Raw genomic sequence first — 72,089 nt, 5'->3', positions numbered from 1 at the left:
CAGATCTAGTGGAGATGTGGAAACCAGCCATGGCTAATTGGTTCACCTCTAGATTTCGATTGCTTCTAGTTCAGCTTCAGCCATGTAGACATAACTGAGGTAAAACACAGCATGCATAAGGCAAGGTTCTGCTGGTCTGATTGCTCAGTGTTCATCTGAAATCAAAACAAAAAACAGACTGTGTCGGCACTATGAAAATGGAATAGGGCTATTTATTTTGTTTTTCACTTTTCATCCAGATTTCTGGTGTCATGTAGACAACCACAAAATAGATACTGTGGAAGGCTTTGATATGAGGAAACAAACATTATTTTCCCACAAGAAACTAAAGGATTTATGAGAACACCTTATGTCTGTATACTTGCAGAATACTTTCTCATAATAGTATCTTGTCACACAGACCAATTTGCACATCTTTAATTTTAGGTTCTGTCTCAATGAAAGAGAGGGAGAAAGAATGAAAATTTTAGTCATTTAGGTATTTCCAAATATCATAGAGATGCATCAACCATTACAGCTGGAAAATATGCAGAGAAAGGACATTCAACTTGAGTTGAAAGAAAATTGATTTAAATGAATTTACTAAGAGATTGCAGCATTATGGGGCCAGGATCAGTAGTAAGTGATTTAGATAGACATGAAGATGGAAAACAATAACTACAACAACAATAAAAGTTGATAGGAGGCTTTTAAAACAAGAAAGAACTGAAATTTTCTAAAGAAAGATTATGGGAAAAAATGTCTTTTCAACTGTACCTAGTATGGAAGTTCTACATTCTTTGATAGAGTTAAGGTAGAATTTCACTTCATTCACAAGGCAAGATTTGTTTGATGCTATGTTACACATAGGAATTAATTCATTCTGGGTAAATAATAAACGAAGAATAAGTTCTGTATTTGAATTGGGTTTCTGAGCTTGAATCAATCACGGCACATGGAGTGGGGAAGAGGAGAGTAAACAAAAGAAGAAGAGCAAAATGGGAGAAAAGAAGAAGGAAAGAGTAGGTAGATGGTTGTTTGTTTTTTTACAATATCAAACTTCCACTTGAATTCATGTCTACTATAAATTATTATTTCAGAATGAAAGTAGCAGAAGTTTACAAAGAATTCTGAGAGAAAGATTAATTCAACCCAGAGTTTTATTTTTTCTAATATTCCAAACAGATCGGTTTTCCCATCTATCTCCTATTTGTGCATTATCTATCTTTCTATATAACTATTATTTATCTATCCTGGTGTTTATAGGAATTCTGCATCATTTTTCTGGATTATTTTATGTTTATTTATTGAAAAAGAAGTTTTTTCTGGCTAGCCAACGTTCTAGTGATGAACTTTTCCTGACTTAGATAGCTGGCTGATCTTCAAATGAGATATGGTCTATCAATTACCAAGTGTTGGGAACTTTTTCCTTGTTGGGGGTGCAAGAGGCTGGGGAAAGAAGGAGTCTTCCAGAGCTTGAATCCCCTTTGAGTAGCCAGGTTTCCCTCCAAACTACCATTAGGCATCTGAATTGCCCAGGATCACAAAAGTTGGAATAAAATAGGAGAAATTTGTTCTTTGTAGAGAGAAGTACCCAGCATGTGATGGAATAATAGGACCTTCAAAGTATTTTATTTATTAAAAAATGAACAAAAAAAAACTTAAGTGTAACTTTTTGGATCTGTTATTTTATAAACACCTATAATTTCACATTTTATCTTTGATCATTTGAAAAACTTGTGAAATTCTTTATAATGAGTAACAGTTCAAGATTTGTACCTGACTAAAGAGAAATAAATTATAAAAAATACAAAGAGAGAAGCAAATCCATATTCAAATTTCTGTTCAGGACTGTGTCAGGTGAGGGGGTGTTCTCATCATATTAAAACAGAAGGGTTGATTCATATGATCAATTCAGTCAAAATGATTGTTTAATTCTATGAAAAATAAAAATTCACATTTCACTGATTCAATTGAGTTATCTTTACTATTATTGTTATATTCAGTGGTCTTATATTTTAAAAATCCATGCTGGGAGAGTGGTGCAGTACATAGAGCACCAGCCCTGAAGTCAGGAGGACCCGAGTTCAAATTTGACCTCAGACACAATACTTCCTAGCTGTGTGACCCCGAGCAAGTCACTTAACCCCAATTGCCTCAGTGCAAAAAAAAAAAAAAAAAAAAAATCCATGCAGCAAAACTATTTATAATTCCCATATATTTTAATTACCCTTCAATCAGTAAACTAGTATATATGTATATATAAAACACAACTAGGAGGTCTATTCAATCAAGGAGTACTTACTACATTATAAGCATATATTAGGCCCTAAAGAAAGACAAAGTGAGTTAACTCCTGCCATCAAGGAACTTATATCCCTTGAAAGGAATCTAGGGTACCAAAAAGCAGAAATGAGGAGAGGGGCATTATAGGCAAGAAGAATTGTTTATAGGAAAGTCAGATATAGTATTAAGATAAAGAATAAATAGCTTATTTTGGCTATGATGTCAAGTATATTGTGGGTCATAATGTGTAATCATCTTGGACTGATAGGTTGGAGATAGACTATGAAAGATTTTATTTAATTTGGATGCAACTGGAGTTAAGTGATTTGCTTAATATCATAGAGCTAATAAATATCTGAGACTAGATTTGAATTCAATTCTTCCTGAATCCAGAGCTGATGCTCTATCCATTGCACTGTCTAGTTGCCCCTATAAAGAATTTTAAATGTTAAATAGTGGCTCATGTAGTTAGTCACCTTAAAAGAAGTGACATGAATAGAACTGAATTTTCAGAGTATCAATTTATCAACTACACAGATAATAATTTAGAGAAGAGAAATTGGATGTAGTGAAAGCAATAAGAGGCTATTGCAGCAGTTCAAGTAAGAGATAAAAAGAACCTGGTTTTTGTTGTAGAAGAGAGATGCAAATGATAGTGAATAAGTGGTATTAGTAATACTTGACACAATTTGGATACAGGTGAAATAAGATAGAAGAATCAAGGATGATTCTTTGATTGAAAATTTGTGTGACTAGAAGAATGAATTATGTTTGACAAGTATGGGGAAGTTAGGAGGAGACATATGTTGAGGGACAATGATAAGTTCAGTTCTAGATATGTAGATTGACATGTCTCCAATTGGCAATGATAACAAGTAGTCTGACATGCAGGAGTAAAGATTGAAAGAAAGATGAAGACTAGATAAGTACGCTTGAGGTCATCTGCATAGAAATGATAGATAAATCCATAAAAGTTGATGAAATAAGCACTGGAAGGAAGCTAAGGACAAAGCTCTAGAGGATGGGACAAGGATGCTGCTTCTGCAAAGGAGGTGGGGAAAGACCAATTCAGCAAATAGGGAGAGAAACAAGATAAAAATCATGAAAACCTAGAGCAGAGAAATCCAGAAGGAAAGGGGTTCTCAACTGTTTAAAAGCCTTCAGAGAAAACAAGAAGGATGGGATAAGATCAATGCAATATGATTTAACAATACAAAAAGTACTGGTGACTTTGAAATAAATAGTTTCATTTCAGTGACTGTAAGGGAGTGAGAAGTGAGTGGAAGGTGTGAGAGTAGAGGCATTGAGTTGGTCCTATTTTATTCTAGGAATTTGGATTTGAAAAGGAAGAGAAATTTAGGATGATTGCTTTAGGGCATGTAAGGCTAAATGAAGATTTTTTTTGTCAGTTTAAGAATAGGTGAGATCTAGCTACGTCTGAAGACATCAAGGAAGAAAATAGAGCATATGAGAAGTAGAAAACCAAGGAGATAGAAGAGATTATTTCCATGGCAGTCTTCTGGAAATAAAAAGAATAGTAGAATCAAGGACACAGAGTAAAAGATTGACATTGTCAAGAAGTACCATGTTATTTTCTGCAACCAAAGAAGAAAAAGGCAAAGAGGATGATCATGAGATAATTTGAAATGTCAAATTTGTGAAGTGGTTTCAGGATTAAAGATTTAGAACTGTAAGGGATTTTAGAAGCTAAATAATCCAGCGTGCTTATTTTACAGATAAAAGATTGAGACCCAGAGAAGTTAGTAACTTTGCAGTTCACCCAAGTACTAAGGACCAGAGATGGGATTAGAATCTAAGTAAACTGACTCCAAATCCAGTAATTTTTTTACTGTTTCAGGATACCCATCATAGAGAAAATAAGATATACTCCTTTAATCTGTGAAGACATTAGAATAGCCTTCCCAGATTTAATGTATTCTTCAGTTCTACACATCTACTCAAAAGAATAACTTACAAGTCCCCATTTATTCATGGGCTTCTTATTCTAATCATCCAATAGACACAATTAATTTGCACTAAGATACTTTCCCCTACACAGTAAAGAAGGCACTTTCCCACATGTATCATTAGGAAAAATGAACATATGTAAGGATTGTTTAGAAGGGTCCTACAGGAGATTAATGTATATGGAATAGCAACACATACTTCCTAAGAAGAGCTTTTTAAAATATAAAACAACATATTGGCATGCCCTTTTACAGAAAGAATTTCAATAATATTGTGATTATTATTTCATGAGAAAAAAAATAGAAAGGAAGAGAGGAGGTTAGGCATGGTATAGGAAGAGTGATAAGGCAGATAGCAAAATGCTCAAACTGGTGAAATCTGTGTCCTAGTAAGATGTTTGGGAAGAATGCAGTTGGATCTGGGGTGGCTGGGAAAATGGCACCTGCACTCTTCCCCTTTCCTAGTGTTTTGATAGTTTACTATAATTAATTCCATTGGTATTGTTCAACAGAAAATATTGAATTAATATTTGGTTTACCTATCTTTCAACTTATTGTGAGGGCAGTTGCACTTCAGGAAAAATCTCAAAACAGTATTTTAACTCTCTCAGAATAGGCAGGAAGCACAAATTGCTGGAGAATCTGGGAGTGGCTGCTCCTGGTGAAGAACTGAAGCAAGGTAAATGGCAAGATACCCACACTAAGTCCTGGTGTCCTGGTGGGATAACTAAAATAGATAAAGCTTTAAAAAGAAAAATAACTCAAAAAGGAAGCATTGATGAAATTGAAGGAAAAAAATAATGGATTCTAGTTCAGATATAATTAAGTAAAAATCAAATCAAATTCTATCACAATAAATTTCAGGAGTGATGTGTTGCATAGAGAGAAGTAGAAAGAAGTTCATTGTGAAGTAGTAGAATTTAATTATATTAAATATTTCTTTAAAAAGATTTTTTTAAACATTCCTTAAAATTCCTTTGAAATACCTATTTTACTAACTTTACACTATAAGATTTTATAATTCATAAAACACTTTTATGATGACACTCTGAAGTAAATAATTGTGCAATTATACATGTACAATTATAATGATTTTTTACAATTTATTCAAATAATCCTCAGCTGATATGGCCTTCAGTCCTTTTTGTCATCTTAGTTGGTCTCCTCTAACCCTAAAATATTTTTTTCCCAGAACTGAACACAGGATTACAGATGTAGTCTAACCTTAGAAGAGTCATACCACTTCACAGTCTTTATTCTTATTGAGGCAGTTAGGTGGTACTCATATATCATTGTTGGAGAATAGAACCTGGAGTAAAAATTCCTGAATTTGGGAAGAACTTAATTTAAATCCTACTTTAGACACACTAATTGTGTGATTCTGAGCAATGTATTCAATCTCTCTTCGATTTAGTTTTCTTAAGTCATTTTTCTAGCAGAGCTTTAAAAAAAATAAGAAGTGACTGGCCTGATAGGGGAAAAGGAATAGGGTAAGTCATAATACAGGAGATAGAGAAAGGCAGGGCTGCCAAAAGTTAACAATGGAAAAGAACAATGAAAACATTCTTTACCTGTTTCACATGTTTACCTGGGGTAACTCATCTCAAGAAAGAAGTTCAGAAGAAAGAGAAATAGAGTCCACTTATCTGGAAGATATTAACCAAGAAAAATATTTTTGCCATTTCCAGCACTTACCATGTCTTGTTTTGTGTTATAGATGTGACTGCATTGTTATTTTAGGACCTTTAAGCTTTTTGAGAACAAGACTCTGTTTCAATATAAACTTTGTGTCTCTCTTAGCCACATCACAGTTCACTGTACACAATAGAGACTTAAGAGACATATGGTGAATTGAATCAAAATAAAATTAATCCCATAACTAATGAGATTCACATCTATAACATTAGCCATAGTCATCTGCTACCATCCTAACAAGAATTGGAATTACTAGGGCCTTATTTTTTAGCTGGAAAATATGTTTGTTAACTAGAAAAATTCCAGAGTCTACTAGGAACATTAACTAATTTTAAAGAAGCAATGCAGCATAGTGGATAAAGCATTAGATCTGCAATGAGAAATATTAGTTTTTAAGTCTAGCTTTGTCACTTACTAATTAAGTGAGTAAGTGACCTATGATTTGTAATATGAACAATGGGGTTACCAAACAGCATGTATAGATATTTATACCTTGTAAGATATTGGGAAATAGAACTGGAAGAGAACCTAAAGTTCAGTTTTTCTAACCTTCTTGTTTTATAAGAGACATTGAGGACCAGGGAAGTTGTGTCTTGCTGAGGGCAAGTTAATGAAGCAGAATTGTGATACAAACTCAGTTTCTGTGACTCTAAGTTCAGATTTCTTTCTACTCTACTACTTCGCCTTTTACCAGTCATAAATCCTATGAACAAAATTGTATTCAGTGGTAATGATTCCCAATAACCAAAAAAATGACATGACGTTTGAGTTATGGGTTCATTTTCAGGATTGGATATTATCTTTATTAACATGAACATCAGCTATGAATATATCTGTAATACAAGGAATGGCTCTATTGCTTCTCTGACTAGACTAGTCTGTATATAGCACAGACTGAATCATACAAGAACAACAATGTTCAGCTGGTCTGAATCCTGGTAGAGTTTTCATAAAAGTGCAAGGAAGCACAGGAATCTACAGTGATTGGATTCGCATGAGATCTCAGACTTAGTGAATTCAACTGGCTTGTTCAAGTCCACAAACTTGTTAAGTTTGTCGGTGACATTAAGCTGGTAGAGGTCCAGGCATGGGAAGACAGAAATAAGGAGCTAAATTGTCTTGATAAGATAGAAAGGTGATCTGAAAACTATTAAAATGAAAGGTGATATGGATAAATGGCAGATTTTCACTTAGGTTTAAAAAAAATCAATTGCATAAGTATAGAACTGAGGATGTAGAGTCTGTTAAGGTCAGGGTTTTAGTGGACTATAATAATAATAACTGTAATAATAATGATAAAATAACATTTACATAGCTCAGTAAGATTCACAAAGTGCTTCAAATTAATAATCTAATTTAATTACCACAAAAACCCTAGGAGGTAGATATTATTAGTCTTCCATCTGCATGTCTTTGCACAGGTTGTCTTCTGGAATGGAACTAATCTTCCTCAACTCCACTTTTTTTTTTTAACATATTACCTTCAAAACTCAGTTTCTTGCCAAATATCTTTCTCACTCCCCTCTAGCAGCTAATCCTTCCCTTGTAATGTATTGTGTGTGTGCATGATTACTTGCCTATCTCAATTCTGAATTATCTTACCTTACTTTCAGGTCTTACTTTAACTCCAAGTGTCCTATTTTTATCATATTTTTTCTTCATGTTAATGAAATATAGATTTTTTTTTTAAAAAAGTAGAGTGTGCTCTTTCATAGTGATCTCCACTGTAAAGCTGGGGAGGTATGAGGGTAGATATCACTTGACCAGAAGAGTGGAAACAATAAGGTAGGAGTATGAGACAAATTTCCTTCTTGATAGCCAATTGTGGGATTTGTTTCAAAAAGTCATTTTTAGTCATATCTAACTTTACATAACCCTTTTGGTATTTTCTTAGCAAAAATACTGAAATGGTTTTCCTTTTCCTTCTCCAACTCATTTGACAAATGAGGAAACTAAGACGAACAAGGATAAGTGACTTGCCCAGGATCATACAGTTTATAAGTATCTGAGTCTAAATTTGACCTCCTAAAGATGAGTTTACAAGCCTGATTCCAAGTCCAGTACACTGTACCACCTAATTGTCCCAAGTATTGGCATTTCAAGGCAATTATATAAATTCTAATGGTGTCTTGGGAAAAGTCACTCACATTCAAGATAATTATCATCAATTACACCAAATCATCTAATTGCTTGAGCAGGTGCCTTTTGGAAGGATGTACTCTGACCTACAGAACAGTGATAAGTTGCCTAAGTGCCCCATTTTTTTTAATTCCCTTAATTTGTGGTAGTGCAGACTTAGTCACATAAGATAGGCAGGCATTGGTGAATTGTAATCTTCAATAAAAACCTCATTACTTAAAAATTATGTTAATTATAAATTTAACAAATAAGGCAATTTGAACATGAAATTTATAGTATGCACCTTGCTTTTATTTTAAAATATACAATAAATTTAGCATGTAACTTTAAAAGCTGTCCTGCTAGTTAAATACACAAGTGCTGATTTAGCCCTTTTGTTCTGGACACTAATCCAGGCCTATCTCCTGGTCTGGTCCTACACTGCTTACATTCTTTGCCTTTTATGTACCTTAGCTTGTCTCTGCTCAGAAGTTCTTCCTAATTTTTTCAGACTTTTTATGTAGTCTTGACTAGATAAAGAGCTTATAGATGTCTACACCTCCCACCTTTAAAAAAATATAACATTATGTCTTCGGTTGACTTTTTAGAGTTTTACCATTAAGTTTGTGATGGATGTAGGCTTTAGCTAGTCCCAATAAGTTCATGTTCTCCCAGAATTCTTCTGTTCAAATTTATTGCATAATTTCCTTTCTCATCCCCCACAAATCATCCCCTCATCTAAATTTCTCTATTTCTGTGGAGCAGACCTTCACAGATTTTCTACCTTGATTTCATCCTTTACTCCTCACTCACTCTCCTTCAACCTGTTTTTCCAATTAGTAGACAAATCTTATTATTTCTACATCAACAATATATCTTAATCTAGACATATTTTGGTCCACTCACACTGCCATTACTAAAGCTCATTTAATAGTCTCTTCATTGGTTTCTCTCCCTACTTCAATATATTGTCCATAGCTGCTGAAATGACTTCCCGAAAATTATGTTTCCTCTACTCATTATATATAGATGACTCCCTATGGGTTCTAGGATTAAATATTATCTCATTTTTATTATATTATCATTATATATATACATATATATGTATTTGTGAGTATGATAATGTACATTTATATTAGTGTAACAGTACATTTATCTAATTTATAAATAAGCAAATTATACTCATATACTCAAAAAAGTTTGGAAACCTCTGGTATAACACATTTAGGATACAAATAGTGATCCCAGAAGGACCAGTCAACCATCAAGGGAAGGAACTCAAATCTTTTGTTGACAAAGTAAAAAATGCCCCAGCAACATAATTTCAAGCCTTTTGCGAAGCTTAGAAATGGGGACACAGCAGGGTAATAATGTCGTCATTTAGATAGTTCTCTCTGGGGGAAAAAAAAGCCTTACTCATTTTCACTTACTGCCTCCTACAAACCAGATTTGGCTACTGTCCCCCACACTCTGACATCTAACTCTTTAAAGCCAATATGCAAAATGTTTAGGCGGTATTATTCATCAGCTCCCTTAAAAAATTCATTTGAACTCCAATATTTATAGCATAACACAAATAAAAATACCATGAAGCAAGAATAAACACTATGTCTCAAAAGTATTTCAGGCCAGTGGTGTGCAGGAAACTTTAGAAGTGGGCAGCAAAAATACTGTACACACTGATTTTTATTTATGATCCACACCTTGAGTCCTGGGCAGCGCAGGAAAGTCCAATTCATCTGGGAGCCAGACAAGGGGGACAAATGAAAGAAATGGCTCAAAGTTAGTTGTGGCAAACCCTGGAATGTAAATGAGTGTAATTTAAGTTATTTTCCCTCTGGCTCACACAATATTCTAAACTGTCAAAAGGTGAGCCTGGCTGTCCCACCAAAAATAAGTTCACTCCATCCTTCATTTGACCACTTGAGTTAATTCTATTTCACAGCTCCTACTTGGAAATATAGGACTGAATGCTATTCTGGTATTCCCATTTCCTACCCAACCAAAAAGCTGATATCCTCAGAGATCTCCAAAACTCAGCCCCCCTACCTCTTAACCCCCACCCCCTAATAGGGAAGTATATCACTATCCAGAAGCTTGAAGAGTGATAGGTCCTGATAATCCAATATTGAAATGAGCTAAATTAGCAACTCAGAGAAAAATTGTAGGAGTGCCCTATTTAGACATAACTACAATCTGTAACTGTTGATGCAAAATGCTTGTAAGCATAATCATCTAGGTTCTTTGGTTCAGATTTGATTTTCATCAGAAAGAGACAGAACCAGGATTATCTTCTTTTAGAAAGAAGAAAGTTACCTGTGAGTTAGGAGACTAACCAGTCTGTGAGAAGCAGCCCAGTAAAATGAATAAAGACCTGGTCCAGGAGTCAGAAAGACCAATGATAAAGTCCTGTCTTTGATATATATACAGGTTATGAGATTCTTGATAGATCACTTTACCTCTTAGTGTCAAAGATAGCTCTCTAACATATAGTGGTGTGGTTAGAGAGACTTGCCCCACTGAAAGAGTTCTCTCCACTAAGAAAATCACATGTCCAGACCTCCACAAATCCAACTATGGAGTGAATAGATATGCTTAGAAAATACTTCATCAGTTACCCGTACACACACTTCACTTCACACCCTCCCTGTGGCTTTTCCCTTCTAAACAAACATGTTTTCCAGTTCTTTGGAGGCAAAAGAAAAAGCTCACTATATTAAAAAAAATATATATATATATATATATATATATACATATATATATATATGTATATATATATACATATATACATATATGTATATATATATATATATTTTTAACAATTTATTTTAAAATATCATAGTCCCTAAGGAAGATGGAGGGGAAATATGTTTATTGGGGTCATAATAAATATTAGAACAGCAGTAAAAGGTGAAGATGAACTGAATTCTAGAAAATTATCATAGTTTTAACTAGATCAAAAGCCATCAATATGGATTCAGAGATTAATTGTATCTGTCAACTAAGAACCAGACCACTTAATTTTAGAGAAACTCATTACCAGATGTTTGGTAATGATGAAACAAATTGTTTTAGTCACTGTAATTTATGTAACTATCTAAAATCATCATCATCATCATCATATCATTGTGATTTTGTTTTGCTTTATTTTGTTTGTCTCATGTTTCTGGTCTGGTTCAGTAATTTCTTGGTGTAGGTTGATCTTCCTGAGGAAATAGACTTTCAGTCAATGAAAATCATCAATTATGTGACTTGTAATCTTAGAGAGTTGCCTGGGAGATTGAAAGGTTAAGTGACTTGTCCAACATCCCACAGATAATATGTGTCAAGAGGCCAGGTGTTCCTAACTTCAAGTCTGGCCCTTTATCCAGGATATAAACCCAGTCATGAATTGTTAGTAAAAAAATAGAATAAAATGAAGAGGTAATAAGTACTTTTATATAAACCTAGTCATGAATTGTTAGTTAAAAACAACATAAAATGGAAAGGTAATAAGTAGTTTTATATGATTGAAAATAAGAGGAATATTGCCTTATTCATGGTCTTCCTAGTGAACCTTCCTGCTCTTTTTACTCTGCTGCTCTGACTGATTTCAAGTCCACTAAACAAGATATCCCTCCCAGGATAAGCTCATCACTTTTACACTTACCATTATACTGCTAACTTATTTATTGTCACCATCTCTCTCATCTTAATCCTGAGATAGACTGAATATTTAAACTTTGAATATTTAAATTGGAAGAGAATTTATAGATAGATAATTTAAGGTTTCCCCCATTTTAAAAGTTAGGACATTCCTAGGATCACGTAGCAAAATTTTCAGTATTTTTTTTTTCAATCTGCATCAGTGATGTTAGTATTATAGAAAATCTCCAGTTTTACCATTGTAGATCACCAACTACTCTGTGATTTCATATCCTTAGAAAATTGTCTGGATCTTCAATGAAAAGTTACCTATCTTGCTAAGATATCACATGCTAGTATATGCCAGGAACAGGGCTTGAATTCACTTCCTGATTCTATGTATAACTCTATTCCCAATGCACCCATGTCTGCCTAGTCCCTTCTGAGTTCAAATCTTGCTATAAATATTTACTGTGTAATCCAAGCAAGGCATTTAACCCTGTTTGCCTCAATTTCTTCGTCTGTGAAATGAGCTGGAGAAGGAAATGGGAAACCACTGCAGTATATTTGCTAAGAAAACCCCAAATGAGGCCACAAGAATTGAACATGACTAAAAAAACAACTAACAACAAAAAATTCTCAAAATAAATATAAAATTACTCAAAGACAAGAATGTTTTTGTTTGTTTGTTTGTATATAACACCTAGAACAGTGCTGTGAGTTTAGTAGATATTAAATAATGAATTATTAATTAATTAATGACACATTCATCAAGCATTTACTCTGTGCTAAAGCACAGGGTATACAAATAGAAATCTCTTGCTCCAGAGGAGATCACATTCTAATAAGGGAGAACACATATGGAAAGTAAACTAATATTTGTTACTTAATTAAATTTAACCAGAAAAGTATAAAAGATTGCTATCATGGATTTTTTTAAAAAACACTTGACATTTTATTGCATCATGTGGTCACAATGTAATATGTTTCAACCTTATACATCTCAATGTATCATGATCATTCTCTTTAGCAAAAGGTAGTTTTTGGGTGGAGAAGAAGTTACAGACAAAATGAAGAGATACAATAGACAGTAGGAATGGTAAAATATAAAATAGAATTGGAAGAACATATAACAATTAACAATGAAAATGACAAATTCCCCATTGGAACTCACAATTAGTCAGGAGAAAGGGAATGAGCCATGAAGTATGCCCTTAATTGGCAAGCTAAATACATAGAGGAATTTAGATTCCAAAATAATTAGTTAACTATAAGAAGGAAAAAGACATCATGAAGTATGGTGGGAGGAGAAGAGGAAATACCTATTTATTTATAGGGGAAATTTAACCTCAGGGGTTTTACATAACTCGGATTTCTGACTAGACACAGAAAGGTCAGCTATCCGTGACCTCCACAGAGAGTGGGAATATAAGGTTGAACTGATCCACATCAGTCACTGTTTGCTTCATGAAATAATCTTATCAGTACTTCAGTCTTTCTCTGTCAGTCTCATCTAGTTACTCAGGTCCTCATCATGACCAAATCAACTCCTTACGCAAGAAATTCCAATGACTCCCAATTACTTCCAAGATCAAATATAAAATCCTCTATTTGGCATTCAAAGATGTTCATAATCTGTCCCCAACCTTTTCAGTTTTTCTGATATTTTTTACAGCTACAGTTATTCTTGGATCCTCTTTTTGTCCCTTAGTCAAGACACTCTATCTCCTAACTTCAAACAAACATACTCATTTTATTGCACTTCAAAGATATTTCATCTCTTACTAACTGAGGGTTTGTGGCAACCTTGCATCCCCCAAATCTGTTGGTGCTATGTTTTCCAACAACATTGCTCACATCATGTCTGTGTCATATTTTGTTAATTCTCAGAATATTTCAAAGGTTTTCATTAGTATATCTGTTATCCTAATTTGTGATCAGTGGTCTTTAATGTTACTATTGTAATTATTTCAGGGTATTACAATTTGTACCCATATAAGACAATAGACTTAATCGATAACTTTGTGCTCTGTAGACTCCACCAATCTGCTGTTCCAGCCCCCCCACCCCAGTCTTCTTATTGCCTGTGATGAAACAATATTGAAATTAGACCACTTAGTAATCTTACAATAGCCTCTAAGTATTCAAGAGAAAGGAATAGTCAATTGATGCAACAAACTGTATTGTCTTATTTTAAGAAACTTCATTGTCACTTCAACCTTGATCAGTTAGTTGCTATCAACACAGAAGCAAGATCCTCCACCAGCAAAGACTTTAACTTGCTGAAGGTTAGATAATTTTTTTTTTAGCAATAATGTGTTTTAATTCATGTGTTTATGTTGTTTGTTTAGACATAATGCTGTTGCACACTTAATAGACTATAATATGGAAAATACATAACTTTTATATGAACTAGAAAACCAAAAAAAAAATTCTGTGACTCTATTTCAATGTTCACTTTATTATGGTAGTCTAGTATTAAATGCTCAGTATTTCCTATGGATGCCTGTACCTTTTCATTGACTGAACTCAGGCCTGGAATTCTCTTTCTCCTCATTTCAGTCTTCTGATTTCTCTAACTTCTTTTGCGTTCCAGATGAAAATTTCACACTTCAGAGGAAGCATTTCTAGATTTCCTCTGAATTCTAGAATGGAAGGTACTTAAGATGCAGACTGATTTTGGTTAGTTAGTTTTCTTTGTTTTTGTTTTTTAACTTCTCTTTATATCCTCAGCACATATAATGCTTAGGTCATAATAGGTGCTTAATAAATGCAGGTGGTTAGATTGATACCTAATTACTATTCTTCTAGGATGCTATTGACTAGAGAAATGAGAGGGAAAAAAACCCCATGTGACTAGAGGGAGAAAGAAGAAATGTCAAAGCCTTTCAATTAATGCTATTTGGACTGGGGTTGGGGTAGGGGCAGGACTCTTGGTGAGCAGCATTACTCAGTTATTTCCCAATCTGGGCTACAAGGATCCTTTCAAGTTCTGATTTCATGACCGAGATCATCTCCCATCCTGCCTGTTATAAAAGGCCTGCTTTAACTCCTTTGATCTCCACTGGGAGGCCACTGTTCACTGCTGTTGGGAAGCGGTTTCAAATCAGCAGGTCAGCCAGATCTTTTGAAGCTAGAGCCATTTATTCAGTAGTTAGGACACCAACCACAAGCAACCAGAGAAGCCTGAATGGGATGTCTGGAGCTGGTCATTAAGACAGGGCTTTACTGTTTGTGGTCTTCAGCTGCCTCAGGAACACCACGGGGAAAATGAAATGATAAATGTGCATTCAGAGCAGTTATATAATTTACTTACAGAAGATCTATATACAGAGTAGCTGTTTGAGCATTGAATGTTTGATTGCAAATACATCCCTAGCACCATTGTAAATAGCTGTTTTAGGGCTGGAGTGGGGGAAGGGAAATCCAATGGTGATGACAGCTATGAGTAATCTACCTGGAGTTTAGCAACTAATATAACCACAGGTATTTTATTGTTCACAAAATAGGATACCTCTTGGCTTAACACATTCCCAAAGAGCTCAGTTAACTCTAATTGCACACTTGTAGAGAAAAGGGCCGATGCTTCTCAGTTTACTGTTCAGGATTTCACTAGAAATGTTCAACTTCTGATTGTAGGCAAATCTTGAGTGAAGTCAATTTTAAATAATGGCTAGAAAGAGGGTAATGCTTTTCAAAGCCAGGCTTGGATTTCCGACTCTTAATCATCATTTACCCAGTCAATTCGCTCAGGAAAAAATATATATTAAAATGTGAAAGTAGGGTCCCATTTTAAACAGAACAAGAAACTTCTTCCACCATAAAACTGCAAAGAAATATTTGGAACCCATTCTGAGAAGCTAAATGGAATAATAAGTAGAGAGACTTCATGAGTTCCACCTCTGACTGACTGGGACCTGGGTGGCTAAACCCCAACTTCTCTGCTTTCCTTGAGATGACAGCTAAAATCCTACTTTGTGAAAGAAAGCATTCCCAGGCCTTTTTCTTAATATTTTTCCTCTGAGATTGTTTGCAGTTTCTTCTGTCTATATCTTGTTAGCATAGTTGTTTGCATATTGTCTGTCTTATTAGACTGTGAGCTCTTGAGAGCAAAGATTTCCCCCCCCCCTTTTACTTTGTGGTAGGTGGGTGAATAAATAGGTCTGGAGTTAACTACAATTCAAAATTCAGCCTTAGAAGCTTGACTTAATACTTTGGAAAACTCATTTAACTTCTGTTTACCTCAATTTCCTCAACTGTAAAATGGAGACCATAATAAAGCCTAGTTCTCAGTTGTTATGAGAGTCAATTGAGATATATGTCCTTAGGTCAATGTCTGGCACATAGTAGGAGTTTAATAAATAGTTCTTAATTTGCTTTGACTTAAACTCTCAGTGCCCCCAGGTTCCTCTCTTAACAAACTAAATTCAAGAACACTTGTAGACTGGTACTGACAGAGCCAGTTTCCTCACCCAGACCTAGCTATATTAATTAAATCACAGGTCCCTATCAAAAAACAAAAGAACAAACAACAAGCAAAATGAGTCTGTTGTTTTCAGTTGCCATCCACTGAGGAAGACTGGTAGTTTTAAAGTGAGTGAAACAAACTTTGACAGCATTTGGCTCTTCCATTTAGAGGCAGATGTGAGGAGAACCCATTGTGTTCTTGTGGCAATGTGTGCCAGGATCCAAACTGTTTTATATTTAAACAGATTACATCCTGTGGAAAGATACACTTTCATGCTAGAATTAGTGTTTAATCCACAGAAATGATAAAATCTGGTAAATGAGCAAGGGGGGTGGAAATCCCATCTCCATCCCTGTCCCCTGAAGCCTGTTGAATTGGTGTTTACATTGCAATCAGGCGGCAAGGCTGACAGTGGAGAACTCTCTGCAGGTACTGTTAGTCTTGGAAGCTATTGCATGAGTAGGTCATTAGAGAGACCAACTTTTATTTATTTATTTTTTTTTATTCCGTGGATCTTTTAACAAAAATTGCGTTTGGCAGGAAGGAGAAGAGTACGTCTTCTTAACATTAAAACCTTTTCTCAGAGGCCTTTCCAAGATGTTTTGGATTGCTCTTTGCCATTCCCTTTCTGGCAGCCTGACTCTTCCATCAGTGTTTACAGGAGGTCAATAAACTCAGCACATTCTAGGGCTGCAAAGAAGTGCATATGTGAGAAAACCTGCTGTTGTTGCGGTAAATGCAGTGTCCACAAGTTCATTAGGCATGCATTTGTTCCTGGAAGGGCTGGCTATTCCTGTAACTGGCTGCCGCCAATGTTTTTAACCATATTCTCCACTTTTATGCAGACATTACAGGAGGAGAAAACCAGGCTTCTGTTCTCAATGCCTGCATCAATTTGGAATTGGTTATTTGATCCTCTCATTTTACCTTTCGTCTAAGTGTCTAGTGTAAAGGGCAGTCTGGGACACTGCCGTTATGTCTGGAGCCTTCTGATGAGGCTTTGGGATGAAGGACTCTGTGGGTTGGGGAATATTCTCAATGTGTTTATTTTATTTTAATGAAAATAAGAGAAGGAATACTGAAAGAATAATAGGCATCAAAAAAATAAGGAAAAATATCAATCATTTATATAACCTTGATGTGGGGAAGTCATATTCCCTACTACAGTACAAAATGGCTAATTCACTCTTTTATTTAAAAAAAAAACCCAACAACACTGAATTGGCATATTATTCTTTTTGACTATTTATTACTAAAATGTAGACATTTGTAAGATTTTGCTTTTTGGTATTCAAATTGTCCTTTTATTTTTTTTTCCTGTATGAAGGTATTCTGGCTTAACCATTTAATGTAAACATGCCTACTACTACATAACATTAATCAAGGTAAATTTCAGGAAATACCAGGGTAAGAGTATATTAAAATCACTGTTATTATGTAACTATACAGCCCCAGCTTAAACCTAATCTAATTAGGCTGCCTTGGGTGCCAGAGTTAAGGAAATGAAATGCCTAAATGATTATCGAAGCTTTCCTATTTTCCTATAAGGCAAAAAACTTCTAACCTTATTGATCTCATGTCACCTTAAGGCAGTGACAACCTTGAATTTCCTGTGATAACAGTATCTGACAAAACATAGATTCAGTTTACTTATAACTGGCATGTTAGAACTCTTGAGAAGAGCAAGACACTTCCATCACGAATGGAACACATCTGTCCAGGAAATACACTTCACAGTGCCAAAATGCTTTTAGTGTATCTGCCCCCAGAGTGCCCTATCAAGCTACAGTACCCTGTCAGCAAGTGCCTTGTAATTCCTTTCCTTTTATGTTGATGAAAGTCTTGATCTATTATGCCAATATTGCATACTTTCCACAGTCTCCCATAAACTATTACTCAGTGATGTGCATAGGAAATCACGCTCTGTTCTTTGAATGACCAACCTCAGTTAAAAGCATTAGGCTCGGCAGAAAAGTAGTAGCAGGATGGTCAGACTATATAATTTACTCTAGCTCAATTTCCAATTTGGAAAAAAAAACTTGGGGATAAAGAAGGAGGGGTGGGAAGTGAAGTACCCACAATGTAATTGGACACTACTGGAAATAAATCCATTACTTTCTTTCGGAGCCAAATGTTGTGAGTAAAGATATTTGACTCATTCCTTTCACCTAAAGGGTGACCTGATTCTGCCCCTTTTCACTACCTGCCTGGGGTTTCCTGAATTATAGTGGTTCCTGTCTCTGAGGCTTTGAGCTGAATCTGGATTAATCCTCAGAAGAATTTAAGGAAGCCAAATGGTTTTGTGTTTGGTTTTATTTTTGTTGGGAATAATAACCTTATAGGTCCTACATTATGTCCTAGTTCTTCAAAATAGAAAATAGCACCCGTCTGTAGAACCCCAAACAGACCAAAATCCTAATGAAAGGCTCAAAAATAGAAGGAGTAAGGAAGACAAAGTTTGGAGCAATTCTCATCTAGGCCAGTCATGACCAAAGCCCACATTGTTCAGTCAGAACTGGACTAGTCTCAAGAATGAAGCAAGTTATTTCCTTTTGACAATTTCCAAAATGAACAGTGAGTAAGTATACCCTGAAAGCTGTTAGAGAAAGTCTCAGATGTTGCTACACTGGAAATTTTCTAAAGTGTTTTTCACTAAAGAGTAAATCTTTAGTCTTGCCCAAGTAATGAGGGGAGGAAGGGGTCATAAGATAGATTTAGAGCCAGAAAGACCCCTAGATGTCAACTGCCCTTATAGATGAAAAGAAACAAAAACAAAAACCCAACACCAATGGAGTTGTAGAAACATATCCAAGAGGAATTTGTCTGACAAATTCAAGATTGAACCCAGTATAATTTCTTATATATCATGCTGCCTCTGTAGAAGTACCTGTGGAAAAAAAAAATGCTGATATTTCTAATTACCTATGAAGTATTTATTTATATTTATGGATAAAATGTATAGGCTTTGGCATTCCTTACTAAAGAAGGGAGGAGCACAAAGTAGACCAATGACTCATGACTTTAAAGTAAGGAAGTGGTTATATCCCTTAGCCAAAGATAATAAAAATAAACTTTTATTTTTGGTTTTTAAGATTGAGAAAGCACTTTCACACAAACCCTCATAAAATAGGTAGCACAAGTATCATTTTTCTTCATTTTAAATAAGAGGAAACTGAAGCTTAGCTTAGTTTAGTAGTAGTAATAGTAGTAAGCAGCAGCAGCTGTAGTAGCAGTACTATCATCATCATCATCATCATCATCATCACTATTATCTCATTTTGGTTATTTCATTAAAATTAAATAAAGTAAACTGAATAAAAATAGTCCTGGAACAATTTTCTCTCCTGTTACTAATGTGTATATGTGTGTATGTAAATATGTAGATATATCCATATGTGTGTATGTGTATGTGTGTTGCTGTCCTTTGTTCTCAGACAGTGTCTCAGAGAAACAGAGAGACAGAGGACAATAATGTTACTTTCTTAGAGTCACTTTGTTAGAGTCAATTTCATGATGGCATGGTTGCCCAAGATCTGGACAATGGGCAGTGCTCTCAAACTTCCCAGTGGAGTGAAACAAGGCTGCATGCTTGCTTCCATGCTTTTTAGCATGCTATTTTTCATCCATGTGTTTCTATATACATACATGTACATATGTATATGTTTGTATATATATTTGTAGGTATGTATGTATTATGTAGTTGTTCTTTGTTTTTGAAGAGAACCAAAATGATATCACTATGTTAGAATCAAGTTACAGTGGGTCTGTGACTAATATAAGCTTGGAATGCTATACTATGGTTCAGGCACAAATAATCCATGTGAACATTTATGGTAGATTATCTAAATTTGTGCATCTTGTGTTTCATTTGGGTTACTTCAATTCTGTTTTGCTTATAGAGTATAGTACCTTCTCTAATGAAGGCACACCATTCAGGGCAGCTCTGTGACTGTCTCTCCCATGTCATACAATCAATTCCAAAGTTTTTTAGAGAGACCTTGAGAGAGTCCTTCTATCACTTTTTCTAACCACCTTGTGAGTCTTTGCCTTGTGTGAGTTCTCCATAAAATAGTTTCTTTTGGCAAGCATACATTTGACATTTGAACTACATGACCAGCCCATTAAAATTGTACTCTCTGCAGTAAATCTGAATGCTTGGCAGTTTAGTTCAAGAAAAGAACCTTTGTATCTGGTAACTTATCTTGCCAGGTGATATTCAGAATCTTCCTGAAACAATTCAAATGGAAATAATTCAGTTTCCTGTCATGCACTGGTACACAGTCCATGTTTCATGGCCATACAACAATGAGTCAATACAATGACCATAGCCCTTCAGTTTCATAGTCAGTCTAATAAGTCTTTTCTTGCACACTTTCCTTTGTAGACTCCCACATATTGAATTAGCTTTGACTATGTGTGTGTTGATCTCCTTATCAGTGTGTACAATCTGGAAAGTATATTCACAGGACAAGTACATTTATATGTAGCATTCAAAAGTTTTCTATTTGTTGTAACTGGTGATTCCACATATGAATAGTGAAGTGCTGTCTGGTGGAGTACCTATTTTCTTGGTGTTGATGGTTAAGTCAAAATTAGCACAGAAAATCAATCTTTGTAGCATCCAGTTTCCAAGGCTACATTCCAATGTACAAAGTTACAAAGAATTGTATAATGTTACAAAGAAAGCATCATGTATCAATATTTATTCTACTTTGGTTTTAACTTTGTAGTTTTTCCAAGTTGAAAAATTTACCACCAGTGCAGTAGCTGACCTTGATGCCATATTTATCCTTATTGAAGATATCTGACAACAGGACAGAAAACATCATGCGAAAACTTATCAGAGCAAGCACACAACTGCATTTCACTCCATTGTTGGCCAGGAAAGCACATGAACATTATACATAAAAATGATGTATAATAATCATGAACTTCTCTGAGCATTTTGACATAATTTTCAATAAACCTTCATGCTTGACAGTGTGAAAAGCCTTGTTCAAATCTGCAAATGCTGAGTACAGACCTTTGCTCTTATCATTTCTTCTGGAGTTTTTGGGCAGCAAATACCTTGTGGACCATTCACCAATCTTTTATGAAGCCACTCTGGCTCTCAAGTAGATGACCATCTTTAAGATGAAAGATGAGCCTATTAAAGTAGATTCTGGCAAGGATCTTGCCAGGAATGACTAAGAGAAAGACTCTCCTATAATTGTCCTTTATGGAGATGGACAATGGAGGTATCCCTGACTTCTTGCAAGAATAACTTCCTCTTACCATATAACCCAGAACATTTTAGTCAGCTTTGTATGAGCAATGGATTCTCTACTTTGCAAATAGCACCTGGAAGAGACTTAGTACCAAGTGCTTTGCCACAGAAGAAGAGCCTAATGGCATTCAAAACCTCTTTATCAGTTGGAAATCTGTCTATTGTAGAATTGACTTCAACCTGAAGTAAACAGTAAATGGCTTCAGCATTAATGGTTTGCCCCATCTTTTCAGGACCATGTTACTCCATTAACACTAAATGGATTAGATGTGCCATATGTCTTTTGGAGGAAAGTGGGAGGGAGGGACCGATAGACAGACAGACAAATAGACACAGAGAAACAGACGGGCACAGAAACAGAAGAAGAGAAAAGAGAAGAAGGAGAAAAGGGAAAAAGAGAGAGAGAATATGTGTGTATGTGTGTTTGTGTGTGTGTCTGAGAGAGAGACAGAGACAGAGACAGAGAGAGACAAATAGAGAAACAGAGACAGAGGCAGAGACATTCCTGCAAACATGAGTAGCTAAAATGAAAGTTTTTTTTTTTAATTAATAATTATTATTCCCATTTATTTTGGACTCAGAGTGTAAACTTCTTGAGAACAAGAATTATTTCATATCTACCTTTATATTTCTAGCATCTAAAAATTCATGTAGCTTAAAAGGTATTTAATAGGTATTTAAGGTATTTAATATCTGTTGATTTGATTCATTGTCATAAGCTTTTGAATTGAGTTTTATTTGCTTTGCTTTCTCTAGTTAACTGAGTTCTTGAGAAAGTTTCCCTGTAAGACTTAGTGTTCAAGAGGATGAAAGGACAAAGCACTAGGAAGTAGTTTTAATCTCAAACAATATTAAAGAGTTGGGTTTGTGTTGTTTTGTTTTGTTTTGTTTTTCTAATTGCCTCAGGAGAGATAGCCATGGATCAGTTTCCAAATCAAGGTAATGTTATATCCACAATTTGTGCTATGCTCAGAGAAAAGTAGTTTCAGTACAGGATAAGATTTTATTTTGTTTTGTTTTGTTTTAATACTGTCTTCTTTGGTCCAGACCTGTGCCTTCATCTGTGAAGAAATTCTGCTCTGATGACTTCTACCACTGATGTATTTCTGTAACCAGTTCTGTAACTTAGAGCAAAGCTACTTAAACCATGAATCATGACCCTATATGGGATTGCATAAGTGGAAGTGGGAGTCTGAACACAGTGACCAAAATTAATTGAAAATCAAATGCATAATGAATCTGAGGTGTTTCTGGCAGCTCTTGCCTAGGTTGTATCATATAATTTCACTGCTTTCTTGATACTGAACACACAAAGTTCTCACTTTACACTGTGCACGCACAATTGATTTCAGAAACATCTCAGCTCAGATTTAAGATGGGGTCGTGTAAAAATTCCTCAGATGAAAAGGGGTCATAAGTGAAAAAATGTTTAAGAAATCCTGAGTACCATGTAGGATACTGAAATGTTAAATGATTCACCCATGGTCAAACTATCACTATTGTGTCAGATATAAGTTTTATATCTAAGCCTTCTTGATTCCAACCCCTTAGTCCTTTATACCATGTTGTCACTCCCCTTTATTTCTTTTCTCTCCTTAGACCTGTAATTTTATCAGGGGTATGAAGAAAATTCCCTTTTATTAATGTGGCTCAGTCCTGACACAATTTATCATTTTAGAGAGTTGTGTGGGGGAACTTGGAGATTAAGTTCCTTACCCATGATTACATAAGGCAGCAAACATCAGCTTTAAGACTTGAAACTGAGTTTTCCCAATTTGGAAGACATTTCTCTACTCACTATGCCACTTTGTCTCTCATTCAATACCATCAAATTTATTAAACTATCACACACCACCATTACAAAGGAAAGCAACTGAAAGACTTGAGCATTCTGATAAATGCAATGACTAAACATGGCTCCAGAAAATGAAAGATAAAGCATACTTTTACCTTTTGGAGGGAGAAGTGATAAACCAGTGGTACAAAATGATAAAGGCATTTTCAGATTCAGACAATGGGTAAATTTGTTTTGCTTGACTATATTTTTTATTAAAGCTTATTTTATTTTTCTAAACATATGCATGGATAATTCTTCAACATTAAGCTTTGCAAACCTCTGTTTTAATTTCCCTCCCTCGCTCCACTCCTTCCTAAGATGGCAAGTAATCCAATATATGTTAACCATGGTAGAAATATATGTTAAATCCAGTGCATATATATATATATATTTATACTGTTATCTTACTGCACAAGAAAAATTAAATCAAACTGGAAAAAAAAAGGAGAAAGAAAATAAAATGCAAGCAAACAATAACAAAAAGAATGAAAATGCTATATTGTAAACCACACTCAGTTCCTAAGTAATCTCTCTGTATATAAATGGCTCTCTTCATCACAAGATCATTGGAACTTCTTTGAATCATCCCATTGTTGATGAGAACCACATCCATCAAAATTGATAATCATATAATCTTCTTATTGCCCTGTACAATGATCTCCTGGTTCTGCTCATTTCACTTAGCATCAGTTCATCTAAGTCTCTCCAGACCTCTCTGAAATCATCTTGCTGGTTGTTTCTTATAGAACAATCATATTCCATAACATTCATATACATATCTTATTCAGCCAAATGAGGGGCATGAATGCAATTTCCAGTTCCTTGCCACTACAAAAAGGGCTGCTAAAATATTTTTGCATACATGAGCCCTTTGCTTTTTTATGACATTTTGGAATACTGATCCAGTAGTGACACTGCTAGATGAAAGGATATGCACAGTTTGACAATTCTTTGGCCATAGTTCCACATTGCTCTCCAGAATGGCTGGATCCATTCATTCTACAAACAATTCTACCAACACTATATTAGTGTCTCAGTTTTCCCACATGTCCTCTAACATTCATCATTATATTTTCCTGTCATCTTAGCCAGTCTGAGAGGTGTATAGTGGTATCTCAGAGTTATCTTAATTTGTATTTTTCTGAAGAAGAATAATTGATTAAACTTATTTTTTACAAGAGGTTTTTTTTTTTTAATTTAGGAGGTAACAAAAAATTGTTTGCAGAATGAGATTATGATAACTTCCCTCCCCCACAAAAAAGAAAAGGATATCATGAAATTTACACACACACACACACATACACATACACTCACATATATGTAGAAAAAAGTTCAGAGACACAAACAAGTAAGGCAGTATCAAACCAAACTGTGTTAAGTTTAATATATATGTTACAACAATAAGTTATAATAACAGAAATTTATAATATCAAATAATACTTTTTTTGATCTTTATATGAGGAAATGTTCATGTTTAATAAGTCCATAAAAATAAAAGACAAGTTCATAAAGATAAAAAAGGAAAATTTAAAATCTTTTTAAAATTATCAATATAATTTAGCTTTAGGGTTGACTTTGCCCCAAGTATAATTTCTCTAGAATGAAAGAGTACCACTCTAGGGAAACTGAAGCATCAGATGTTCAAAAGATTTTGATAAAGTTCTATCAGTGATAGATGGTGGTAGAGAGTTCATATGCATTAATTCTTGGCCTGTGGTTAAGCCCACTAAGCCACATTAATATGTTTTAAAACTTTTTTAGATTTATAGTCAAAAGTCTTTAGATGTGACTAGAGCCATATGTTGGTCTGGTAATGTCACTTGCTCTCTGAACATGTTTCCAAACAACTTTAAAATGAAACAGTTGTAGGAGATAATTTCCAAGATCCTTGCTAGAGTGAATATTGTATCATTCAAAAAAAAAAAAAAAAAGAAGAAGAAGTTAATTTTTTTTAGTTGACATGTAGCTGAAAAGATGCTGGTCAAGGCTGGTACAATGAGTTCCTTAAGAAACAACATAAATATATTCCTTCTTATAGCAACACATACAGTACTTGTGACTGTCTTAATGTAGGTATTTCCTTCACTGATGCAAATTGCAGTCTATCTAGCAGATGGTCTTCATGAGATTCTACGGTCAATCTTTCCCCTGAAGACAACCAGGTGATGGGGTTCTCTAAAATCAGGCTGTTTATCTGCAGGTGACAGCTGTCCAATCTAACAGCAGAATTATACATGAAACCTTTGTTGTTTGATAGAACTTACTCGAGTTCAAGGGTCACTAGAACAATTCTTGGGTAACTGGGGTTCCCCTCTATACCACAATATGGCATAAGAATACAATTTTGGTACTGGGTGGAATCACCTGCCATGAATCCTTTGCTTAGTCACTTATTGGCAAATAGTGCAAAAAATGGAATGTATGAAAATCTAGTGCTTTATTGAAACCAGTCATTGAAGCCCAGGCACATTTGGGACCTTCAGATTTTGGGTTGTTTGGAAAGATCACTTATGTCTATATACTATAACTTAGTTTATTGGCATGATATGGCAATGGAACAAGCACACTTTTATAACTTTGAAAATTACAATAGGTGAGTATAGATTACACATGTAATGTATATATCTGTGTTCTGGATGGGACTTATATTGGCTGCTTCAGTTGGCTGAATAGCATAGGGCTGATAATACTAATGAGCTATTGGTTCATTAGCATATCATGACCACCTAGGCTTGATTCATAATATATCTGAGTCATATCATGAATTAGATTAGCACCTGCTAAAAATTTCAGTCAGCTGCCAGGGTAGGGTGAGTTTCTGAGGCAATCACTAGTTTCAAAGCAAGTCATGAGAATCACTTAACAATACCAACTCCACTTTACTACCTTTAGTCCAGTTCAATATCTCAGGCAGAATTATATCATGGATCTATACCTGTAAAATTTTGACAATAATACATTATCATTGGCTCTATTTTTCAAAACAATACTGATTTATCAAAATTGCCTTGTTCCCCAGCGAAAATAGCATGGTGTTATGGTTTAATTTTTTAAAATAAACACGGACAAAAGTGTGTTGATGTGACATTTTATCAGTGAATAGTATAGGATTTGCAGTAAACTTTTTAGCCCCCAAAGTTCTGGCATCTTGAAAGAACATTAACAACTTCCTAGATAGAAGATATATTTCAGATTTTCATCCCATAGTCATTTTTGCTATTTAATATTTCTTAGAAAGTACTGCATTTTGTAGGCAACAATCATTTGCTAAATGCCTACTATGTGCAGCTGCATTGTTCCAGATACTTACAGATAGAGAAAAGGATAAATAGATAAACAAGACATGATCCAAACTCATGTTGTTCAAATAGCTATAGCAATATTCTTCCTTTTGTACAGACAGGAAGCTAAGTTAACAGTACTTTCCTAATTAGTGTGTGTGTGTGTGTGTGTGTGTGTGTGTGTGTATTCTTAAGTTATAAACATCCCAGCTAAGGAAATGTTGAAGTTTGTGTTCTATTTTAGACAACAGCCTACAAAAAGCCTCCAATAAAATTTATTATGAGACAAAGTAGTGGGTGGAAAAATCCTTAATATTATTCTTTTGGTAGCTACAGCAGACAGAGAAACACTCCGTTTATAACATGTCACTGCAGTGGTGCCTTTTAATTATTCATTTTTGCCTTCTGAATCATGTCTTGAAGCTCTGTAATCCTTTGGTTAAGAAACTGCCACAAACATGTGGTCTTTTAGGCTGTCTTCCCCAGATCAAAGAAAGTGGAGGGAGTAGTGAACCAAGTTATAGCCTGAACAACTGAAAAAGGACTGATGAGGTTCTGAAGAAGATTCGGTACAGGTACCAGGATAATCTAGCCAATATAACATTATAACATATATGATTCTTTTCCTCTTAGGTAGTATATCACCTGTAGTTGGCTGACAGGGAAAATGAGTTGGTTATAGCCTGAGAAGTTGCAGAAAAGAATTTTCTGTGCCTTAGAATGTTATTGAACTTAACTGCCAAATCTGAATCTGTTGGACAATGTTTGCTTTTTAAGCTAAAGGTGATACTCTTGTTACTTTAAATGTGTTTTTTCATATTACAGAGTGTGACTTCCTGTGGGACAGTCTGACTGATAAGACTAATGTATTATGAAGTTTCCTCCAAAAAGGTGACAAGTATAGTTCTCCCAGTGCTTAAAAAGACTAACCACTGTTTACAGTAGTTATCACATTTTGTGGCTCAGTCAACTGTTGTGATTTATCTCCTGGGCAAATCAGTGTTTTAATTCATTTTTTTTTTAAATCAGATATAATGAAAGACCTACTATGTGCAAAGCCACATTGGGAATAGAAAGATTTTTTTTTTAATTTCATTGTTCTAATTCTGTCATACACTAAGTCATTGAAAGCTTCCTATTCTAGTTTATTAACTTTTAAAATATATTATTAATTTTTTGATTTTTTTAATATTTCATATTTTGATTTTTTTGATTTTTTCACATTGTCCTCATTTCTACCTATTTCCTATCCAAAGAACCATCCTATGTAACAAGGAAGGAAGGAAAATAGAAGGCAAGAAGAAAGAAAAATGAGAGGGAGAGAATAAGGGAAGAAAGAAAAAATTAAAGAGAGAAAAAAAAAAGAAAAGCAATTAAATAAACCTAATCAACACATTGACTGAGTCAGACCAAAACACAAAACCTCAAAACCCACAAGCATCCAACAAAATGCATTTTCTCATCTGTTTTTTTGTTGGCAAGTTTGCTATTATAATTCCAGTGTTTAAGGATTTGTTGTTGTTTTCCATTTTCCATTGTAATCTTTGATTAGTCATTTCTCCTTTATTTGCATCAATTCATATGTTTTAATAATGCATATGTCTATTCATTTTCATTATTTGACTTTTACTTTGAGGATTTTATGTCCTCAAAGAATCTAGCTAGCAAATTTATTACAATTAGGGCTTTTACTTTAGAACAATTTTATCCGTACTATTTTATCAAGTGACTTATGCTTCAAGCATGTATGTAGAAATTCAAGTCTTCTAAACCAATGCCCCCAGAATGCCAATGAGTAGACTAGATCACAGTTCATTTGAATGTTTGAAACTCATTTTCCCACAATGGCTGAAGCTGGATCTATAAAATTTCAAATTCAATTCAGTTCTATTAGCACTTAATAAACAATCGCAATATGGCAGATAAAAGAAAAAAAAATAAAGAGATTAAAAGATAAAAGAGGCCAAAAAAACAAAGGGGGGGGGGAGATAAGAGATGGAGAAAAGAGGGCAGGAAGGAAGGTGGAGGAGGGAGGAGATATAGAAAGAAAAAGAATGAAAAAAGAAAGACATAAGGAAAGAAAGGAAGGAAGGAATGAAGAAAGGAGAGAATAAAGGAAGGAGGGAAGGAGAACAGGAAAGAAAGAAAGAAAGAAAGAAAGAAAGAAAGAAAGAAAGAAAGAAAGAAAGAAAGAAAGAAAGAAAGAAAGAAAGAAAGAAAGAAAGAAAGGAAGGAAGAAGGAAGGAAGGAAGGAAGGAAGGAAGGAAAAAGGAAGGAAGGAAGAAGGAAGGAAGGAAAGGAAGGAAGGAAGGAAGGAAGGAAGGAAGGAAGGAAGGAAAGAGGGAGGGAGAGAGAGAGAGAGAGAGAGAGAGAGAAAGAGAGAGATGGAGGGAGAGAGGGAGGGAGGGAGGAAGGAAGTGATAATATTTAGATTTAGGGAACCAAAATGAGATTAGAATTTGTGGTGGTCAAGGAGTTAAATGATAAGGTCTAGTGGAAGGTTCAGGATTCAGGGAACCAATGGATAGGTTTGGCTCCCTTGCAACCCCTTGGGGTTCGGCACAAGGGTAGGACGTTTTGGGGACTCCCTTCTGGTGGCACAGAGGTTCTCGGTAAAAGAATTTACAGACCTGAAAACCTAGATTGATAAAAGGTTTATTATGGGGATTGAAAGTAAGATTAGAAATCCTGACAGAGAGGCATAAAGTCTGGTTAGGAAATAGGTGAAGAAAAAGAGAGGATGGCACTGGAAAGAGTATTTCAGTAGACAGAGGCTCCTTGGCATAGCATGGCATAGCATTAGCTGGCATGTTTGGAACCTCTACAAAGAGAGGGTTTTAGTTTGGCTCTTTTATAATGGAAGCTTTAGCTGAAGGGAACTCATGGGTGGAGTCCCAAGTTGGCTCATCAATGGCTTTCAGTTTGAGCTGGAATTTGAATTGAATTCAATGAGTTTCAGGACTGAGCTGACACCACCCAGATAACAAGGATGAACCTTTTTATCCTTTGGGGTGGGGTCCTTCACTGAGTTGAAGATTTTCTCCTTTAAGGATTTTTAGAGTTTCAGGGTCCCCTCTTCAATGTCACCACCTCTTTCTCTACTCCAAGGATTCCCTATGACTTCTAGTATTAAATATAAACTGCCCTGTTTGATTCTTTAAGCTGTTCATATCTTAACCACCCTCTGGCTTTCCAATTTAATCACATGTTACTCTCCTCTATCCATACATCCTACAATCCAAGTCATACTAGCCTTCTTCTTTCCTCATTCATATCTTATCGTCTCTCACCTTCATGTTACTGGCTGACCTCCATATCACCTCTGATCTCCCTCCTTATCTCCCCCCCCTCCCAAGAACCTCTGACTTACTTGCACCACCAGCAAAAAGGTCTTTCTGGATTCCCCAGTCCGTCCCTCTAAGGTTATTTCCCATTTCTTCTGTATTTATCTTGTATGCACACATTTAGGTTAATTGTCCTTCCTTTTGGAGTATAAACTACTTGAAGGCAAGGGCTTTTCTGTTTTGTTTTGTTTTTTCTTTGTATCCCTGGTGTTTAGCACAATGTTTGATACACAGTAAATACTTATTGATTAATAGAGGAAGAACAATGCTACCTGGATCAGGAAAAGCCTTTAAGTCAAAAGCATCAAATTGGAAGAGGGGAAGGGAAACTATTGCAGGCTTACAGAACTTTTACAAAAGCAGACTGCAGTATAAAGATGATCAAAATAGTCATTTACAACATGCTATGATGATTTTAACCAGTCTGAATAACTTATAATAGATATTTCACTAATTCAGACATTCATAAATTCCTTCAACCCACCCTTTATACTGATGTCAGACTATTCTTAATGAATTCTCTTACTCTATAACACTATTTGCTCAAGAATATTCAATGATTTACTATTGCTTCTCATATTTAGTTGAAATTTCTTATTCTGACTTTCAAGATTTTCCATAACTTGGACCTACCTCATCTATGCCCTAGATGTCCTAGGGATCCAGCTTGGTAAATATTAGGATTTGTAGTCAGGAACAGTTGATTTTCAACACTACTAGCTATGTTGCTCTGAACAAGTCATCCAACTTTTGTCTACTTCAGTTTGCTCATCTTTAGTATAAGGATAATAATAGCACCAAATGATGAGATCCTGGGTAACTAAGTGGGGTTGGCAGAGAAATCCTGAAATACTATAAGATTATAATGATCCGGGAGGCAAGCAGGAAAGGACACTAATGGGAATCAGCTCAGCCATACAGTCCCACCTCTGCATAGGTCTTGGGAAACCCCACTTTACTGTACCTAATCAGAATGCCAAGTTATGACATCAAAACCTTAAAGATTAAATTTTCTCTACATATCTACCCATGAGCTATTCCCTACTGCTGAATCCCCACTGGGTTTGGCCCTCCACTCTGTGCTGCTGAGGAGTCTTTCTTCTCATCCCCTCCTCCATAGCTCATGGTATCTTTCTCCTTGCTATAGCTAACTAACTCTTTTAGGATGCTAAACTCTTCTATTGTTTTAACCTGCCAGTTAATGGCATTACTTCCCACCTCATGGCCTATTCGTTTTTTCCTGATAAATTGTGAACTCCACAGGAAACTTATCTTTTCCATTGTAATTGTTAAAACCCTTTTTCTTGCTAACTACATATGCTCTCCCAAATCTATTTCATAGTTACTACTTCTGGTATCTCTCTTACCTCTTTATTTTGTCTGTAACCTCTTCTCATAAATAAAAATACCTTTAGGCAACAAGAAAACCATTGTGAATTCTTTACAGTGCCCTACACTTTGAACTTTATATTTGAACTAAGAAATGCTACCCAATCCCAACATTTGGTGCTGGATCCCAACCTCATCACTTAACTTTTAGGGGTTTTGTGAGGATTAAATGAGATAGTATATGTATAACACTTTGCAAAGTTTTAAGTGCCATATTAGTGCTAATTATTATTATCATTAATTATTAATTAGATTGAAGTTCTTTTAATGTTTCTACAGCTTCTGCACAGACATGTTCATGGAAGCAGGGGTAGCTGTTTGTCCCCTGCCTTGTCAACCCAAAATGTATATAATACTAGGAATGCTTTCCTTTTGGTATAGTCTCTTATAAATCAGAGATTTAAGTCAAGTGAAGTGATTAAGTCAAGAAGTCATCATTCTGATCTGTCATTGGTTATCAGCTTAACAACTGCAAAATAAATAGCAACAAATGCCCAATTTATATTGAATTCAGTATATAAATAAGCCATTTATTTATAACTTACTGTATAAGAAGCACTACATAAAATGATGAGATTATATAAAGAAACAAGTAAGATAGTCATTGCTTTCAAGAAGCTTACATCTTAATAGGGGAAGATAACAGATACAGGGAAACTGGAAAGGAGAGTATGTACACAGCAGATAGATAGGAATTGGTTGGAAGGCCTGGTTCCATGCTAAATAAAAACTTACTTATCAGGGGCAGAGTCCAAGCTTGTCCATTAGGCATGAGAGTAGGGCTAAAAATTAAAATGATGGCCTGAGTGTAGCCAACTAGCTGCTCAAGTGGGTAGTGTGTTAGACCTGGAGTTGGGAAGAAAGGAATTAAATCCAGCCTGAGAAATGTATTAGCTGTGTTTGCCAGGCAAGTCATTTAACTTCTGACTGCCCCAGTTTCATCATCTATAAAGTGGGCACAATAAATGAGATGATATTTGTAAATCTTTTTGCAGACTTTAAAACACTATGTAAATACCTAGTTATTATGGAAAGGAAATGACCAGGAATTATTGTGGATCTAGTGAAAACAAAACAAAAGCCCACGAATCAGAACTGTATATCCTAAACAATCTATCAACAAATATTTGTAAGCCCTAGTTCTGTGCCAGGCCCTGTGCTAAGAGTTGAAGATTCAAAAAAAGGCAAACACACACACACACACACACACACACACACACACACACAAATACACTGTGCCCTGAAGGAATTTACATACTAATGTGGAAAAAAGAATGTAAAGAAATGAACACATACCTGATTCATACAGAGTAAAATGAATCTAACCATTGAGTAAGGTTCAGCTGGTTGGGAGATCAGGATACTCTCTTGTGAAGGTAATATCTAAGCTGAATATTGAGAGAAAATAGGAATTTCAAGAAGTAAGAGGGAGTGGGAGCAAAATCTATGGCTTCCACTGGGCCTGTAGCATAAAGAATCAGTGAATATCTCTATGGGACAAAAAGGAGAATCCATCATTTCCCCCCAATGTGTCTATCTGGGCAGAAGTCAGTGTGCTTAATGCTTAGACCTAAGATAAGAAGTAAATATTTTAAGGGTTTAGTGGCCCTTTATGGAGATTTCAAGACTTTTTTTTTTTCTGCAGAAAAAACTTTTATTTATTTATTTTTTCTTTTCTTTCAGTCTGTGGCAGGAAGGGAAAGGAGATGTGGTAACCTACCAGCATTTATAGAGCTGAGTGGGTTGCTGTACTGATTTTGATCTGAAATACTAGGAAGAAAATGTTATAAGGTGTCCTGGGAATTGCTAGACTGAAAGCATTCCATTCAATTTGTAAAATAATGTCTGTCTTTTATTCTTGTCAGTCAGTGAATTAACAGAGTGAAGAGACTTTATCCTCAGCATCTTCCTCTGTAAAATGGGAATTATAATCCAGTTCTTCAAGATTCCTAGGCTGTTTCATTCATTTTTATTTATTTCCACTGCATAGGACATTGTAAGCATTTAATAAATATTGATTGATCATAATGTTCATGTTGTAGCTTAAAAATAATTTCAGGATTAGCAAAACATGAAGATTGAAAGTACCAGTCTTACGGTTTTCTTGGAAATATATTTTAAATGTTACACGGTTTGCTCAGCATATCTCTACATGACAAATAGTAAGTGTATATATCTTTCAACTATACTCCCAGAAATATGAATATTTTTGTTCCTCTTTTGTAAAAAAAACATTTTTGTCTCTTTTTGAAAAGAAAAATAATACTCAAACATGCATTTGAGAACCTAATATTTTGAGATATAAACTAAGAGTCTAATATTTTGAGATACAAACTAAGCAACAAGCAATGCAGTGAAACTTGATTGTAAGGGTCAAAGGACAAAGGTCACGCTCAATGCAAACAGTAAGTGAACAAGCAAGTAAAATGCAGGGTGTTTGCAAATGAAGTGAATGCCCTGGGTGTGCATTTTACATTGCCAGTCTCTCCTTATTCCCAGGCCCTCAGAGAAACCTCTGGCCACTGTCTTTTGCCATATATAAACCAATTTTACCCAGTTTACCTCTTTCTGAGGTCTTTAGAGGTCTCTGGCCACAGTTTTATAAACTGTAGTTTAAAAACCAGTAGCACACTAAAGAACAGCCATATGCAAGCTTAGTCTTTTATTCACATGTTCACATTCTGCCCTGACCTCTTGTTGACTCCCAGGTGAACACCAGGTAAGATTGAGAGAGAGAGAGAGAGAGACTTCCTCCTCCATAGAGCTTAAATAGGGTCTATGAGGTCACACATCCAGCCAATCAGAGAAGGAGACACTCCCATTAACAAAGCAATCTCAATATGGCTAGAGTTCCCATCCACAAGGCTGCCTCTGCTCATAGAAATTCCGTCAGGGAATTGCAAGCATTTCTTGCTTCCTGTTTGCACTGAGTGTGACCTTTGTCCTTTCACCCTTACACCTGATGAATTCAAATCTCAGTAATTCATTGTAATATTTGGGAGAGGAATCCCATGAAGTTTCCTTTTGCCCTATTAACCCTCCATAAGCATTGGTTGTTCTCAGCATTTGTAGACGTAAAAAATTTATAAAAGCATAAAAGTTCCCCCACAAGTTCATGATATTGTTGGGAAAGAGAGGATGCTGTAAACAGTATAAGATAAAGTATAAGTGAAGAATTTAAACTTGTCTGGTATAGACAAAAATTGCAATTTAGTCAAAAGTTAGGGTCCAGCTTTATTTCATTACTTCTTTTCATTCATTACTTCTTTTCATTGATGCTAACAAAGGGAATGACTCTTTCTTCCTAGAAATCATTCCTTTCTTCCCTCTAAGTAGTTATAAAGACTGCCCTCTATGTCAGGGATACCTACCATCCTCATCTCTATTTTTTACAATTCTTGTAATTTACAATTACAAATTTTACAATTTTACAATTACCAGAGAAGTCATAGCTCTTCAATTATATTTTATCTTATGCTTGCTGGTTTTATATGTATCATTCTTCTTTCTCCTAACTATTCCCCAAATGGAAATTGTAATGTCAGACTAGCTCTCTGGAGGACCTCAGGATTAGCCTGAATTCTTGATCTTAATAGAGGAATGATGAAGGCAGGACAGCCACCACAAGGCTGGTCAAAAATGAAGTCCAGAGTCTGGAATCTGGAGTCTTGAGTCTTCTCTGTGTCTGTGGCTGAGAGATTCTTCTGTGTCTGAGACTCCCTTAAATACCTCAGTATGATTACATCACTACAGTACACTGAACATGCACCAGCTGTGGAACCATTAATTACATCACCTTATCACACTCAGTATATGCCAACTAGAGTGATTACATCATTACATCACATTTTTAAGTATATGTTTAGAGAACACTGAGTAGGTGCTTTAACTATAAGCACCCTGCTGTGCTTGATTCAAGTACATCTTTTCAGAATTCTGGCCCTCTCCATCTCCTGCTTTCTTTTGTGAACACAGGTGGTCATGCCCTCCCTGACTTCTCAGGAAGGGAGGTGAAAACACCAAAAGAGAGGTGATCACATCCTCCATGACTTCTCAGGGGCCACCTCAAATGCCAGATTGCGGAGTTTGGATTTTATCTTAAAGATAATGAGGAAGTATTAAAGATTTTTGAGGCAGAGAATATTATAGATTTGTATTTTAAGATTGTTTTGGGGGGACAGTGAGGTGGTACAGTGGATAGAGCACCAGCCCTGAAATCAGAGGGACCTGAATTCAGATTTGTTTGCAGACATTTAACACTTCCTAGCTGTGTGATTCTTGGCAAGTCATTTAACCCCAATTGCCTCAGCAACAACAACAAAAAAGATTGTTTTGGTAGTTGTACAGAGTTTGGATTGGAGAGAGAAAAGATGGCAAGCAAGGAGGGGAATTAGAAAGCTAGAAAAACATGGATATTCTCATAAACCATAATAAAGTACAAAAGGAATAGAAGCAATTATTGAACACTGTGTACAGTAAAAACAATATTGTTTAAGAATAACTTCAAGTGACTAAGTAATTTTGACTAGTATAAATAGCCAAATTAAGTACAAAAGACATATGAAGGAAGATGCATCTGCATCCAGAGGAAGAATTGATAAATAGATGTATATACACAATGCTTTTACATACATATATATGAGTGTGTGTGCATGTGTGTGTATAATATATTGAGACATATAATGATAATTTTGTTTAATGAACAGGAGAGGGAAGAAAAAAACAAGAAAAAGAAAATGACATCTTAACTTTATTACATTTTAAATGTTTTGTTTTATTCAATTGTTTTATTTCTTTAATTCAGAATAGGATAAATAAAACTGAAAATAAACAAATTTTAGAATTGTTTTATGTCTTAAATTCAGAATAGGATAAATAAAACTGAAAATAAACAAATAAAAAACTATTACCACTATCTTGGTGAAAGGTGATGGGAGCCTGATTTAGTATTGCAGCAAATGATATGCTTGAGATTGAATTCACAATTCAACTTATTGGGCTACAAGGATGAGAGATGGGGTAGAATCAAAGTTGATTTTAAGTGTATAAACTACATATATGAAGGTGTGTAAGCTCTATATGCATAAACCTAGATGACTGGGGATGATGGCTTCCCTAAAATATAGAAAAGTTTCTTAGGAGGAATGGATTTAGAAGAGAAGATGATTAGTGTTTTTTTTTTTTTTAAAACATGTTGATTTGGAGATTCTGACAAGATATCCAAATGGTGTATATAATATGTACTTGGCAACAAGAGATTTGAGTTACAAAGAAAGATTAGGCTTAGACATAAAGATTTGGAAGTCATCTACATAGAAATGATAATTGAATCTATAGGCTGATAATACATACAATGGAGATATTATACAGAAATAAGAAAAGAGAGTTCAGCATAGAATCCTGGAGAGCCTGCATTTTAGGGACTAGAAAAAGTGAATCAGCAAATAAGACCAAGAACAAGCTCTCAGATAAATTGGAGAATTAAAGAAAGTATAATAAAAACCAAAGTAGGTGAAAGTATGGGGGAGGTGAGCAAGTAATAAACAATGTAGAAAAATGAGATATTAATAAGAATTTGGAAAAGATTAAACACAATTTGATTTAATAATTAGTACTAAAGTACTAAGGTATCTTGGACAGAACAATTTCATTTGAGTGGTAGGGCCCAAAGACAGATTACAAGGTATTAAGAGGAAGATAGTAAGGAACTAGAGATAGCAGGGATGATATGATTGTTTTTTGTTTCTTTGCTTTTTGCTCTTTTCCCCTAATTCTCTTGTATTGAAATCAAACAAAAGCATTTATCAGGCCCATAATATTGTATTTGGGATAGGTCACCAGCATTTTGTTAGTTCAGATTTAATTTTAAGACAAAATGAGTATACAGAATCATTGTATTGTTATCAAAAGATTTTGTCCTAATATGGAAGAGATAGGTAACAATCTTACAATGGAATTTAAATTCTCTAGATTCTCCCCACCCATGATTTCATATGGAAATGCATTTTGCCTGTACTATTTTGTGTGATCTGACATCTACCAAGTTGGAGATACCTGATTCTACATGGATGGGATTTTTATGCTTTTAATTAACCAGGAAACATGTCAAGGTATACAAGGGCCAATCAGATCTTTTAAATCTACAGGGAATCCTTCTCCTATAACACTTGCAGCAACTTTTCACTCTAACTGGCCCCATATCTTCATTCATTCAGTTGTCCAATCTCATCCATTTTATTTCTACAACATCTTTCATATTCAAACTCTTCTTTGTCCTCATATAGCTGATGTCTTAGTTCAAGTCTTTATTACCTCTCACCTTAGTGGCAAAATGGATAAAATAACTGGAACTGCAGTTAGGAAGGCCCAAGTTTCAATCTAAACTCAAATATTTACTTGTGACTCTGGGCAAGTCACTTTACTTTGGTTTGCTTCAGTTTCTTCATCTATAAAGGGAATAATAATCCCAGAGTTGTTATGGAGATTATATGAAGCTATATTTTAAAAATATTTTGTAAATTTTAGAGTGTTATATAAATGTCAACTATTAATACTGACATTTTACCAACTTGGTCACCCTATCTCTAGTCTCTTCCTTATATGAAGAATCTTCCACACAATAGAAAGTCAATATCTTTTAAAAGTACAGGTCTGACTATACCACTTCCCTGCTCAAGAAACCACAGGAGTTTTTTGTTTACTCTAGGACAAACTATGAACTCCTCTGACATTAAAAACCCTCCATAATTGCATTCCAATTTGCCTTTTCAAATTTCTTACATGTTAAGAATATTCTTCAGAATATTCTCCAGCCAAACCAGTCTACTTTTAAATTCTTCATAAACAACATTCCATCTCCAACTTCTTTATCTTCCTTCAATTCCTAATGTATATTCCCTTCTTACCAATGCCTCAAAGGATTCCTGTTTTCCTTCAAAGATCAATTCCAGTGTCATATCTTATATGTGACATTTTCTTACTCTCCTAGCTAACAGAGACTCCAAAAAGTTACTTTGCTTTTATCATGTGTGAATTGCATAATTCCTTACAAGTCAGCATGCTGCCTTCACTCTTAGAATGTAAGTTCCTTGAGGTCAGGGACAGTTGTTTGAATCATTTTTGCATTATAGAGGGATTGGCCCATGACCAAGTATTCAAGTGCACTGATAATAGGAATACCCTCCAAGCCTCTGGTCCTATTTTCAGCAATATTGCCTAGCAGCGATTGTCCAGGGAAGGAACTTTGTGAAGGTGTAACCTGGCACCTTCCTCTGAAAATATGTATCCGTATCTATTAATAATATTAATATAAATACACGTGTACACATGTATAGATAGATAGATATATGCATGCATATATATCTGTATTTTATATATATATATATATATATATATATATATATATATATATAGTTATAAACAGATTTAGATTTATATCTGAATGAAAAAGAAAACGCTAAGGAAGCTAAAGAAAACAATTTCATTTCTTTAGGTAAAATGAAAAAGCATTTATTGATCTTATGTATCTCATGGTAAACAAAATTCTGAAAAACCTTCACTTCTATCCTTTTCCATCACATTTTGCATGTCTAAATCTTCAGGAGTAGATGTCTTGGAAGAAAGAGTCAATACATTGAGCTCTGGTTGTGGACATTGGGAACAGGGATAAAAAATTTTCCCTGGCTTTTTTCTAACTTTCAGCTAAGAAGCTGCTAAAGAAAAAATATTATACATCCAGTAAGTTGAACTGAAGAGACATCTTACAATTACCCAAAAGGAGTGTTTGGTAACATCTTCTACATATGCAGTTGAATTGTTCACCATTATTATCACCATCAACAGTACTACTACCAGCAACACTATTTCTTTTTTTTTTTAATAGCCTTTTATTTTTCAAAATAAATGTAAAGATAATTTTTAATATTCACCCTTGCAAAACCTTTTGTCCCAAAATTTTCTCCCTCCTTCCCCTTTCCCCCAAGATGCAAGTAATTCAATGTAGGTTAAACATGTGCAATTCTTTTAACCATTTTCATCTTTATCATGCTGCAAATGCGAAAGAAAAAAACAAGCAAGCAAGCAATAACTAAAAAAGGTGAAAATACTATGTTGTTATCCACATTTACTGGATCTCTGGATGCAGATGGCTTTCTTCATCACAAGTGTAATGAAATTGGCCCGAATCACCTCATTGCTGAAAAAAAGCAAGTCCATTATAGTTGATCATTATATAATCTTGTTGCTGTCTATAATGTTCTCTTGGTCCTACTCATTTCACTTAGTATCAATTCATGAAAGTCTCTCCAGTCCTTTCTCAAATCACCCCTCTGATTGTTTCTTATAAAACAATAATATTCCATTACATTCAAAATATAATAACTTGTTCAGCCATTCCCCAATTGATGGGCATCCACTCAGTATCCAGTTTCTTGCAGTTACAAACATTTTTGCACATGAGCACAACTATTTTTCTATTCAATAAATATTTAAATAAAGCCCTTCATTGGCAAAGTACACAGAGTGCCTGGCCTGGGATTAGGAGTACCTGAAATCAAATTCAGATACAGAGTCTTAAGACCTATGCAATCTTGATCAAGTCACTTAAACTTGTTAACTTCTGTTCCTTATCCATAAAATGAGTCAGAAAAGAAAATAACAAACCAATATATTTGCCAACAAAACCCCAAATAGGGTCACAAAGGGTCTGACATGACTGCAAATGATTAAACAATATCTATTTAGCACAAGTTAAATACAAATAAAAAGATAGCCCCTGCCTTCCAGGAGCTTACACTTTAATGGGGAAAGGCAACACTCACAAAAAAGTTGTGGAAAACATTAAGAAGTAACTGGCCTGGGGACATCATGTTCACTGGAGTTCAAACCAAGCAAAGCTAGATGGAAAGTGGACAGTTAGCTGAAGAGTCCAGTTCTAGCCCTCTATAAAGGAAGACTTTGACAGGAATTTAATGCTCCACCCTCCAATCTTCAATCAGATAGGAGAAGTGGCTGGAGAGTTTGCAAAGATGTTGAGTATTCAAAGCTGATTTAAAACTCATGCTGATGAGATTTCCGGTGATCAGCTTATCCTGGGAGGAGGATCACATTCTTTGGAGTTCAAATTCATCATCATCATTGTCACCACTGATAATAATACCTTTATTAGCACTTTCACATTATCATCATCACCATCATCCTCATCTGCACAAGAATTCTGAGCACAGTTAATTAAGTCTCTCCCTGCCCAGACTGGCACTGTAAGTGGAAACTAGGTCATTCTAGTTTCTAAATGAATCAGGCCGTAATCATAAAGTAGAAGACAGGGAAAAGAGAGAACTCTCTCAGTGTAACTCAAATAATATATGTTAAATTCTTTTTAGATATGAAGTCTGATTTGTTATTTCTCCTTTTGTCTTTTCTTCAGTATTATGGTTTGTCCCAACATAGGTAATATGGGTAACAGTTTCATTACAAATCCTATTTTTCAAGGAGTTATAATTTGATGCTGATAAAAAAAATAGCTTCAGGCTTTAAGTTAGCAAACAAGGCTTCAGTTTGGGAATGAATTATTGCTTTTCTTTGAAAATCAATTTAACAAAACGAGAACAGTAATATTTTGCGTGTTTTTTTTTCTTGCAAGAAAGTATAATGTTGCCAAAGAAATAGAAAGTTTGTTCATGTTTAGCCTCTTAATAGCTACAACTATGGAATGTTTGAGCTATAAAGGATCTCAGAGATCATCTAGTCAGGAAATTTTTGTGTAGCATTAAATTTATATTTTTAGAAGATCATGGACTGAATAGGAAGTGAATTATATTAAAGGATGCATTTGAAAGCATATATATACCACATTTATGTTTTTCACCTTTTAAATGAACTTCCTCATGCTACCAAAACTCATGTGCTTATATAGCTGAAAACATTGTAAGAAAATGGGTACTATTTCTCAAGAAATATTGTTTGTCCTTTCATGAACACCTTTGGTGCTACTCTCAAGAACTTTTTTTTTTAAACATGTGCAATTCTTCTAAACATATTTCTACATATTATCATGCTGCACAAGTAAAATTAGATCAAAAAGGGAAAAAAATAGACAGAAAAAAGCCAAGCAAGCAAATAAAAAAGGTGAAAATACTATGTTGTGATTCACATTCAGTCTACAGATCCACATTCAGTCTACATAGTTCTCTTTCTTGGATGACAATGGCTCTCTTCATCAAAAGTCTATTGGGATTGCCTTGAATCACCTCATTATTGAAAAGAGCCAAGTCCATCACAGTTGATCATCACATCAACTTGTTGTTGATGTGTATAATATTCTTTTGGTTCTACTCACTTCACTTAGCAACAGTTCATGTAAGTCTCTCCAGGCCTTTCTGAAATCATTCTGCTGATCATTTTTTGAAGAAAAAGAATATTCCATTACATTCATATACTGATATACTGTAATAGCCATTCCCTAACTGATGGGCATCCACTCAGTTTTCAGTTCCTTCTCAAGAACCTTCTTAGCCCTTTAGGGGCTTTCTCTGTTCACTTTACAAGCCAATGCATTAGCTTAAAATGAGTCACTCAGTTACCATGGTAGAGTTGTTGCTATCAATTCCCAGAAGTCATTACTAATCTTTTCTTGCTTGAATTTACATGGTATCTGGCTACATTTCATCTTTCTCTCTGTCTTTGTTGCTATTCATCACCTTAACATGCAGCTGTTGCTTAGGGATTCATGATACTCCTGAACCTACTAATTTTCAGAGGTAGTTTATTGTCTTGCCATTTGATGTTATGTATGGCTAATGGCAACACCAAATAAAGCTATTCCAGACCTGGATGTAAAAGTAGCTGTAATTACCACTTCACTGACCTTCCCATTAGCTGATGCTACATGTGAATTGTGAAGTGGAGACCTGATATAATTAGATATACAGATGATTCATAGAATGATAGATTTAGAGTTAGAAAAGATCTTAAAGGTCATCAAATCTACCCCTCACATTTTACAGATGAAAAAAACTGAGGCAAAGAGAAATTAAGCAATCACCTAGAAAATAAATAAGTGTCCAAGCTGAATAAATAAGTGTCTAGTAGTCTATAGATTTACTCTATGCTCCCTCTTTAAATAGACACACATATGCATTTTTATATGACACTGCATTGTTGGTAAAAGTGGTATGTGTGGAAAGGAGAGAAGACTTGGCTTGTTGAAAATTGTTAATTCTTTTAATTTTCCATTTTGGTAGCTTTATGTAATTGTTGTTATACAGTCATTTCGGTCTTGTCTGACTCTCCCTGACTCAATTTTGGGGTTTTCTTGGCAAAGACACTGGAGTAGTTTGCCATTTCCTTCTCCAGCTAATTTTATAGATGAGAAACTGAAACAAATAGGTTTAAGTGACTTGACTAAGGTTACACAGGTCATAAGTGTCTTTCCAAACTCATTTTCATAATGATGTAAGCAAAATTTCTCCATTTTGTGAAATATTTTTTAGAAACCAATAAGTTCAATTTTGCCCCTTGTTTAAAAATTATTTATGTGAGATTCTGGTTGGGGGCAGGGAGAGGAGGAAGCTTTCTTTAGCCAAAAAGAAGAATAAAACCACCTCCAGAATAGTGTTGTGACATCTCCAATGTGTGAAGTGTTGTGAAACACAGTGTTAATGTAATGATGTCTGCAAGTAGTGGTTACTGTACTAATGTCTTGGTATCATGCAGCCCTGTTTCCGGATCCACTTCCTTTTTATTGCTAATGGAAACAGTTCCAGGCAGATGATTTGATATTTGTCCCTTTATATTCTTTTTTTCTCTTTTGTGCTGATAGATGTTTTTTTTTTTTTTCTGAAAGTTTCTAAACATTTTCTTTTGCCTATATTTAAATTATTTTCAATTTCAATTACTCATCCCTCCTGTGTGGTCAAACATTGCAAGCTTTTTTATTTCTCTAAGTCCACAATTCCTAGTCCCAGGATGTGTCAGTGAGACTTTGGCTTTATCATTATAGTGGCTGTTGTGACCATTAAACTGGGTAACTAGTGAGTGTCTAGTAATTCTGAAGAATGAGTTAGAAGGGTCGATACCTGGAAAAGATAATCATAGTGAGTTTACAAGTAATGAGGCAGAAAATAAGACTTATAAATAAAAATAAAAATGTCATTCATTGTACTAATACTTCAGATTCCTGACATTACCTGTCATTGGGTGCATTATTGTTGAAACACTGGTAAGTATAAAAATGGGTGATTAAAAAAAATGTGTAATGTTGCATTGTGGAAAGAAAGAAAGAAAGAAAGAAAGAAAGAAAGAAAGAAAGAAAGAATTATTATCTCATAGTACTTAATGTTTTGCTCAAAGTACAGAAAACTCTGCCCACTCATTTCTTAGTTGCCACAATGACAAGGTTTTCAACAGATATTGAATTAGTAATAGGGCAGAGAGCCTTCTTCTAATGATATTTTCAGTGGAAAATGTATCCTAGGAAACAAGTATCTAGTTTTAGACTAGTACAAATTAGTTACCTCATCAAAGAGGTAACTACAAATGATCTCAGATCTAGCACTCTGTGAATAGGACTGTACTGGAAGAAAGAGGAAAGATTTTTTTTTTTTTTTTATTGTTGCTTTGTTTTTTTCTCCTTGTTCTGGCCCATTTGATTTAGGTATTAATAATAGTTTGGGGTTGGATATGGAAGACACATTGTGTGAATTAACTGGGACAAAGTAAAATCATTAAATTTATTGATATACAATAAAGTTTACAACTTTTTACATAGTTAAGAAAACTTTTAATATGTCATTATGCTTTTGTGAATTCACATATTTTACATAATTTGACGCTGACTTTAAAGCATTTTGCCACATTCTTTAATTTTTCATCATGAGTCCACACATTGTATTGGGTAGTAAACTTAACTTTTTACAAATAGCTCATTTTTCCAAGTGTAGTCTAGATTTTTAGCCTTTAGGTTTTTACTGAGTTTTGCATCAGATGAGTTTCCTGAACAATGAAATAAGATTTTCTTCACTTTGGGGACAAACTTCTTAACTTTTTATAAAGTATGACATGGCATAATGATGTTTCTCTTTATGACTTTCTGGAATGATTCTGCTTAACAATACATGAATATATTTATCATGATTCAGCATATTTTCAAACAAATAAGACTTTCTAGCTTACAAAAAGTAAAAAAGAATATCACCTAAAGATTTTGTGCTGTCTGTTTACAACCTAATGAAGATATCCAAATGTAAAAGACTCAGATGAACTACAGATATTGGTTTGAGGTAATGAAATAGTAATTTTCATCAGTAAAAGAAATTTTCTTTTTTTCTTATCTTGGGCATTCCAGTCTTGCATTGTCTTCCCTTTGGCAATTTTTTTATTTTATATTTTTTTTTTTACTTCAAAGCAATAATACAACTTCAAGAAATCTATATCACACTATAGAAGAATTCTATAACAACTTCTGTTGCTAACCAGATCTCTCTGAAGACCTTTGCCTGTTTTCTATGGATTAGTTAAATTGGTTCACAGCAACAGTTTGTTGATTTTAATGTAGCTTGTAATTTTCAATTGTACTTTCCTCTTCACTTAGTTACGGCTGATATTGTTTCATGGTAGACTTGAATAATCTTATAAACACTTGACTTCTTCACAAGAGCCACACAAATATCAATCATTTGAAATTTCTTCTTTAAAAGTAATAACATAAAAAAAGTTATAACCTTTGCACATTTTCTTGAGGATAATATCCATGCTCAGAAGCAATAGATTTGTTGCTTAAAAACATAAGCATAAAAATAAATATAAATAATATATTTATTATTTATAAATAATAAAAAGAATGCTGTAGCACATCTCAGGACACAAAAATCCGACATATGAGAAAGCTAATTATAGGCATGCCAGCTTAATGCAGTTGTAATTGGTCAGGGTTAGGCATTTTAAGTAAGCTTGGTATCATTAAAAGTACACATGAATGACCATTGCTATCACAAAATAAGAACATATTCTATTATAAATTTAATATTTATTTCATAAGCTTTCTTGACATAGAAATGTAATGTTTTATATTTTGAATTCTCTCATGTTCTGGTATGCAAATACCAATGTATTTTTTCATAATTTGTATTTAAGTTTAAAAAGAAAAATACAAAAGCATGTCCAAATTATTGCTTTTCTAAATTAATTTTCACAATGAAAATGAAATAGATATATTAATGCTCTGCCTATTCCCCACCTTCTTTCAAATGAGAAGTCCAACAATACCAGACTTTATGACCCACAGCATTGAAATAATTTAGGTTGCTTAAATTTAAAATCCTAAAATAGGAATGAAGTTTTTCAGTTAGTTATTTTTAATTCAGGCACATAGTAGGCATTTAATAAATGTTTATTTATTTATTTTTATTTATTTATTTATTTATTTTTATTTAATAGCCTTTTATTTACAGGATATATACATGGGTAATTTTACAGCATTAACAATTGCCAAACCTCTTGTTCCAATTTTTCACCTCTTACCCCCCCACCCCCCTCCCCTAGATGGCAGGATGACCAGTAGATGTTAAATATATTAAAATATAAATTAGATACACAATAAGTATACATGACCAAAACGCTATTTTGCTGTACAAAAAGAATCAGACTCTGAAATATTGTACAATTAGCTTGTGAAGGAAATCAAAAATACAGGTGGGCATAAATATAGGGATTGGGAATTCAATGTAATGGTTTTTAGTCATCTCCCAGAGTTCTTTTTCTGGGCATAGCTAGTTCAGTTCATTACTGCTCCATTAGAAATGATTTGGTTGATCTCGTTGCTGAGGATGGGATGGCCTGGTCCATCAGAACTGGTAATAAATGTTTATTGATTAATATTGATTAAAAATACTCCTGAGCAAAGCTACCTTATATAGTTCTGCAGTACATCCTACCCAATTCTTTAATTTCTCATTCAATAAGAGTTCTTAGAGAGCTAGGAATTCAAGATGACCTCAGGTATCATAGAGAAGAGCATTCTGTAGCCTTGATTTTTAGCCCTTAGGTTGTTAGTGAGTTTTATATTAGATAAGTTTCCATGTTTGTCTTCATCTCTTAAAAAAAAATTCTTAATCTTTTGTTATGTGTGACATAAGGACATCTCTATTTGGGACTTTCTATAATTCTGGAACAATTCTGCTTGTTCCAAAAAGTCAGATATCCAACAGAGGGGACAGAAGTATATATGCTTTGGTTTTTTTAAAAAGCAAAAACAAAAACAAAACACAGAAGTAAAATAAGGGGTCAGTAGATTGACTCATTTGCATTACCTTAAGGGAATGAAACCCCTTTCTTGTCTCTTCTCAGCATCAGCCCAATGGCAGGTGGTACAAGTCCAGTTCCCCAGTCAGTTCCTGTAAACAAAGTTACTTATTTATAGCTGTGTTCTCAGTAATGTTCTCACAATCTCAGTCAGACAGCAACCCAAACCCCCAGACAACAGTAAAGAAAAAAAAAAAGAAAGAAAGAAATGAAGAACCCTTGAACACATTGATTTTGAAATCAGTGCTAATCACTTGGTTTGGATTGTTAGGTGTTAAATCAATGCATTGAGAAAACATTTAAAACGAGGATGGTGGTCACTTGCCAAGAAACATATAAGTGCATGTCCTTGTACCCAAGGTACTAAAACAGTCATCTGATCTCTTAGAAATCAGACAATGAGCCTAAAATAAAATTTGTTGCATATTAGTTCTCCTTTCTAGTTTATTCTCCTGTTTGGTATTCAGAAAATCAGCCTTTTTGGAGGTTTCTAAGGCAAGATAGATATACCAAAATCTCAAAACTCCCTCAAAATCTTTTTTTGGGGGCCCCATTTAACCTGATAGTGATTTGTTAGAGGTTGGGGCATAGTTTAAGTTATAAAAATATGAAAAAATAACAGGAATGTAGAACTGTGTATTTGTTTCTCAAAATATTTTTCACATAAATTAATTGGTCTTTTCTTTTATTCTCTTCTATGAAACTATATTAACTTTTAATTTCCATGACTGTGAACTTTCTTATTTTCCTTTGTCTCTGACTACCCATCATCATTTCTTTATATGCTCCTCTTCTTCTTTCTCCCCTTAATGTAAGTGTCCCCTATGAATTTACCCTAAATTCTTTTGTCTAGATAATCTCTCTCTCTCTCTCTCTCTCTCTCTCTTTATCTCTCTCTCTCTCTCTCTCTCTCTCTCTCTTTCTCTCTCTCTCTTTCTCCAGTCTCATGAATTTAATTAACATCTCCATGAAAATGACTCCTAAATCCTTATTCTTAATCTCTCCAAAGCTCACATCTATCAATCAATAAACATCATCAAGTTCCTTCTATGTATGGGCACGGTGTTAAGTGCTGGAGGTACAAATACAATGAATGAAACAATTCTTAGCTGCGTAGAGCATGAATTCTAGCATATGCATCTCCAACTATATCCTGAATACATCCATTTGAATGTATTGTTTGTATCTCAACTTTTCTGCAGCCAAAATAAAATAACATCATTTTTCTCTGCAAAATAAACAGCTCCTCCTGATTTCCCTTTTTCTGTTAGACACTACTATCCTCTCAGTCACTCAGGTTCAAAAATTTCAGTGTCGTATGACCCCTCTTTCTTCCTTACTTCAGCATCCACTTAGTTGCTGAGAGCTATATTCACTGCATATGTTGAATCTGTTTCCTCTTTCCCTCTCCCATTGCCACCACTTTTATGCGAGCTTTTAATGCCTCTACATTAGACTATTGCAATGGTCTGTTACCTAACATGTAATCAATATCTCAGCACTCACCAGTACCTCAATATTTCTCCTTCCTCCAAAAAATACTACCAGATTAATCTTCCAAAATCATAATTATAATAATGCCACTTTTTTTCCTCATTACCTTACTCCTCTTTTTTTTAATGAGTTGCTTACCATATGAAGTCTACACAATTAACCTATTCTCCATCTTCTACAATTAGGGTGGGAGACTAAGTTGGAATCATCTTAGAGATTTCCTTAAATGCCAGTTTAAGAAGTAAATAATGAAGCAGTCCATTTTGTATTTATATAAGAAAGTGAAATACTTGGTAAGTGCTTTTGTCCTTAGTTATTTGTCTAATTCTAATTAAGAATTCTTCTGGGAGCATGACTCTTTCTAACTAATTCACACAGCCACCCACTCACTCAACTCCCTTATCATGGAATATAGTACTTAGTTCTGGATGTCACAGTTTAAAAGGGATATTGACAAGCTGGAGCATGTGTATGAGAGATGAGGGAATTTGAAGTCAAGTCATATAAGGATCATGGAAGGAAATGGGGTTGTTTAGTCAGGAGAAATAAAAATGCAGTCAATACAAAATAGCTAGCCTCAAATATGTTGAGGGTTTGTCATATAAAAGAGAAATTAGATGTTTTACTTCACATCAAAGTTTAGAATTGGAACCAATGGATGCGATGAATGAATGAAAAATTATTCATTAAAGTGTTTGCTATGTACTAAGTGCTCTGTATTATGTACAAATACAAAATAAAGGCAGTTCCTGATTTCAAGGACCTTACATTCCAATGAAGAGATAAAACACACAAGGAAGTGGTAACAACAAAGAGATTTTGATTTGGAAATTTACAGGAACAGAGACTAAAATGTAGGGAGTAGACTGACATTCTTTCCAGTGGCCATGGTAGTATTGTTTAGATTATACCTACAGAACTATAGGGTATGCATGGAGTGTCATGGGATCTGGCAAAATCATGGTAAGCTATCAAAGTAAAGCATGGCTGATGCCACAATAAGCACTCACCAATTAGCATGGTAGAGTTCCACAATTCAAAGTTAAGTGCTCTTGAGCACAGCATCTGATCTAAGGGTGCAGCAGGAGGACAGCAGATGAAAAAATGGCCAAGGAGCAAAGGGGAAGTGACAGAGAAGCAGATTTCAGCTTAATATGATCTAAACAAATCTTTCTATCAATTAGAATTGTTAAATCTGGAATGGGCTAGTAATCTCTCTGTGTTGGAGGTGTTTTAGCCCAGACTATTATAGATAAAATTCATGATTTGTTTAGAGATTTTATAAGATAAATTCAGAAGTCACAACACTAAGATTCCAGAAATTAATATGGTAAAGAAAAAAAGAAGAAGAAAAAGAAAAAAACAAGCTTATGGAAGCAGATTGCTAAAATTTTTATAGCAATGTATTACCATGAGGAATAACAGTGGGATTGCTACATCAGTTTTTTTTTTTTTCCTGTGTAAAATGGACAAATATCAATACCAACAATAACTGACATACACATATATAGGAATTCAAAGTTCGTGGAGCATCTAATTTCTTTTGAGCCTCAGAGTTCAGAAGTAAGGTGGGTAACACAGATTTTATTTTCACATTTTATAGATGAAGACATTGAGTTTCAGGGAGATGAAAGCAAACTTCCAAAAGCATAAGAAGCCAACTTTGAACCTATGTCTTCTTCCCTGACTCAAACTTTCACAGGTTATTTAGGTAAAATCAGGGAAAGCAGCTAATTCAGTACCAGTGTATATGAAAGAAGGCCATGGTGAAGTTGACACACTTTTGATTGATTAAGGAATTTTAAAGTTCAAACTGTGAGATCAAGGAGGGAACAATTTGAAAGTTACAGGAAAAAATCATAAGATCATAAATTTAGAGCTAGAAGGAGCCAAAGGACTTACTAGTATATCTATTACATGTTCTCATTGTATAAAAGAGGAAACAGTAGACCAGAGAATTGAAAAACTTTCCCAATACCATTGAAGTAATAAATATCAGACTTGGAATTTGAACACATTTTCCATTGTACTATGCTGCCTTTAACATGGATGGCACTTTTACATCCCTTCCCTTCCCCCTTGGGGGGGGGGGGGCGGCGCAAAAAAATTAATAAAGTTAGCTACCAACAGAAAGTAGCCAACTACTAATCCATATCATTTGCGTATTTTTCATTGTTCATAAAATCTGCGTAAGAATGGACATGCTTGATGTTAAGTTCTTCCTAAAGGGAAATGTGGCAGGCTAGGTGGAGCATCGGAAAGAATGTTTAAAGAAGATCTGTCTGGCTATATAGATAGTTACTAGCCCTATGTCTCTGAGTAAGTCACTTAACCCTGTTTGCCTCAGTTTCCTTATCTGTAAAATGAATTGGAGAAGAAAATGGCAAACCATTCCAGCATCTCTCCCCCCAAAAAAAATTCCAGAAGGGGGCTCAAAGAGTTGGACATGCCTGAAAATAACTGAACAACAACAAATGGAAATGTGAACTAGAGGGCTGATAGAGTGTTTGAAATGAAGTCTGAAAGACCTGAATTTGAATCATGCTTCAGACACAATCTGTATGACCTTGGTCAAATCACTTAAGTACCCTAAGTCTCATTTTCTCAATTTGTAAAATAAATCTATTGGATTTGATGGTCTCTAAGTTCCCTGCTTTCTCTAAATCTATCATCCTATGAAAAGGGAATAAGGCAGAGTTTTGTAAATGATTTTCTATAGGATCAAGGCAATCTTTACTACATTCGTTGTGTCCAATTGACTAAGAATTATTGATATGTCAATGGGTTTGTTGTTTCTCAATTTTAAAAAAGTCTTGAGTTAGCACAGCAAAATTAAGTCTTTGAAGGCTCTCCACCTAACAAAGTATCTTCTATGTACATATCAAAGGATTTTCAGATACTTGCATTTACAGAGAAAACTATTCAATGATGCTCTGAATATCATTATTAAACAAGGTGGTAAATACGTGATATGATTATCAAAGATTCTCTAGAGACACATCTAAACAAAATGATTATTGATAGTGAGGATCTAGATACATGCTTTTGAGAAATGACACTCTACATTGACTTTAGGAGCCCTGAAAAGCTTCTGTGATGAATTCCTTACCAAAGTAAGAGAGAATCCATTCTAGAAAAATAAAATGGCTGAGAAATGCAACCTATCATGACATTGAGTTGAATGGTTAATGTCTTGCTGCTGGCATAGTCCATTAATATGCATATTTGGAAAGTGAATATACATATAATATTAGGCCCAAAAGCCAGTAGCAGGAGGATATCAGCCTGGATTACAAGATAAATTGAACTATGTTCAATGATTCTCTAACCAGTAAAGTCCTTTTTGAGTAACATTACTTTTCACCCTGTGATATTATATGGCTTCAAGTCAAGAAACCCCATGATCTTGTAAGAAATTAAATTTCAAATAACTCAAAGAAAAACAAATGGGTGCCTAGTGGACAAAAGCAGATTGTAGCATGTTGTCAATGACAACTGTATGCAATAAAACTTTCTGAAAGAGATAGGTCAATCATATAGTAAAAAGAGACAATAAACAGATAGCCTGACTAATGTACTGATACATTCCTACTACCATCCCAGAATGGGAGAAAACTCTCTAGCTTATTGGATATGTCTTTTATGACAGTGTCATAGGAAAATCTTTTTTTTTTTTTCCTGTATTTTTTTTTTATTTAATAGCCTTTTATTTACAGGATATATACATGGGTAACTTTACAGCATTAACAATTGCCAAACCTCTTGTTCCAATTTTTCACCTCTTACCCCCCCCACCCCCTCCCCTAGATGGCAGGATGACCAGTAGATGTTAAATATATTAAAATATAACTTAGATACACAATAAGTATATATGACCAAAACATTATTTTGCTGTACAAAAAGAATCAGACTCTGAATTATTGTACAATTAGCTTGAGAAGGACATCAAAAATGCATGTGTGCATAAATATAGGGATTGGGAATTTAATGTAATGGTTTTTAGTCATCTCCCAGAGTTCTTTTTCTGGGCATAGCTAGTTCAGTTCATTACTGCTCCATTAGAAATGATTTGGTTGATCTCGTTGCTGAGGATGGCCTGATCCATCAGAACTGGTCATCATCTAGTATTGTTGTTGAAGTATATAATGATCTCCTGATCCTGCTCATTTCACTCAGCATCAGTTCGGTCACAGGAAAATCTTATGAAGAATCTCACAGAATGAGACATAGACAAGTGCCAATGGCATGGTAGAAACTATTATTACATCAGTGAAATAACTAACCTATAAAACTGGTAAAAACTTAAAAAAATTAAGAATCTCTTTAGCTACAGATTGATACAATTTTTGCCTTATACCTTAGGATAGATTCTCCTTTTTTTCATAAATTCTTCTCCCAGGTTTCTGATTAAGTGAAAGGATGACTCAGCTAGTCATCACACATTCTGTCTCAATGACCATCTTAGACTTATCAGTTTTAAAATAAAACAACTCTTAGAAAACAGATCAGCGCAGGCAATGCAGTCCTCAGGGAAGTTTCAGGGCATATACTGACTAGCCTACACTATTTCAGATTCTATGTTTTACCATATATGTTATGATGAATTTCTCTCAATCCTTTGCAATGAGAATTAGGCAAGATTTGGGGAGATTTATTCTATATTATTTTATTTGTCGTGCTACTGCACATTAGGAAATAAGAAAGGATAATTTTTCTCAGAAATAACATGGACTTTTTGTAATTGCAGGAAGTAATCATGATGAATGTTTTGCTTATAATTCTACTCCCACAAAAAGGAAGGCAATGGTAACATATTATAATGTCAAAACGTATAATAATACATACATATAGCTCCTTATGAGAAATTCTCTATACCAGTTTACATTAGGATACTCTCTGTATTCTGCTGTCCTGGAGACTTACTAGCAGTATCAAGAGGTTTTGTGAATTGTCCAGACCACACAGCCAGTAAGCTTCAGAGGCAAGACCTACCGCTGTCTTCTTTTACTCTGAAGTCAGCTCTTTAGCCACCACCGTGCTACACTTCCGATATGTTGTATTCTTTAGTGTTGTTGTTTTGTTAAGTTATTCTTCAATTGTGTCCAGTTCTTCATGACCCCATTTGGAGTTTACTTTCTTCTTTTGCTGATTTTACAGAGGAAGATACTGAGACAAATAAGGTAAATGGCTTGCCCAGGGTCACATTGCTAAGTGTCTGAGGTCAGATTTGAACTCAGAAAAATGAGTTTTCCTGACTCCAGCCTGGTCTTTATCTAGTTCATTCTCAATAATAGTAATTATAACCTTATCTATATAATATATAAAATGCAATATATTTTATGTATGTACATACATAAACAAAGTGGGAGAGAGATAGAGATAGACACAGAGAGATACCTTAAAAAGATAATGCATTCTTCACAATTTCCTAGTAAAGTAGGCATCTTGAACATTTTCATTCCCATTTTATAGTTGAAAAAATTCAGTTCAGACAGGTAGAATGTTACCCCTGATATACCTACTGACTGCCTTAGTGCAGACAGAAAGATTTTGATTTTATGAAAAAATCCATCTAAAGTTGTGTAAAAATTCAATGAACTTTACCTTTTGAAGCACTAATTCCAAAATCTATTTTTTTTTTTTGTTTTTGGTTGTTTATGATGATGTCTCCAGGTATTGAAACAGATGTTATGAAATTTTTTCCCTAAGTTATTAAAATAAAATGAACTTCCACTTTATTTTCAAAACCATGCCATGGAGCAATTTTATCTCTCTATAGCTTCTCTCCTCTCCCAAACATGGTAATTCCCTAAAGCTTAGGAATATTGTTACAAAATCATGACAGAGCTAGAAGAGAAATACCTCTGGTATTTATGTTTGGTCTAAAATGAAAAATGGGTAACTTGACATGATGCAAAAATAACCAAGCTGTAAAAATTGAGAAGCTTTTCAAGGAAAGAATTAAAAAACAAACAAACAAAACATTGTCCTCTCTACATGACTGAGTTGAAAAAGATGACATCTAAACTTCTTTCCAACTCTAATGCAGATACTATTTTTAATGTAAGCATTCTTAATCTGGAAGGTATATTACAAATATTGTATCAGAAATGAGCCTTCAATATACCATTTGCTAATATCAACAATATCTTTTGAGGTATTTGTTATTGCTGTTATTGTTTCTTCCCCCAAAAAATGTTTTCGGTAAATGTTTTGAGATTATCAGACTGCAGAAAACATACCAACAAATAAACAAGGTAATAAAAATAACAGAGATTGAAATCTAAGACAATGTGGTCATATTTTAATATGCAATATGATAAAATGTCTTTTGTTAATGGTTTTCATTTTTGTTCAACGCACCATTCAACCAGTCTCCCAATCTCTCATGATTGAGATCATGAGATTAGTAATTTTTTCTTCTCTTTTATCTCTCCTTCAATATGTCAACAAATCCTATTGATGCTAGTTCTGTAATATTTCTCATATAGTTTCCTCCTATCTATTTCACCTATAGCTAGCCTAGTATGAACCCTCATAATTGCCTCCAGGATTGTCCCAACCATCTCCTAAATTTTTTTCCAACCTTTACTTTCTCCTCTTTCCTCCATTTAAAGGTCAAGTCAATCTTCCTTATGTGTAAATCTAGTTGGAACACTGCAGTGCTTATAAAACTTCAATGGCTCAGTATTGCCTATTAAGGGAAATTCCTTTTTCTTTACTTAACTTTGTAACTCTAAAATATATTTTATTTCCTACCACTTTACGCCTTCATATATCTATGCTCCAATCAAACCATATCATGCTCTATTTATAGAACATGCACTGTTTTCATAAGTTAAACGTTCAACTATGCCTTTTCTTATGCCCCCAAAGTCTTCCCTCATTCTTTCCCTGTGAATTCCTACTAAAGCAACTTCTTCCATGAAGCCCATCCTCATGCCCTTATTCCCTTTTGACAAGTCTCATAGCACTCTACTTTATATACCATTCAATATTTTTACATAGTTACTCATTTTCACATCTTCAGCAATGTGTATTGTGTACATATAGTACATATTGACTAAATGGTAATGTCCATGAGAGCAGCTACTGTGTCTTAACTAGAGTCTATATTTCTCCTAGTCCTAAACAGTGGTCCACATATAATATATGCTTTGAAAGTATCTATTGAATGTTGAGTGTTTGTTCATTATAGACTTCTTAATTCTCTGAGTCAAGAAGATATTTAGCCAGTCTTCATTGAGTATGTTTGATCTCATGAAGATAGATTATAAAAATAAATATGATAAAGGCCTTTTTTGTTGCTGTTTTATTTTTAACATTCTATAGGTAACACTATAATATTCAGACATTCTGTTATCTTTTATTTTTATTTCCATGATCAGTCCATGCTCTTTTCCAATCATTCATTTCCTGGATAATGTCTTCTTTGATGCTGCTTGTGAATAAGTCATAAATGCTTTGATTCTTCAGAGATTGTAGTGTTATTATGATTTACAACCTGATAGCATTATCAGAATGTTATCATCAACAAAAATGGGATTTTGAGGTCAAAAAAATTACTTGATATCATTAAAAAACCCACAAATTTTCCAAAAGCCAATCTGACTCACTCTCTTTCTGGCATTCAGTTCTGGGGTTCAGCTCACTGCACACCTATAATCCCTGTGCAGATTACAATAACACAAGATAAGCCAACAGAATGGCCTATGATCCAGCTGCATACTATCACCTGGATATTCTTCTTTTATATGTTTTTTCCTCTATGGAACTCTTTTGAGATATTAAGAAAGCACTTGGTTGACCTTAATAAATTCAAATCACCTGGCCAAATGAACTGTCTCATTGGACACTAAATGAATAGAAACTGAGACACTATCCTGATTATATGAAATATTACAGAGAAAAACCTAGATATTATTGGAGAGAAGATAGGGACCATGATTTTCAAAGAAAGAAAGAGAATATAGGCTATACAAACTATAGTACATGGGGAAATTCCAAACTAGATTATTAAAGAGATGGTTAATGAATGAATATCTAAGAAAAAAGTATTGATTACCAATAGTTAGAAAGGCTTCATCAAGGACACAGTTATACCAGCTTAAAGTTATTCACTTTTCTTTATCTTTTTCCTTTTTATTTAACAAGGTTACTAAATAGTAGATAGGGAATTTAATAAATAGAGTAAATCTAGATTTTAGAGAAACCATTTCTCATCCTATGTTTGTAGAAAAATGAAGATATGTACTAGACAATAAAACAATCAGATGAATTTGGAAAGTTGATGCCTGGCCTCAAAGAATAGTCTTTTAATGATTCAATGCCAACATTTATGAATTCTCTAATGGATTATCCCAGGAATCTGTGGCATTTAACATTTTTATTAATGACTTTGATAAAAACAGAGATGCCATGATCCTTAAATTTGCCAATGGCATAAAATTAGAAAAAAAAATAACACCATCCATCCAGGATCCAAAAATAAAGTAAGATGAAATTTAACACAGATAAAAGAAAGAAAAGAAAGAAAGAAAAGAAGAAAAAGAAAGAAAGAAAGAAAGAAAGAAAGAAAGAAAGAAAGAAAGAAAGAAACAAAGAAAGGAAGGAAGGAAGGAAGAAAAAAGAAAGGAAGGAAGAAAGAGAAAAACAGGAAGGAAGGAAGAAAGAAAGAAAGAAAAAAAAGGAAAGAAAGAAACAAAGAAAAAGGAATCAACAAATAGAACTGTTCAAAGGTAGATTGATTTGTTAATACCCTTCATGCAAAGTAAGACAAGATAGGTATTTGCTGCATATATTATAGCAGGTATTCCTTTCCTGTTTGCATTGAATTCTCCCTTTGAATTCCCAAATTTTGTGATTCTGAGAGTCTGTTATTTCATTAGAGAAAGTCTTATTGTATTATTGTGTTTCAGGCAGTCTTCATGTCAGCCTTATTTATAGAGATCTGGAGGACTCCATCATCTATACAGAATCCAACTACCTCTTACAATTTGTGCAGATTAACCTCTAAACAAAGGCAAATCCTTATGCATTTTCTTCTCTGTATATCAAATTATCTATACATGAACAAATAACATTCTTAACAAAGATGTTGTTCTCTCATTTCAGTAACGTTCGACTCTTTATGATCTCCTTCAGGGTTTTCTTGGCAAAGATATTGGAGAGGTTTACCATTTCTTTCTCTGGGTCCTTTTAAAGATGAGGAAATTGAGGCAAATAGGATTAAGTAACTTTCAGGGTCATACAAGTAGTTAAGTGTCTGAGACCACATTTGAACCAACGTTTTTCTGACTCTAGGCTCAGTGCTCGGTCCACAGTGCTATGAATTGTTGCTATGAATCAGGAATAAATAGACTTTCTCAAGAAATAATAATGGTGGAGTGGGGCAGAGCTAAGATGGCGGAAAGGCACACAGGACTTTCTAAGCACCTCTCCTACCATCACAACCAACATTAAATTCAGCCTCAAAAATAGCACTGGAGTGGTAAAACCCATGGAAACTAGAAGTACAACAATTCACCAGCCAAAGAAAATCTGGAAAAGGTGTCCTGAGGGGCCGGGGAGAAGATCAATGCAAGCAGAGAGAGAACTAGAGGCTAACATGTTGTACTGACCAGGAGAGAGTGTATACACACCCAAAACTGGAAGTGATAGCACAGATCCCAGCACAATCTTGCAGCCCCAACCCACAGTATGGGGTTTTTTTCTTGGGGCAGTTACAAACCTGCACAGTAGGGGGCAGCCTCTAATCTGCACAGTGTGGGGCTCAGTCTGGGGCAACAGAACTTTCTCAGCTCGATTTGCTTCCGGGCAGAGACTTCTGGGTCTGAGCCAGGCTATTTGCTGGTCAGCTGCTAATACCCACAGTCCTGCAGGGGGCTTTGTACTTGGGTAGTGACACTTTCACTGCTTAATCTCTAGCCTTAGGGCAGTTACTAAACCACATAGCAGGGTTCTTCACTGGGCACTTCTGTAGCTCGGCCAGTGCTGAATCACTTCCAATTGGGGAAGGGGGAACTTTTATCCAGAGCACTGCCATACCTAGCAGCCTGAAGCCTGTTTACATCTTTCCCTGCTTTGCAGAGGAAGCTGTTAACCCCCTTGCCCTGAAGGCAGACCCTAAAGGCTTTTAAAAATGAGTAAAAAAATTAAAAGAAAGATTGATAGCTTCTATACAGAAAAAGAGCAGGTTTGCAAGCCCAAGGAGACTAATAGCAAACAGTCTCCAGAGAATACCCCAAAGGGGAATGTTTCCTGCCCCCCTTTACATAATGCTCTCCTAGAAGAGACCATTAAAAGTCTCAAAAGAGAGTTAGAAGAAAAGCGGGGAAAGGAAAGAGAAGCTTTGCAAGAGAGCAACAACTTCCTGAAATATAAATTGGAAAAGGTAAAAAATTCCCAGGAAGTGCAGGGAAACAGAATTTGTGAATTGGAAAAAAGTAAAAAAAATCTCAGGAAAGTAGGATTTGTGAATTGGAAAAGACAAAGAATTTGCAAGAAAGTAAGATCTGTGAATTGGAAAAAGAAAATAATTCACTAAAAAAAAAATTAGTGAAATGGAAAAAAATTCTGTAGAGCAAAACAACTCATTTAAAAACTCAATTGGACATATACAAAAAGAAGTAAAAAAAGCTAATGAAGAAAATAATTCATTAAAAATCAGAACTGAACAAATAGAAACTAATGATTCATTGAGACAACAAGAATCAGTCAAGTAAAATTAAAAAAATAATAATAATAAATTGGAAAAAGCCATGAAATATCTACTTGGAAAAATGACACACCCTGGAAGATAAATCTAGGAGAGAGAATCTGAGGATTATTGGACTTTCCAAAAATTATGATGAAAAAAAGAGCCTAGATACTATTCTACAGGAAATCATCAAAGAGAACTATCCAGAGGTAATAGAACCAGAAGGTAAAATAGGCATTGAAAGAATTCATTAAACACTTTCTGAAAAAGACTCTAAAATAAAAACTCCAAGGAATATCGTGGCCAAATTTCAGAAGATCAGATTAAGGACAAAAGATTACAAGCAGCCAGAAAAAAACAATTGAAACATCGAGGTGCCACAATAAGGGTCACCGAAGACCTGGCTGCCTCCACATTAAATGGATTGACTGGCCTGGAATCTGATATTCCAAAAGGCAAAAGAACTTGGAATGCAGCCAAGAATAAACTACCCAGCCAAGCTGAGCATTTTCTTCCAAGGAAGAAGATGGACATTTAATGAAACAAATGAATTCCATTTCTTTCTAAGGAAAAAACCAGAACTAAACAAAAAATTTGATCTCCAACCATAGGACTCAAGAGAAGCAGAAAAGGTAAAAGGAACTCTTGAGAATTTTATTTCTGTTTTGGATATACAAAAAGAATAGATATATATTTTGATTTTACTGATATAACATAAAAAAGGGGAAGTAGAAATGGAAAAGGGATAATGTCAAAAAAAAGGTGGGGGGAAAGGAGGGATAAAAAGAGGGAAACTATGTCCCATGAAGAGGGAAAGGAAACTTATCATATTCGAGGGAATTTAGAGAGGGGGAGGAACACTGTGTGAATCTTACTCTCATTGGAGTTGGCTGAAAGAGAAAATAATTGACATACTTGTTTTACAGAAAATCTTCTCTCAACTCATTAAAAAGGGGGAAAGGAAAAGGGAAAAGGAAAAGAGTAATAAGGGAAGGGTACAAGAAAGGGAAACAGATTCAAAGAGGGGAGGGAGGGATCCTAAAGAGGGTGAGCGGCGTGATACAAGTGAGGCACTTAAGATTAAAACTGGAAAATAGGGTTGGGGGGCAAGTAAAAGAATAGCCTAATCTGGGGATAATAAGATGGCAGGAAATACAGAATTAGTAATTTTAACCATAAATGTGAATGGGATGAACTCTCCCATAAAGCAGAGACAGATAGCAGACTGGATCAAAAGTCAGAACCCTACAATAAGTTGTTTACAGGAAACACATTTAAAGCAGAGAGATAATTATAGAGTAAAGGTAAAAGGCTGGAGCAGAATCTATTATGCTTCAGGTGAAGTCAAAAAAGCAGGGGTAGCCATCCTTATCTCAGATCAAGCAAAGGTAAAAATTGATCTAATCAAAAGAGTAAGGAAGGAAACTATATCTTGCTAAAGGGTAGCATAGACAAGAAAACAATATCAATACTAAACATATATGCACCAAGTGGTATAGTGTCTAACTTCCTAAAGGAGAAGTTAAGAGAGTTGCAAGAAGAAATAGAAAGCAAAACTGTAATAGCAGGAGATCTCAACCTTGCACTCTCAGAATTAGACAAATCAAACCACAAAACAAATAAGAAAGAAATCAAAGAGGTAAATAGAATATTAGAAAAATTAGGTATAATAGATCTTTGGAGAAAACTGAATGGAGACAGAAAGGAATATACTTTGTTCTCATCAGTTCATGAAACCTATACAAAAATTGACCATATATTAGGACATAAAACCCTCAAAATTAAATGCAGGAAGACAGAAATAGTAAATGCTTTCTTTTCAGATCACAATGTAATAAAAACTGCATTCAACAAAAAGTTAGGGGTAAATAGACCAAAAAGTAATTGGAAACTAAATAATCTCATCTTAAAGAATGATTGGGTGAAATAGCAAATTATAGACAAAATTAATAATTTCACCCAAAAGAATGACAATGAGACATCGTACCAAAATTTGTGGGATGTAGCCAAAGTGGTAATAAGAGGAAATTTTATATCCTTAGAGGCTTACTTGAATAAAATAGAGAAAGAGAAGATCAATGATTTGGGCTTGCAACTAAAAAAAAAAAAAAAAAACTAGAAAAAGACCAAATTAAAAACCCCCAATCAAATATTAAATTTGAAATTCTAAAATTAAAAGGAGAAATTAATAATATTGAAAGTAAAAAAACTACTGAACTAATAAATAAAACTAAGAGTTGGTTCTATGAAAATCCAATAAAATAGATAAGCCTTTGGTAAATCTGATTAGAAAAAGGAGGGAGGAAAATCAAATTAGTAATCTTAAAAATGAAAAGGGAGAACTTCCCACCAATGAAGAGGAAATTAGAGAAATAATGAGTTATGCCAATAAATTTGATAACCTAAGTGAAATGGATGACTACCAAAAATATAGGCTTCCCAGATTAACAGAGGAGGAAGTAAATTGCTTGAATAGTCTCTTTCAGATAAAGAAATAGAACAAGCTATTAATCAACTCCCTAAGAAAAAACCCCAGGATCATATGGATTTACATGTGAATTTTACCAAACATTTAAAGAACAATTGGCCCCAATGCTATATAAATTATTTGATAAAATAGGGAATGAAGGAGTCCTACCAAACTCCTTTTATGACACAGACATGGTACTGATACCTAAACCAGGAAGGTTGAAAACAGAGAAAGAAAATTATAGACCTATCTCCCTAATGAATATTGATGCTAAAATCTTAAATAAAATATTAGCAAAAAGACTACAGAAAATCATCCCCAGGATAATACACTATGATCAAGTAGGATTTATACCAAGAATACAGGGCTGGTTCAATATTAGGAAAACTATGAATATAATTGGCTATATTAATAACCAAATTAACAAAAACCATGTGATCATCTCAATGGATGCAGAAAAAGCACTTGATAAAATCCAACATCCATTTCTATTAAAAACACTTGAGAGTATAGGAATAAATGGACTTTTCCTCAAAATAATTAGTAGTATCTATTTAAAACCATCAGTAAGCATCATATGTAATGGGGAAAAACTGCAACCATTCCCAATAAGATCAGGAGTGAAACAAAGTTGTCCACTATCACCATTACTATTCAATATTGTATTAGAAATGCTAGCTTTGGCAATAAGAGTGAGAAAGAGATTAAAGAAATTAAAGTAGGAAACGAGGAAACCAAATTATCACTCTTTGCTGATGATATGATGGTATACTTAGAGAACCCCAGAGATTCTACTAAAAAGTTATTAGAAACAATCCACAACTTTAGCAAAATTACAGGATACAAAATAAACCCATATAAATCATCAGCATTCTTATATATCACTAATAAAATCCAACAGTCAGTTACAAAGAGAAATTCCATTTAAAGTAACTACTGATAGTATAAAATACTTCGGAATATATCTGCCAAGGGAAAATCAGAAACTTTATGAGCAAAATTACAGACCACTTTTCACACAAATTAAGTGTGATCTAATCAATTGGAAAAATATTAAATGCTCTTGGATAGGCCGAGCAAATATAATAAAGATGACAATATTGCCTAAACTAATCTATTTATTTAGCACTATATCAATCAGACTCCCAAACTATTTTAATGACCTAGAAAAAATAACAACAAAATTCATATGGAAAAACAAAAGGTCAAGAATTTCAAGGGAATTAATGAAAAAAAAAAATCAAATGAAGGTGGCCTAGCTGTACCAGATCTAAAATTATATTATAAAGCAGCAGTTACCCAAACCATTTGGTATTGGCTAAGAAATAGATTAGTTGATCAGTAGAATAGGTTAGATTCAAAGGACAAAATAGTCAATAACTACAGCAATCTAGTGTTTGACAAACCAGAGACCCCAGCTTTTGGGATAAGAACTTACTGTTTGACAAAAATTGCTGGGAAAATTGGAAACTAGTATGGCAGAAATTAGGTATGACCCACACTTAACACGGTACACCAAGATAAGGTCAAAATGGGTTCATGACCTAGGAATAAAGAATGAGATTATAAACAAATTAGAGGAACACAGTATAGTTTACCTCTCGGACCTATGGAAGAGGAAGGAATTTATGACCAAAGAAGAACTAGAGATCATTACTGATCACAAAATAGAAAATTTTGATTATATCCAATTGAAAAGTTTTTGTACAAACAAAACTAATGCAGACAGATTAGAAGGGAAGCAATAAAGTAGGAAAATATTTTTACAGTCAAAGGTTCTGATAAAGGCCTCATTTCCAAAATATATAGAGAATTGACTCTAATTTATAAGAAACCAAGCCATTCTCCAATTGATAAATGGTCAAAGGATATGAACAGACAATTCTCAGATGAAGAAATTGAAACTATTTCTAGCCATATGAAAAAAAGTGCCCCAAGTCATTATTAATCAGAGAAATGCAAATTAAGACAACTCTGAGATACCACTACACACCTGTCAAACTGCCTAGAATGATAGGGAAAGATAATGCAGAATGTTGGAGGGGATGTGGGAAAACAGGGACACTAATACATTGTTGGTGGAATTGTGAATACATCCAACCATTCTGGAGAGCAATTTGGAACTATGCTAAAAAAGTTATCAAACTGTGCATACCCTTTGATCTAGCAGTGTTATTACTGGGCTTATATCCCAAAGAGATCTTAAAGAAGGGAAAGGGACCTGTATGTGCACGAATGTTTGTGGCAGCCCTCTTTGTAGTGACCAGAAACTGGAAACTGAGTAGATGCCCATCAATTGGAGAATTGCTGAATAAATTGTGGTATATGAATATTATGGAATATTATTGTTCTGTAAGAAATGATCAACAGGATGATTTCAGAAAGGCCTGGGGAGACTTACATGAACTCATGCTGAGTGAAATGAGCAGGGCCAGGAGATCATTATATACATCAACAACAATACTATATGATGATCAATTCTGATGGACCTGGCCATCTTCAGCAATGAGATGAACCAAATCAGTTGCCAATGGAGCAGTAATGAACTGAACCAGCTACACCCAGTGAAAGAACTCTGAGAGATGACTAAGAACCATTACATTGAATTCCCAATCCCTATATTTTTGCCTGCCCGCATTTTGGATTTCCTTCACAGGCTAATTGTACAATATTTCAGAATCTGATTCTTTTTGTACAGCAAAATAATGGTTTGGTCATGTATTAAAAAAAAAAAAAAAAGAAATAATAATGGTCCACAACTCTAATATTTCACAATTAAGAGGTGAAGAGAATATGAGGTCCTATTTTGCTTATTATTTATTGATTATGGGAAAAGCATTTGATTTAGAGGATCAGAAGAGTGTTTTATAGGCTCTTTTATAGGAAAGTACCTCCCATCCAACTTCAGGATTACTTAGAAGATGTAGTAACAGAAAAAAAAAAAAAAACACCATTTAATAAACCTCTGATAAAAAAAAAATTCAGGTGAAACAGAAGATGGGGAGATAAATGTTCAACAAAATGTATTGCCCACTATGATGAAAGGAATCCAATAGAGTCAGCTGAGGAATGATTCCCTGGAGTATAATATTATCCTGAATGCATCAAATCCCCAAATATTACAGAACCTTTTAGAAAAGATCTAGAATCATTGTGGCATGATGCAGGAGTTTAGTCTGTTCATCTACACAGGAAACACCAAATGGATAACTCATGTTTGTGGCCTGCTTTCACCATACATCTGAAAGAAGATCCAATAAAGTTTGTCCCATAGCATACATATCTGAGACAAACACTACACCTTGTGACCTGGCTTATTGGAATGAACTCCAAAATTCATTAGGTCACAGATCCATTGAAATATTAAATATGTTCAAGGCACAGAGTATGTTGATGCCATCCTATTTGAGTTCTTCATGGAATTTTTCTTTCTTCCTTTATCCTCTTCCAATGATGCTAGCACATAAGTTTCAGTTGTTTGTGTGATGGTCTTATATTTATCATGAGGACTGCAACCCTCATCAAGTAATTGCCACTATATTTCCAAAATAGTATATTAAATAGCACTAAATTTTAGAAAAAAAGAACAGTAAATCAAACTGACATGGTAAAAATAAATTGTCTTTCCTTATAAAAAGAATTTAAATATAATTCAATTACCTAAACACCTAAAATCCAGGTAGCTCAAGATATTACAAAATTGACATAGTCTAGCTAAACTAATAATGATTATTTAAGATTCTGTGAAATATTATGAAATATTCTTTAGTCACTAAAGAATCTGAACTGACAGATTACTTATGTTTAAATGACTAATAAAAGAACATCAGTAAAATTAGTTGTAGAGACCAAATGAAAACTCAGAGCTCTTCATTTTTAATCAGTTCAAGACAGAAGGGCATGGTTTATTATTATTGCTGTTTTTTATTTCTCATACCCAAGCCCAATCCCATAGCTCAAGCATACAGAGTAGACTTGTAACCATCTATAGAAGAGTTCAAAGGAAAAAAAATCTGCTTGAGCATGTGTATCCTACTAGAGGAGAGCATGTTATTTTGAAAGGTCTAAGATATAAGTCAGTGATTAGTAACAAAAGCTTCTTCTTCCCCACACCTGTGTAAGTATCTGTCTATATTTTGACCTGTGCTTTACTGAAGTACATGGCTGACATTTACCTTGACAATTCTAGCTATAGTTTACTCTAAAAAGATATGTATGCCTTTAGAAAATGTGAAAGAAACAAAAATACCTGACATGTACATGAAGAAAACTCAATAAGACTACATAAAAGGGAATATTACTAGAAGGACTTTGAACTTTTTCCTTGAAAACAGACAAAAGCTGTTTTGAAAATACTCACCGACTTTCATTTCATATAGCTTTTTTATATACACCATATGAATAAGTAAAGTTCTTTATTTACTATATAAAAAAATATCAAATTAATGGCAAGTTAAGAGATAAAATTGAATCCATTACCTTAAAGAATTTTAAAGGAATCCATGAGACCTATCAATAGACATTAAAGGCAAAACTGATCTAAAATTGAGTGCTGAGAAACCACTAAATTAGAAAATAATTCTCTGTAAGATATTTGTTGAATTTATGCACAAGTCTATTCAAAGGGCCTAATGTAACTCTGCAAAGGTAGATATGAGTCAACTCTGCTGCTAAGGAACAGACCAATAATAAGGTATGTGGTTGAAAAGGATAAAGAGAAAAAAATCTTATTTTTAAACCTCTGACTACCACATCACTTTTTCTTGTTCCTTTTTCTTTTTTCCTCCTTTTCCTTTGGCATTATTGGAAGGGTGGTTGGCAATGGGTGGATAGATGTAATATTAAGAGAAGAATCATTTTTTTCTGGACCTGGCTCAAAAAAAATTAGTTTGATGGTCTCTACATCCTCAACTCTGGAGCAAAAAAGACTAAACTAATACAAAAGCAACTCACTAGACATCTTGGGGGCAATTAGCTATATTTGTTGAGTAGAACTATAATACTAAAATTACAAAATGTCCATTTTGTTTTCTGCAGAGAGACATGGAGTATTTTTCTAAACAATAGCTTGAAAAAGAGTTATGAGTAGGAGTAACCAAAAATGGAGCTGTCCTGTCCACAGACTCCCCACACCACAGAGCAAGAGTCAGGGGTGGTAACATGATTGCTCCTCTGACATTTTGTGGGGAAGGATGACCAAGAACACCCAAGCCCAAGTCCACTGGGAACATGCAAGGCTGGAGGCTGGAAAAGGTTTTGTTTTATTTTGTTTCCTTTTCAGCAAAAGTCAAAGAAGAAGTGAGCAATCAATCAAGAATATTTTTTAGTTCATAGTTGTAATAAAAAAGCAACAGGTAATATATGAATATTAAAAGAGCCAGGCAAAGATAATCTTTATGTAAGAAAACTACACACATTGGGAGATAGTGAGAAATAGCTGATTGCTGATAGATACACATAAATAGAAAAGGGCATGTGCATCAGAAAGTCAAGACTTTGCTTTCTTCACCTAGACTCTATTTCTGCTTATCCATGGGAGATGGTTTTGGGAAATGAAATTAATCTAGCTTTCTCACAGTTCCTTTGGTGTTCTTTGGTATAGTCTTTTGGTACAGTCTTCCAAATAAGCTTTGTAGTCACAGTATCCTCATCAAGAGTTTAAAAAGCATAATAGAGAGTTTTTAACTTTAAGAAAATTGAATAGAGTAATGAACTTCATATCAGCACCAGTCTTAAACAGTCAAAAGAATAGACTTAATCTTAAACTTGTTCACTTTATTTGGCTTGTCTGGCTGGCTCTTACCTGGGTTTGGTGGCTAATAGGCAAGGGTGTGCTGGGAAGTGTTTAACAACTGACTATACATATACATATATGTATATATACATATACATATATATATATACATACATATATATGTATGTATATATATGTATATGTATATATACACTTTTAATTCTAATCTCCATTTTTAACATTTTTGCAACAATTTTTTAAATTTTAGACAACAATAATTCATGCTCTGATTTATTGTTTTTGCCAATGTCTAAGGGATATATATTCACACTCAAAATTCAAGACTTGCCTTCTTGAGTCAATATAAGCTGGTCCCAGAAAATCATAGCTCAAGAAGCTATATATTAAAAGAGTTATCACCCTGCCTTAATCAGAGAGAGGTATTTTTTTTTTTTTTGCTTGTGATAACAGAGTAAGGATGTATGAAAACAGCAGAGCAATGAACAGCAGAATCAGCTCAACTACTGAACTTCAAGCAAACACCCAGAAGAGATCAGCAAAGAATAACTTGGGATCTTCACAGGGGATGCCTTGAAGCATCAAAGATGCCAGATAACATTTTGATTATGTATGCCTTAGACATACTCAACCCATATGTGCATGCTCTCTATGTGTATTTCCTGGTCATAAATGCTAACTGTCCAGCACCACACTGATGATGTGCCTATGTCATGTGCTCAATGGGGAAAGAGAGAAATAATTTCTTATCATTTTATTTGATATGTTATTTGCTTAAATATCTGTTTAAAAATTATCTAGTTGATTGGTAAAAGTAAGTATATTTGTTGGGTGCTTTAGTTTTGAGTGTTTCTTCATCCGCTGATTATTGCAAACCTAGGGTAGTTTTTCTGAGGTTCTAGGTGTGATATACATTCAGGTGCTATGTAGTGAAATAGAACACAGCATTCCTCAGTTTTCCTCTCTGTAAAATGAGCTGGAGAAGGAAATGACAAACCCTCCAATGGGGTCACAAAAAGTTGATCACAACTGAAAAATGACTGAACAAGAAAAGCATGGCAGAAAGAATATCATTTTCCTTCAAATGTTGTCTTAGTGAAATAAATATTATTTATTCCACATTATAATTGAGTAGTTTCAGAGATAGGAAATGATTTACTAATAGTAATTAAATAGTGTTAGGGACAATATTTGAACTCAGATCTTTCATGATTCCAAATTCAAGCTCTTTTCACTACACAAAATTGCTTCAGATGTAATTATAAAACTCATATCTGTCATTCTATTACATCTAGAAATTTCCATTAATGCTCCCATACATCTATAACACAATAATAATTCATAATTAGTATACTGACCATAATAAGATATTGAAATGAATTCTTAATAATAAAAAATAAATTTTGTCTATTGTTGTTTGTGTACCATATTATAATGACACTGTAATCCTCTAAACACTGGCAAAAATCTTAACATCAGAATATTTGATTAACCATCTCCCTTTCCCCTAAAATGACAATATTTGTAAATTAGATTTTTTTATCTCAAGGATCTTTACAAATGGACAAGATTGAAGTTTCACTTAACTTTTGTTAAGTTTCAAAGTGATTTCCCATCATTAATATATCATTTGATCATCCCAAGGGGGAATTTATATTTTATATTTAATAATCACCAAAAGGGGAGAAAAAAAGAGGGGAGGATAAGGGAGAGGAGATGAGAGGAAGAAAAAGGGAGAAAATGAGGAAAAGAAGGAAAGAGAGAGGGAGAGAATGAGAACTGAGAGATATAAGGATAAACATCATTATCCTCAATAAGCTATTGAGAATAAGCTATTTTTTTTAGCTACTTAGCTAAACACACAGAGACACACAAGGAGAGACAGAGACATAGAGACAGTCAAAAATAGAGACAGAGACATAGAATTAATCAGAATAGGAGAAAGTAGTGATAGAAAATGAGGTGAGTGATTCTTGATTTTTATGTAATCTCCCCAAGATGACATTTCTATAAGGATTCAAGGTCAAGCTATTTTCACACTTTGAGTCAATTTAGTTTCATACTTCTGTTTTCATAGGGAAGATGTCATCATCTCCTGGTTCCAGTACTGAATACAAGTAGATTCTAAACTGAAATTTACATTTGTGTGTAGAATTGCTCTGAAAAAGTCCCTATTTTATTTGAGAGTGTTTTACAGGCTTCAAAAAAATCAATGTTTCAGTGTTCCTCATCTAAGAAATAATTTTCTAGGTTTCTCTAAAACTTAGTGATACTCTCAAGCCATTATCACAGTGGTTTTTGATTAATTTCTTGATCATTGCAAATACACATCTTTTTTGGGTCATTTATGCAATACATATAGACATATATGTATACATATATGTTTGTAATAATGTGCATATTTTGTTTCTAATAAGTACTGTTAATTAACAGAAATACAAAATTCACTCAGAAATGACTGTCTTCTAACTATCAAATGAATTCCAAATTCCTTAACCTTTAGAGGACTAAAGAAGTCTCCAGTCTGGCATTAACTGACATTTCCCATCATAATTTCACAACAAGAAGTAGGATGGAATGGCTGATTGCAACCTTGAAGTCAAGAAGGCCTGAGTATGAGTCTTGCCTCTCAAATATGCTGGCAATGTGACCCTGGGCAAATTATTTAACTTTTTAATGTCCCAAACAAGTCTTTTATGACTTGCAGAGAAGTTACAGATCTGCTTTGGCATAAGGATGGTCTTCATTGGTGGTTAACTAAATCAATGTAATCATAAATGCAGACTACAATCCCCACAAATAAAACTACAGTACTTCCTTTCAGATATCCTAAAAATCTGCCTACCTAGAATACTGAGAATTAAATGAACTTGTAGCTCACTTTCCCACCTCCATGTCTTTGCCCAGGTTAATTCCATCTCTCTGGAAAGCCTTGTCTACCTTCTCTCACTATCTTTTGAAATCATTCACATCCTTCATTCATGAATACTAAAATTTCACTTCCTCAAATAAAGCCTTTTCTGTTTTTCTCCCTAGTTTCAAGTGAGCTCTTCTTTCTCAGCCTTCATTACTTTCTTTTTTTTTTAAATTTCTGTTTTTCTTTTCTTTGTCTCTCATGTTGTTGTACATTGTTTTTAATCATGAATCTTCCTAAATCTAGGCCCAGCACTCTATTCCCTTTGCCATCAAGTTGCCCATACTTCTAAGTCATTCTTTATATTATTTTTTTGTATAACAATATAGTGTACTTTTCTTATCTCCCTTGTTAACTTATTAGCTTATTGAGGATAATGATGTTTATCCTTATATCTCTCAGCTCTTGAATGGTAAGCAGTTTATAAATGTTTGCTGAATATAGGTGTGAGCTGAGCAAAGGTTCACATTTAATTCCTCTGTTTCTCTGACTCTGTCCTCTTCCTTGTCACTAGCATTTAAATAGACCTGCAATTCATTAATAGAATTGAATATCCATTCCTATTGAATATCCATTTTGTACTCTACTCAGGCCTTGTGCACATAATGTGCTAGATGGTAATCATTAACTGTGTTCTTGTTTTTATCTTCATTGTACTTAATAAGATAATTTATTGCATGGATTTTGGGTATGGTTTTCCCTATTCACTTGTAAGCTCCCATGGGGACCAGCTATTTTCTCTCTATCATGTCAGTGCTTTTCATTTTAATGACTTCTGAGTGACTGTATCCACTGAGTCTTGTCACTACAAGAAGTACTATCACAGGTATGTACATTTTTTTTTCTTACATCAAATCTATAACTTAATTCCAATTGAAAATATTCCATTTTTTTTTGTACCTAGAATCTAAAGATAAAGCATTTTGTACTCTGGGGTACAAGTTGAGTTATTCATGACCAGAACTGTTTAGGATTCACCATGATGTAAACTAGATTCTAGACAAATTGCAATTATATTTCTTTAAACATAGACTTCTCTGAACCATCATGTAACATAACAAATGGCGGAGCTCCCGTCTCCTTCTAAGACTTGCTGCTCCAGGATCGTATTTCAAAATGAGCACATCTAGTGAAATATCTATTCTAGAAATATCCTTGGTGAGTGTTCCAGTTCTGGTAATAACAGTTTTAAGGTTCTGAATTTTCCTTAATGGTTACTTGATTATTCCATCTCTTTTTCTGGCTCCTGATTAGATGTTACAGAAAATTGTTTGAAAGGAAAGAAAAGAATACCTCATTAATGACTTTTAACCCTAATGGCCTGAAATGTACTTGAATATCCACTGAGAATTTCTTTAACATACATTTATATCTCCAAAGCTCTACACTTCCACCAAATAATTCATTTAGATGCAAGAAGGTTTAGGAGTTGAATATCAATCATTTTCTATTGAAGAAGTAAAATTAAGAATAGGGCTTTAATTTTTTTTTTAAAGAAATTCTGCTTGCTTAATAATTTGGTAACCAATGTTCCCCAACCCCTCCTCCATTTTTATGTTTTCAATTCTCCAAGATTTAATGACACAATTCATATCCTCATTTGCTTTCAGTTTAGTCTTTCCTGGAGGCATTTCAGAGTGTTCAAAACTATTAACAATGATGAACAAATAGATGAAGATGAGTTTCTTTTCAGTCGTTTTCAATTTGGTCTGCTCATGTGCCACTCCTGTGACCTCCACTAATCAACCCACAAGCACAAGGCTTTCATTGTGCATAGTCGGGACTAGAAATGTGTAGTGTGATACAGTCACAATATTAATTTAGACATGTGGAAATCATCACTTTCTTGAGAAAATATAAGGTAGAGTACATTAGTTTTCAGCTGAGTTTGATTCCTGTGTTCATGGATTGCTCAACCCTGTTAAAGTCAGTAAATGTCAAACTCTTGAGCTATGGGCTAGACGACATTGCCCAATAACCACAATTAAGGTTTCCAGCATCTGCAGTTCCTCTTTTGCAAATCTGAATTCTTCTTCCTAGGCTATCCCTTATATACATTATTCATGTTCATGTTGAAATACTGATAATTTATGAGGCTGGTTCAGTATTTCTGTATTGCATTGGAAATCACAGACCAACTAATAGAAGGGAATTTTAAACTATGAAATAACTTCATAAATGCTTTTATAAAGCTATATTAATGCTGTTA

This window comes from Sarcophilus harrisii, chromosome 1 (assembly GCF_902635505.1).
Source record: "Sarcophilus harrisii chromosome 1, mSarHar1.11, whole genome shotgun sequence".
Classification (NCBI taxonomy): Eukaryota; Metazoa; Chordata; class Mammalia; order Dasyuromorphia; family Dasyuridae; genus Sarcophilus; species Sarcophilus harrisii.
Note: the sequence above shows the minus strand (reverse complement) of the source record.